This window comes from Mesoplodon bidens, assembly GCF_964165515.1.
Source record: "Mesoplodon bidens genome assembly, chromosome: 1".
In the NCBI taxonomy this organism is placed as follows: domain Eukaryota; kingdom Metazoa; phylum Chordata; class Mammalia; order Artiodactyla; family Ziphiidae; genus Mesoplodon; species Mesoplodon bidens.
Window position 1 is genome coordinate 157861913 of NC_138176.1, and position 72089 is coordinate 157934001.

Consider the following 72089-nt stretch of genomic DNA (forward strand, 5'->3'; position numbering starts at 1 on the left):
CTAGAGAAGGTAGGTGACTTGTTCAAGGTCACATTGCATGCTAGTGGTCTTTTAACTGTGTAAGTCACATTTCAGGGCCCTTTACTGATAATTCACAGTGACATTGAATAGATCCTTATGATTAATAACAATATTAGGATAGCTTGAGGGCTTCTTGAGTGTTTTTTTCTCATCTTTTCCTTTGCAAATAATATGCAGGTCAACTATTTGTATTTAAATTGTCTCTACTGAGCAGCTAGTAGGACAATATCATGTTGAAGATTTTCAGTTGAAGTGGTAGATTTTTTACTTCAATTAAAAAAGAGTGGTAGATTTTTATGTCCATCCATATTCTATTTCTTTGTGTTTTATTTTCAATATGCATGACAAAGATTAGTGAGACTAATTAGTGAGACTAATTAGTGAGACTGCGAGAGAATGAGTTAACATTCACTAGAAAATCGGAAAGTACAAACATTACATTTGAAACAGAAGAACTGCCTAAGTATTTTTCATAGTAAAATTTAAATAGCTCCCTATTTAAAAGTTACAGAAGTTGTTATAAGTTATAGAAATAAATTATGGTTTTGCTTATGGAATACAGTATGAAGAAGCATACTATTTATCAACATGTAGTCTATGAGTCATCAGCGTGAAAATCTCCTTGGGTGCTTTGTAAAAATGTATAGACGTCTCCATATATATACTGAGTCAGACTGTTTAAAATCAGTTTGAAATCTGGTACCACCGCATTAGATTTATAGAACTTGGGCAAATTAATCTCATGTCTACTTAGTTTACTCATCTGTGAAAAAGAGACAATGTGAGTACCTACTTCATGGAGCTACTGTAGAATTAAATGAGCTAATGTATGAAATCAATTTGGCACTCCATAAGTGACAGAATGTGGGCCTTGGAAGAGCTTTTTGGGTGATTCCTCACACTGCAAACCGTTGAGTTAATTGTGATGTCCCTAAAAACAGCATCTGATTCATGCCTCTTTCTATTTCAGTGTCTAGAAAAGAAGTAAATTCAGAAGAGGTCTGTTAATAATACAGATTATTCAACATTTATTCTATTCTCTACCCTCTATTCTATTCTCTATTCTCTACCCTCACAGCAAATCCCTAGGACAATAATTTTTCTAGATTTCTGAAATTAACGTGGATCACCCTTATTCAGTACAAATACTAAAGAATCTTTGATGTCATTCTTCCTTCCTGTATATAAGTATCTCACAATGTATTATATTTCATAGATAAGTAATCTTGTAAGATTCTTCTCAAAAAATTGTTTCATAGTCACATATGTTCAGAAATGTTACATCCACCATAAAGCTGCAGAAATGTATAATTCATATTAAAGGATACAAGAAATCCTATATCAAACAAACTTGATTTATTTTTTAATTCAGGATTTCTTAAACTTACTTGATTAAAGAATTTTTTCACTGCATACTTATAAAAATCCTTTAGCATAAGTAATCATTCTAGTACACTCTTTTGTTTGTGTGTTTTCAAAATTATCCCTTTCCTCAGTCTTTTCCCTTTTGTGTGTTTAGAAGATGACGTTGGAATTATAATTAAGTGCATGGGCAGCCATATATGGCTTCAAACCCTGATCCTTCACTTAGTCGCAAAGTTATCCTAGGCAAGTTAATTAAACTCTCTAGACCTCCATTTTCACATTTGTAAAATGGAACTAATAACACCCACTTTTTGGTGCTTTTGTGAGAATTATTTCTATGATGTCCATGAAGTACTTACCCCAGCCTACTGGCTGTGAGAATGACCTGTTAACTTCCTTTGTATTGAATTCCATTGTTGCCTAGAATTCTAATAATGTGAAATGTCCTTATTTTCTTTTCATAACAGTTTCAAATCATTCCTTTTCTTTAAGTCATTTCAAGTATTCAGTGCAGTGGACTGCATTTGACTGTCAGAATGAAGCAGGTCATTGCCCATGATCATTCAGAGAAAGAGCAATTAATAAATTATTAGAATAAAAACTCTCAGTCCAACATGGGGCCTTTTTCAATACTATCCTTATACTTGTCACTACTTTCTCTTCTGAAATGGTTGCTACCAATATCTGCTAAATTCTAAGACAGGTATAAGAGGGAAATGAAAATCAAGCTCAGAAAGAACATGTGTTTTATATGCATCTTGTTCTTTTGAGGGATAGCGTGGTGTGGATAGACATTATCTTTCCATTATCACTTTCTCCTGCTGACTGCTGACTGTCTCAGGTGACAAGGTAATTGGACAAAAAGTATTTTAACCTTCTTGGTATTTTTTTTAATGTAATGAAAACAGCTTCTTCTTGAAGTCTCCATTTTACACTAAAGGTAAAATGTCACCAGGAACAATAAGCAAAAATAGGGTCTTTAAAAATGATTGGTCAGGAGTCCTTCTGGAACTACTCACTGGTCATCTGGTTTGGAATGAGTGGTACTAATTCCCAGCTTACACTTCAAAGGCAAAATCCCCCTTCATGACCTCCATTAGCACTCCTGGCCTGGATCACACATCTTGTATCCTTAATGTTTCAAGTGTGATTCATTCTGAAGGAATATATTCCATATAAGTATATGGAAAGGTTATAATTAGGGATAGTTTCACCAGACCTTTTCTAGGGCTTCAGGGGGTAGGAAAACCTTAGTGACTTAGGTGTCCCCAAGATATGGTTCTCAGTTCTTCAATCTCAATATTTTATTTCTTTCTTCATCGAATAGCACATTAACAATGAATCATGTCCTGGGGACAGAGTCAAATTAACAAATTTCATCAGAATGATACAAAGGTCAGATTTCCATTTCATTAATTGAGAATGACATAGATAAACTTTTAAAAGATCTGAAATAATCTTATTTAAATTGCTTCCCAGTTAGCAGAAGTACCTAAGAAACTAGATTATAACAGGAAATTTGAAAAGAGAAGGATAAGAACTTCCATGGGAAGAAAGACAGTTTTATCTTGCTTGCATTACACACTTTAAGTAAATTTAAATTACAGTTGACCCTCAAACAACAAGGGTTTGAACTGCACTAGTCCACTTATAGGTGGATATTTTTCAATACTAAATACTATAGTACTACATGGTTCGTGGTTTGTTGAATCTGTAGATAAAGAGGAACCGTGGATATGGAGGGCCAACTATGAGTTATATAGGTATTAATCCCTTCATTCTTCAAGAGTCAACTTTATTCCATTTGCTCATATCTTATTGCAAGAGCAGGAACATACAAGGTCATAACCGAGTCATCAGTTTATCTTTGGCCCTAAGAATATTGTTCACAGAATAGATAATTTTAAGTTTTTGCTGATATGACCTAAATTGTTTCTTGACTGGGTATTCCCTTTCAAATAACCATATTCATCTATCCAATACTTGGCAAACATTTAATGAGCTCCTACTACCTGTTAGATTATTTACTAAGTGCTAGGAATATAGAGATAAATAAGAAATCGTACCTGGCCACAAGGAACTTAAAGTCATAGCTAGGACAGAGTGTGGATTAGTTATAAGAAAGTTGAATTAAAATGAATTACAATACTATTTAATGAGTGTTATGGTAGGGATAAGAATGGGGTTCGATGTGACCAAAAAGGAGTAAGATAAGTCAAACATGAGGAGTTGGGGAAGGCTTCTTGGAAAAGATAACATTTCAGCATGCCTAGTAGTAATTAGAATTATTTGCTAACTATGGAAACTGCTGCTAAATAGCTTATCAACAAGAGAATGTATAACACTAAGGTAACCCATTAAAACAAAAAGACAAACAGTGAACATTTGGGAAGCAAAACAATAAGGATCACTCCAGCAATCTCAAAAGCAGGAATTTACGGGATTTTCTCTCTTGTGATACTGGCAACATGACAAATCTGATGATATACCAGTTCATTTGTTTGTTTTTGCTAGTTTGTGTTTTTGTGGGTGTTACTCCATTGCCAGTTTCAAAAGGACTGATTGGGGTCAGGTGTCTATACCTGGATAAATCAGTTACAGCCAAAAGAACAGGATAATGGAGCTTAGAAGTGATTGGTGAAGACCTGAGTTAATATATTTGGTGCTTATCAAGGAAAAAGCTTGGTATGAGTTGGTAGTCACCCAAAGAGATACCACTATGCTATATTACAGTCTTATTAGTTCTCTTAATTCCCAAATGCCCTCTGTATAAAGTTCAAGCAGTGTATTATAACTGACAAGGGCCTTTGCAAACTTACATGGCTTCTGTTAATCTTTCTGGCCTTATTGCATAAGACAACATATTGAAATCTAAGCGCCAGCTATATTGAGTAATTCTTACCAGGCCCCATGAATGTGGCTATGCTCTTTCTTTCCTACAGGGCTTTTCCTTTTTTATCATCTTGAAACATGCTAAAATGTTTCAGTTCCTCTTCTTCCCTGATTTCTATTATTTTTAGCTCCTAGCTATGTAATCATTTCTAATAAGAAGACTTCATGACTCCTAAAGAATGCTCATTTGAGTTCCCACAGAAACTTGTACTTACTCCCATCATACTATAAGTCTATATTCTATCTCCCTGGGATAGAAGTAGTATCTGTCCTGTTTTATATTATATTCCAAGAGCTTACCAGAGTACTAGCACATAGTAGTTACTCAATAATTATATATTTAATTATTAAAATTAACACCAGCTTTAAATCCCAAATGTCTATTTATTTGTGTATATTTTTGATATTTTTCTGCAAGTTATGTTTCTTTCACCATTGTGTTGCATCCTTACAGTATAGTGCTTGGAGTATAGCTCAATAAACATAGGTTGAATAAACACCAAATGAGAATAATCTTGCAATATTAAAAAATGTTGTGTTCTTGTGTAAACGATAGACTCCCTGATTGCAGAAACCTGTCTGTCTTTACACCTCAACATTCTCAGGGCCTACAACAGTGCCTGGCACATAGTAGATGGCTCATACTTCTTGTTGAATATATAGATGAAACAGTTGTCATTAATACCAACATAGTATTAATATCCATAAAACTATTCTTATTGTGGGAATTCCCTGGTGGTCCAGTGTTTAGGACTCGGCACTTTCACTGCCAGGGCCCAGGTTCAATTTCTAGTCAGGGAAAAAAAAATACTCTTCTTATTATAAGAATTTTGTAAAACAATTGTAAAACAATGGGACACAGGTGTGTAGTTTCCAAATTGAAAAGATGGCAATTAATCTGGCTTCATAGTCTGACACTTCTGTTTCTCTTATTTCAGTGATAACTTCATATGGACTAGAAATCATTAAATATTGTTTTATTACATATAATAAATATTGATGGATTTCCTACAAAATAGTCAATTTACTTTTGTTTCTTATTAAAATAATAATCACAAATACTTGTCCTTCTACCTCTCTCAGCTAAATTCAGAAGAGGAAACTTTAAACAACGTAGATGTGCTAAAACACTAAGATTTTTCTTTTGTTAGGCGGGACTCCCTTTTCCAACCCCACCCTTTTTTCTTCCCCTTTATTATCAAAGAGGCAAAATATCTCACCTTCATGTAGGTGCAATTGGCCATTTGAGAAATGGGTGTATGTCATTTAAATTTTTGTGAATGTCCACCTGGCAGGTTAGGTTTCTGTGTATATCAATCCTGAGATCACATCCTTGAAGTAAGAATGATAATTGGGGAATAAATTTGACTTTGAGAGCAGTAATCTTAAGACAGCATTTCCATTAATATTATTAGAGGAAAAAAAATATGTGTGATTTCTCCAAGTGAAATGGAAAGCGCAAAAGGAAAAGAAAAAAAATGTTCAAAGTGGCAGGGTTTCTGCTTGTTCAAATTCTTAAAATACAGCTTAACGCACAATCTCATAAAACACTAAATGAGAGAAAGGAGGGGAAAAACATCCTTTTTTTGTATTCCCTTAAGAAAAGACAGATGGCCTAAATGAGAGGGTCTCTGGTCAGATGAGACCTTAATAATCTTCTTTTGCTTTGACAAAGGAAAGCATGTAGTGAACTGTGTGAAGACTTTGTTCTCCCAGGAGAAATGACAACAGAGAGGAGAGAAAGATCCCTAAAAATGGCCACATCGTTGACAACGTGAGTTATGATGCTTCATTTTGTTAAGTAGTGAAAGAACAATAAGAATCTTTCCTTTTATATCTTGCGCTATCCCTACTTATAAAATCCAAAGACAAAAGTTCAAAACAGTACAATTTTTTTCTTTCTGTTGTATAATGAGGGAAGAACAAAGAAACTTGTTTTACTCTGCCTCTGGGAAATGAATAATGGTAAAAATAAGGAGAGAAAGCAGAAATAACCTAAACCAACAGAACATTAGAATCTCACACAGAACTGTTTGTGGAGCTCCAATTTCATCCTTCAAAAGCAACTAAAGACTGTCTTGGATTTCAGTCTCATCCACAGTTTCATTTCCTATAAGTCAGTAATGCTTATGGAGTGAAATTCTGGACTGGCTAGCATGATCCTTTTAAGCATATCTTCCTGGCTGGGAGATAAATCAATTTCCCCTTTCAAGACTCAACACCACTTCCTTGTAATATACTTAAGGAAAATCTTGGGTAGAAAACTGAATTTCAGAGAATCATATATCCAATGTCTAACTCATTCTTTTAAATATTCCAGAAGAGAAGCAACAAAGGGATTGTCTATAGCATGAAGCATGACATAGTGAAAAAACAGTTTTATTTTGTTTGTTTATTTTCAAATTCTGATTGTGACCCTTGGTTGTGTAGCCTTGCTCAGATTATTTAGCCTTACTGAACTGTAATTTCTTCAGATATAAAGTTTTTTTTTAAATCTGTACTTCAGATGTAAAAAACAAACTTACGGTTACAGGTGGTGGAGGGGAGGGGAGGGGAGGGGGGAGGGATAAACTGGGAGATTGGGATTGGCATATACACACTACTATATATAAAATAAATAACTAATAAGGACCTACTGTGTAGCACAGGGAACTCTATTCAATACTCTGTAATGATCTATATGAGAAAATAATCTAAAATAGGGTGGGGGGCTTCCTTGATGGTGCAGTGGTTGAGAGTCTGCCTGCCGATGTGGGGGACACGGGTTCGTGCTCCAGTCTGGGAGGATCCCACATGCCGTGGAGCGGGGCCCGTGAGCCATGGCTGTTGAGCCTGCGTGTCCGGAGCCTGTGCTTCGCAACGGGAGAGGCCACAACAGTGAGAGGCCCGCGTACCGCAAAAGAAAGAAAGAAAGAAAGAAAGAAAGAAAGAAAGAAAGAAAGAAAGAAAGAAAGAAAGAAAGAAAGAAAGAAAGAAAGAAAGAAAGAAAGAAAGAAAGAAAGAAATAGGGTGGATATATGTATATGGATAACTAATTCACTTTTCTGTACAACAGAAACTAACACAACATTGTAAACATACTACAATAAGAATTTATAAAAAGAATCCTTTGCAGATTAAAACCCTTCCAAAAAATAAAATAAAATCTGTACTTCAGAAGGATGCTGTAAAGTTTAAATATCCAGATAAATATAGAACACAACACATTTTAGGGCTTTTCCTTACTACATATTAAAACTTCAAATATTTGTGACATATAAAAAGCTCTGAAATGAACTAGAGACAATGGTACACTTACTGCCTTCTTAATTAACAGATTCCAGCAATATAGAGATTGGTCATCTCCAGCCTATAGACCAAATTCAGTCCTCACATGATTTTGTACACAAAATTAATTGGAAAGCAGGCATGCCCATTTTTTTCTATACTTTCTGTTGCTGCTTTCATGCTTCAGTGTCAGAGTTGTGTAGTTGCAATGGAAACCATATGGCCCCCAAGCCTAGAGTCTTTACTATTTCCACCTTTACAGAAAAAGCTGAGGACCCTTAACTTGAAAAAGAGGAAGGAGAGGTTAGCAAAAATTCTAGACAATTTCCAAGGTTGTAAAAAACAAAAAGAAAACTCCCAAATGTATATATATTCCTAGCACTGGTATATTCAACTTGCTCTGAGACTAATTTTATTTAATATATTCACCTTCAAAGATTTTTCCCACTCAGTAATATAGATGGAAATGGAATATATATGTTTTGGTTCACTTTGCTGGACTTTTTTCACAATATGAGTAATGCCTGTACCCTTAGAAAATATAAAAGCTCAATAAATTGTAAAAGCGTCTTGACTGAGGCCAATCATTTTTATACACTCTTAACAATCCTCCCTCGATTTCCATTTATAATCACCCCTTTCTTCATAACTGCTCTCCCAAACGGCAACTAATATCTCGATGAAATAGTGTCACTTCTACTGCTGAAAGCAACATTAATTATTCATTATTTAGTTCAAAACATTCATTTTAGAAGGAAAAAGCAGAGGGTCAGAGAGATGACATGAACTAGCCCTAAGTGCTGAGCAGCATCAGAGCTGAGAGGAGAATCCAATGTCTGGGCTCCGGCTTCAGTGATCCCTTAGAGACAACACGCTCCACTCCAATCGGGCCTACCTCTGTTTGAATCCCAATATTTTTGTTAATATATTATCTTTATTTTTTTGCATTTTCAACTTCTATCTCTATCTCCTCAACCCCAGCCTAAATAAGCCATTTCTACAGAAAAAAGCATCCACTGTATTTCCCCACCAAGTTTAGAATATTACCATTATAATTTAGGAAACAGTCGTGCACACAGATTGCTCCTTCTTTATTTTTTCCTTCTACCGCTCATGCTCTTATGCATTTTCCATGGCCACACACCTTCTGACACGATTCTCTGTTTTATCACCAACACCTAGCAATCAACCTACCCTGTTACCTCCTTGTGGCCTTCTTCTAGCTCTTTTTCCCGACAGCAGCTGGGTCCCTGTAATCTCCCTTCCTTTTTATGTTTTTACCATACTTTATCCCTCTGAAAACGTTTTCTTGTGACTCTCTTCCTGTTTTTCCAACTTCTCTTCTTCCACTCTCTGATGTTGCCTTCTCTGCCATTTTTTTAAATTATTATTTCATCTGTCTCATATTTCAGCTGTTTTCAGGATTTAGACCACCCTTTATTTATATTACATCCAAGAGTATGGCTTTTTTTTCTTTTTTTTAGTTTTTTAATTTAATTTAATTTAATATTTATACAGCAAGTTCTTATTAGTCATCAATTTTATATGCATCAGTGTATACATGTCAATCCCAATCTCCCAATTCATCACACCATGACCCTAACCCCCGCTGCTTTCCCCCCTTGGTGTCCAAACGTTTGTTCTCTACATCAGTGTCTCAATTTCTGCCCTGCAAACCAGTTCATCTGTACCATTTTTCTAGGCTCCACATATATGCGCTAATATATGATATTTGTTTTTCTCTTTCTGACTTACTTCACTCTGTATGACAGTCTCTAGATCCATCCACGTCTCAACAAATGACCCAATTACGTTCCTTTTTATGGCTGAGTAATATTCCATTGTATATATGTACCACATCTTCTTTATCCATTCATCTGTTGATGGGCATTTAGGTTGCTTCCATGACCTGGCTATTGTAAATAGTGCTGCAATGAACATTGGGGTGCATGTGTCTTTTTGAATTATGGTTTTCTCTGGGTATATGCTCAGTAGTGGGATTGCTGGATCATATGGTAATTCTATTTTTAGTTTTTTAAGGAACCTCCATACTGTTCTCCATAGTGACTGTATCAATTTACATTCTTAACAACAATGCAAGAGGGTTCCCTTTTCTCCACACCCTCTCCAGCATTTGTTGTTTGTAGATGTTCTGATGATGCACATTCTAACTGGTGTGAGGTGATACCACATTGTAGTTTGGGTTGGCATTTCTCTAATAGTGGTGTTGAGCAGCTTTTCATGTGCTTCTTGGCCATCTGTATGTGTTCTTTGGAGAAATGTCTATTTAGGTCTTCTGCCAATTTTTGGATTGGGTTGTTTGTTTTTTTAATATTGAACTGCATGAGCTGTTTATATATTTTGGAGATTAATCATTTGTCCATTGATTCATTTGCAAATATTTTCTCCCATTCTGAGGGTTTTCTTTTCATCTTGTTTATGGTTTCCTTTGCTGTGCAAAAGCTTTAAAATTACATTAGGTCCCATTTGTTTATTTTTATTTCCATTACTTTAAGAGGTGGATCAAAAAAGATCTTGCTGTGATTTACGTCAAAGAGTTTCTTCCTATGTTTTCCTCTAAGAGTTTTATAGTGTCTGGTCTTACATTTAGGTCTGTAATCCATTTTGAGTTTATTTTTGTGTATGATGTTAGGGAGTGTTCTAATTTCATTTTTTACATGTAGCTGTCCAGTTTTCCCAGCACCACTTATTGAAGACACTATCTTTTTCCCATTGTATATCCTTGCCTCCTTTGTCAAAGATTAGTTGAACATAGGTGCATGGGTTTATCTCTGGGCTTTGTATCTTGTTCCATTGATCTATGTTTCTGATTTTGTGCCAGTACCATATTGTCTTGATTACTGTAGCTTTATCGTATAGTCTGAAGTCAGGGAGTCTAATTCCTCCAGCTCTGTTTTTTCCCTCAAGATTGATCTGGCTATCCGGGGTCTTTTTTGTCTCCATACAAATTTTAAGATTTTTTGTTCTAATTCTGTAAATAATGCCATTGGTAATTTAAAGGGATTACATTGAATCTGTAGATTGCTTTGGGTAGTATAATCATTTTCACAATATTGATTCTTCTAACCCAAGAACATGGTATACCTCTCCAACTGTCTGTGTCTTCTTTGATTTCTTTCATCAGTGTCTTATAGTTTTCTGAATACAGGTCTTTTGTCTCCCTAGGTAGTTTTATTCCTAGGTATTTTATTCTTTTTGTTGCAATGGTAAATGGGAGTGTTTCTTTAATTTCTCTTTCAGATTTTTCATCATTAATGTATAGGAATGCAAGAGATTTCTGTGCATTAATTTTGTATCTTGCAACTTTACCAAATTCATTGATTAGCTCTAGTAGTTTTCTGGTGGCATCTTTAGGATTCTCTATGTATAGTATCATGTCATCTGCAAACTGTTTTACTTCTTCTTTTCCAATTTGTATTCCTTTTATTTTTTTTTCTTCTCTGATTGCTGTGGTAAGGACTTCCAAAACTATGTTCAATAATAGTGGCAAGAATGGACATCCTTGTCTTTTTCCTGACCTTAGAAGAAATGTTTTCAGCTTTTCACCATTGAGAATGATGTTTGCTGTGGGTTTGTCATATATGGCCTTTATTATGTTGAGGTAGGTTACCTCTATGTCCACTTTCTGGAGAGTTTTTATCATAAATGGTGTTGAATTTTGTCAAAAGCTTTTTCTGAATCTATTGAGGTGATTATGTGGTTTTTATTCTTCAATTTGTTAATATGGTGTATCACATTGATTGATTTGCATATATTGAAGAATTCTTGCATCCCTGGGATAAATCACACTTGATCATGGTGTATGATACTTTTAATGTGTTGTTGGATTCTGTTTGCTAGTATTTTGTTGAGGATTTTTGCATCTACATTCATCAGTGACATTGGTCTGTAATTTTCTTTTTTTGTTGTATCTTTATCTGGTTTTGGTATCAGGGTGATGGTGGCCTCATAGAATGAGTTTGGGAGTGTTCCTTCCTCCTCAATTTTTTGGAAGATTTTGAGGAGGATGGGTGTTAGCTCTTCTCTAAATGTTTGCTAGAATTCACCTGTGAAGCTTTCTGGACCTGGACTTTTCTTTGTTGGAAGATTTTTAATCACAGTTTCAATTTCATTACTTGTGATGGTCTTTTCATATTTTCTATTTCTTCCTGGTTCAGGCTTGGAAGGTTATACCTCTCTAAGAATTTGTCCATTTCTTCTACGTTGTCCATTTTATTGTCATAGAGTTGCATTTAGTAGTCTCTTAGGATGCTTTGTATTTCTGCAGCATCTGTTGTAACTTCTCCTTTTTCATTTCTAATTTTATTGATTTGAGTCCTCTCCCTCTTTTTCTTGATGAATCTGGCTAATGGTTTATCAATTTTCTTTGTTTATCTTCTCAAAGAACCAGCTTTTAGTGTTATTGATCTTTGCTATTGTTTTTTTTGCTTCTATTTCATTTATTTCTGCTCTGCTCTTTATGATTTATTTCCTTCTGCTAACTTTGGGTTTTGTTTGTTCTTCTTTCTCTAGTTCTTTAGGTGTAAGTTTAGAATGTTTATTTGAGATTTTTCTTGTTTCTTGAGGTAGGCTTGTAAAACTAAAATTCACTTTTAGAATTGCTTTTGCTGCATCCCATAGGTTTTGGATGGTCGTTTTTTCATTGTCATTTGTCTCTAGGTATTTTTTGATTTCCTCTTTGATTTCTTCAGTGATCTCTTGGTTATTTAGTAACATAGTGTTTATCCTACATGTGTTTTTGTTTTTTACGTTTTTTTCCCTGTAATTCATTTCTACTTTCATAGTGTTGTGGTCAGAAAAGATGCTTGATGTGTCATCAATTTTCTTAAATTTACTGAGGCTTGATTTGTGACCCAAGATTTGATCTATCCTGGAGACTGTTCCATGCACACTTGAGAAGAAAGTATAATCTGCTGTTTTTGCATGGAATGTCCTATAAATATCAATTAAATCTATTTGGTCTATTGTGTCATTTAAAGCTTCTGTTTCTGTATTTATTTTCATTTTGAATGATCTGTCCATTGGTGTAAGTGAGGTGTTAAAACCCCCCACTATTATTGTGTTATTATCAATTTCCTCTTTTTTTTTTTTTTTGCACTAGGCAGGCCTCTCACTGTTGTGGCCTCTCCCGCTGCAGAGCACAGGCTCCAGATGCACAGGCACAGTGGCCATGGCTCACGGGCCCAGCCGCTCTGCAGCATGTGGGATCTTCCCGGACCAGGGCACGAACCCATGTCTCCTGCATCTGCAGGCAGACTCTCAACCACTGCACCACCAGGGAAGCCCTCAATTTCCTCTTTTATAGCTGTTAGCAGTTGCCTTATGTATTGAGGTGCTCCTATGTTGGGTGCATATATATTTATAATTGTTATATCTTCTTCTTGTATTGATCCCCTGATCATTATGTAGTGTCCTTCCTTGTCTCTTGTAACATTCTTTATTTTAAAGTCTATTTTATCTGATATGAGAATTGCTACTCCAGCTTTCTTCTGATTTCCATTTGCATGAAATATCTTTTTCCATCCCCTCACTTTCAGTCTGAATGTGCCCCTACATCTGAAGTGGGTCTCTTGTAGACAGCATATATATGGGTCTTGTTTTTGTATCCATTCAGCAAGCCTGTCTCTTTTGGTTGGAGCATTTAATCCATTTACATTTAAGGTAATTATCGATATGTATGTTCCCATGATCATTTTCTTAATTGTTTTGGGTTTGTTTTTGTCGGTCCTTTTTTTCGCTTGTGTTTCCCACTTAGAGAAGTTCCTTTAGCATTTGTTGTAGAGCTGGTTTGGTGGTGCTGAATTCTCTTAGCTTTTGCTTGTCTGTAAAGCTTTTGATTTCTCCATTGAATCTGAATGAGATCCTTGCTGGGTAGAGTAATCTTGGTTGTATATTCTTCCCTTTCATCACTTGAAGTATATCATGCCATTCCCTTGTGGACTGTAGACTTTCTGCTGAGAAATCAGCTGTTAACCTTATTGGAGTTCCCTTGTATGTTATTTGTCATTTTTCTCTTGCTGCTTTTAATAATTTTTCTTTGTCTTTAATTTTTGCCAATTTGATTAATATGTGTCTTGGTGTGTTTTTCCTTGGGTTTATCCTGCCTGCGACTCTCTGTGCTTCCTGGACTTGGGTGGCTATCTCCTTTCCCATGTTAGGGAAGTTTTCAACTATAACCTCTCCAAATATTTTCTCGGGTCCTTTCTCTCTCTCTTCTTCTTGGACCCCTATAATGCAAATGTTCTTGCATTTAATGTTGTCCCAGAGTTCACTTAGGCTGTCTTCATTTTTTTTCATTCTTTTTTCTTTATTCTGTTCCATAGCAGTGAATTCCACCATTCTGTCTTCCAGGTCACTTATCCGTTCTTCTGCCTCAGTTATTCTGCTATTGATTCCTTCTAGTGTAGTTTTCATTTCAGTTATTGTATTGTTCATCTCTGTTTTTTTGTTCTTTAATTCTTCTAGGTCTTTGTTTAACATTTCTTGCATCTTCTCGATCATTGCCTTCATTCGTTTTCCGAGGTCCTGGATCCTCTTCACTATCATTATTCTGAATTCTTTTTCTGGTCGGTTGCCTAACTCCTCTTCATTTAGTTGTTTTTCTGGGGTTTTATCTTGTTCCTTCATCTGGTACATACCCCTCTGCCTTTTCATTCTGTCTATCTTTCTGTGAATGTGGTTTTTGGTCCACAGGCTGCAGGATTGTAGTTCTTGCTTCTGCTGTCTGTCCTCTAAACAGTATGGTTTTCATCCTAACCATAGATATATCCAGACAAAATTGTGACAAATGTTTCAGGCAAATCTTCACATCAAGTCCCAATGAAGTATCTTTTTTTCAACTCTCTTATATCAATGAATAAGTGAATAGTATAACTATCACCCCTTGAATCCTTGGTTTTTTAAATCACTTTCCCTCCCTCCCTCCTTTCTACTCTCCCTAACTCCCTTCTTCCTTTTCATCTTATCCATATGTAATTAGTTGCTATGTGATGTGCATTCTCATCCACACTACATTCCCTATTTCATTCAAGTCTCTTTTTTTTCTATTTATACTACTATCACCTCCATAATTCAGACATCAAACACTTCTCTCTTTTAAATTTGTGGGTGAAAGAATGAGAATAATTCTGCACCTTCAATATCATCAGCAATCAGTCAGGAACCATTCTGTAAATTCAGCATTGATCTTGTCATTTCTTAGAGAAAACCATTTTCAAATAATGTGAAACCCTAATAGAAGAAAGAACTAGAAGAAGGAGCCTATCATATCCATATGAAGATCATGCATTCACAAAAACTTAGACAAAAGTCATGTGAATACTCACATTTGCAATGTGAATATAAGCAGCGTATTTTTAAACTACATTTAGTTTGCCCTCACTATGTGCCAAAACACCATTTTGAGTACTTTACACATATTAGCCCAGTTGATTTTCCAAACTATCCATGAGATAAGTGTCAATATTATACCCATTTGCAATTAAGAATAATAATGCACAAAGAGCTTGATCTAGGAACTTGTAAGTGGTAGAGGATAGATTGGAATTCAGTGGAGACTAGACTCTTTACTATAAAATTATAATTCCAATCTAGAAATGTGAATTATTTTTGGAAGAAAATTATTACTTATTATGACCAATATATTTTTATTCATTCATCATATATTCATACTTTTCCCTCAGAACCTAGTCTGTGACAGGCAGTGTATAGCCTGGGGATCCATCAGTGATGAATAGATATGTCTTTTTCCTCATGAAGCTGGCTGATGTATTAAATGCAAGATGAAGGGAATAAGGAAAAAAGGAAATGCAGGGTGATTCTTAGAACTTTTGTTTGAGCAAGTGGGTAGATTGTGACACTTTTTACAGGGAATGAGGGACCAGAGGCTTGTCCAGACCCATTTTCAAAGTATAATTAATTGACAAGACCAGGAATTCTTATTGTTGCTGCTGCTTTTTGGTTTGTTGGTTTGTTTTTATCAAGAGGTACATAATATATGGAATTTCTCTTTTGTCTTTACTAGTATCTGCTTGTCGTTCAATGCTGAGATCCATCAGAGGCAGGAAAGAGCTTATCATCAAATTCTATATATTTCATTTTCATTTTTTTGCTGAATAATTTTATAAAAAGAAATCATCAACTATTTGCTTACACAGTTTTTAATTGATACAAGAAAGAGAATAAACGTTTGATTATTTTCCTTAATTTGCCATCTTTCAAGATGATTGTATATATGAACATGCATGCGTGTGTGTGTATATAGACATATTCATGAATTTAAATACATTTGATGAGTTTCAATCCACAGCAAACCTTATACTTTTCAAAGTTCAAATTTCTCACCTTTGGCCATTGTGAGCTTCTTCAAGTTGATACCTGAATCCTTTGGAAATATTTTATATAATAATAATAAAAAAAAGAAATGGTCAGCTGTAGTACTTTTAATTCAAATTCAGGACTATGAAGTTGTACTTAAAGCCTTCTGTCTTACCTTTGCTCTTCTCTTCCTTTCTTCCACACAGAGAATCCTCATTTTCCAAGACACAGGGGATGATAAATATATTTATTTCTAATTATTTATTTTTAATCAGAAATCATAAACACAGTGGTCTCAGAATAATATTATACAAACATCCATAGTACCAATATTCTTAAAATAAGCAATATAATTAATAAAATAATAACTTTTTCTGCATTTGCTCTCCCCAATCTCCACCTCCACATTTATGCAGTGACACATGTATTGTCATGGGATATAGCTATTATTCATTATACTCTCTCTCTTTTGCTTTTATATAGTCTTAGTTCTAGCAGTAACCATATTTCTAATTCTCACTCTCAGTCCTTATGTCAATGTGTCTATTCACTTTGTGGTCTGATGCCCTTTCTCTAGTACATTCTTCAGGAATGGTGCACTAGAAAAATATTTCCCAAGTGCTTGCATGTTGATAATAACTTTTCTCCACCCTTTATCATTGACAGTTACTTTTACCTTTTACTCAGTATAAACTCACTGGACACTTTCTACCTTTAAACATCTTAAATATTCTTCTCTGTTTTCTTGAAGCAAATGCATTGTTCTTAAAAAACATGAGGATAAACCATAAGAAAGAACAAAATAATGCCATTTGCAGTGACATGGATATAACTAAAAATTATCATACTGAGTGAAGTAAGTCAGACAGAGAAAGACAAATATTATGTTATATCACTTATATGTGGAACCTATTTACAAAACAAAAATAGAGTCACAGATGTAGAAAACAAACTTATCATTACCAGGAGGGGAAGAGGGAGAGAGGGATACCTTGGGAGATTGGGATTGACATATACATAGTGCTATATATAAAATATATAGCTAATAAGAACCTAGTGTATAGTACAGGGAACTCTATTCAATACTCTGTAATGACCTATGTGTGAAAAGAACCTAAAAAAGAGTGGATATATGTATACATATAACTGATTCAATTTGCTGTACAGCAGAAACCAACATAACAATGTAAATCAACTATACTCCCAAAAATTAATTTAAAAAATATGAAAATAATCTAATTTTCTTTTTCTTGAAAATTCTTGCTCATTTTGCCTAAATGCAAGTTTTTATTTCTCTAAATATGTCGATAATTTTAAAAAATATATCTTGATTTTAGTTTTTTCTGAGTAAATATTTTTAGACACACAATGTGCCCTTTCTTTTGTGTGTGTGCCCTTTCAATATATTGTTTCAAGCAGCTTTTAAAATTTTCTTGATGGTTACATTGCATTTTAGCTTTGCTCTGTACTGTTATATTATTGTGGTTTTCTTCTTTGAGGCCTCCTATTGTCCATATGTAATTTATTCCTTGTCTTTATTAAGTATTTGCTACTTTCTCTCAAGACTTTTATCTCATTCTTCACTATTTTTAAATTTTAAAAGTTTATTCTCAATCACTTTCTATTCCTTTCAAGGCATTATCTCTTATGATTCTTCATTACTGGATTTTTTTATATTACTTTTCATAACAAATTATTTTTCTTTTAATTATTTACTTCATTTTTGAATATTTCTGATTTATGTGGTTTTTCAGACCTTGTACAACTTTCTAAAAATATATATTTAGTTGCTTTGAAATGGTAGATTATTATAAAACTAGATCCTATCTTATCCACTCACAAAAGAATTAAAGCTAAATAGACTAGACTTTAATGTAATACCTGAAAACATGAAGCTCCTAGAAGAAAGCATAGGAAAAATGCTTCTTGGTATGAGTCCTAGCAATAATTTTGGATATGACACCTAAAGCACAACAACAAATCAAAACTACACAAGTGGGACTGCATCCACATACAAAGCTCTGGACAGCAAAGGAAACAATAAACAAAGTGAAAAGACAACCTATGAAATAGAGCAAAAATATTCACAAACCATATATCTGATAATGGGTTAATATACAATCTCTCTTTAGAAATATGGCATCTGAGTAAAGGCATTAATGGGACAAGAGAGAGAGGCCTGAGTATACACTCACTCATTCATTCACTTATCAAAGATTTTAAACAGTTCTAATTTTTGTCACATCTCTGCTAAGCACTGAAATATGAGTGCTTAAAATATCAGTGAAAGTGTTATTCTCCCAAAGAGATTCAGAAGAACTAATATATTTTCATTGTTTTAGTCATCAATTACATAAATGTTCTACCAGTATTAATTGAATGAAGATCATCTTCCAAAAGGAGTATAAAAAAACACATAATTTCAACAAAAAATTCGAGAAAGAATTGCAGTTATTAAAAATCTCAATATCACCAAGAAGGAATTCACTTCTTATAACGTTTTCTATTTTACCTCATAGTATCTGAGTCATTTTCAAATTTTTACTGTGTGTTTTTTTAAAAGTTGTTATGGAGTTTGAGTACAGAGATTCATTCTTATCTAGATGTAGTGAGATTTTTTCTTATTGATTTTTTAAATTATTTTCTTCCCCTCTAAGATGGAAGTTGCCTTAACAATCCTTCTGAGACTTACAAAAGAGAACCAGCACAAGCAGAGAGAGGTTGGTTGTTCTCTTCCTAAGAAACAGGAATTTTGTAATGAAAGCACATAACAGAATCTCCCTGAGGGCAAAAGAAGAGCTTAGCTTTCCAACTCTGTATGGGAAATGATTCACTAATTAGTAGTCCTAAATGTTAGGGGAAGAGAAATGGAGAAATAAAAGCCACTTATATGGTATTTTGTGTGTGATGAAAGTGTTGTATGAAACTTCGCTTCTTCATGGAAAATACCATTCTGTAAAAACCTGGTCCTATAAACTGTTAAGTGGGTTCCTACAGCTTCAGACTGATTAAAACCCAGCAGGTAAAGCTAAAATAAACAAATGTCACCTTCTGCTGGAACAGGTGTTTGTGTCCTTATTTAGAAACCAAACTAAATGAGAGGATGCAGAGGGATTAGAAGAGACCATTGCCTGGATTACCAGGATCCTGGCATTCTGTAATTCATTGCTGTTTGTACTTGAACTTAATACTGGGGATTTTGATTTGCCAGGTTAGTTGATGATGCCTTGAGGATTAAACTTCAATATAATTAAGAAAGCATCTATCTTTTCCTGGTAGGATTCCCACACTCAGTGCTGGCATTTTTTCCCCTTGTTTTTATTGTTGACCTCTCTCTTCACCCTGCACTACTTGGAAATCAATTATAGGGCACAAACTAAGAGAGTTCCTTTCACCTCCTAACAGCAAATGAAAAGGCACTACATGCAGGATAAATTAAAAAACAATATATTGGATAGCAAGCTATGAAATTTAATGAGTACCTTTTAAATATCATTGTGTTATGTGATATTGGGTTCTTTTCTCCTCTCACTGATTTTTCCCTCTATTTCATTCCTCACCACTTTTCTAACACACTTACCATTTGCTGAAAGCAGAAAAAAAATGTTAGTCTCATTGTTTTAAAGACTTTTGGCTTCTTCTTTTCTCCTTAAATAATATAAATGCATGAAAGTCATTTTAGAGTGGTTTTGAGAAAGTGTAATTGGTAGATTCAAGAAATCTTGGGGACAAATAATTTCCCAAACATATTTTCAATAGTTGCTTCTTTAGGATGAACTTAAGTTATTTTATAGATATTGTTGTAAGATCATATAAATAAGTAAATAGGTTATTGTTTTAATTATTTCAAAGTGCTTTATGAATACAAAAGGAAGTTGAAAGAGAAGTGCTGATTGAAGCCCATTGGGAATAGACACCACATTAAGTTGCAAGACATCTGCCAAGGACTTACAAAAGAAGGTAGAAGGGTGGTTTTGTGACCCTTAAAACCTTTTGGCAGGAAGTAGAGATTAAGAAAAAAGAGCTTTTAGGACACTACTTGATAGCTGTTTATTTACACCATTAAGTTTGGGGATCTCAGTGGCAGTATGTGTAACTCCAACCTAGAAAATAGGAAGAACAAAACGTAGCTGTTGACTGTTTTGACAGCAAAGCAAAGGAGAAGTGGCTGCCTTGAGCAACTTGTGTGCCCAAATTTTCTCAGGAAAGACAGTGTGGAGTGTTTACCTTTGACCAGATTTGGACCATGATCAACAAACATAAGCAATAACAATACTCGGACCTGTAGATTCATGGAGGGATGTTTTAGTTACAGTAATCCTAGATTGTTGTTGTAAAGACACACATCCTACACTTTCAAAGTCTTAACAAAATAAAATTTTATTTCTGTTCATATTAATTTCAGGCAGGTAGGAAGAAGGCTTTCTTCCTTGTAATCATTTCAGAATTCAAGGCCCCGCTATTTCATGGCCACTTTAGAATTTTAGACTCTTTCTCCCCTTTCAGCTTGGTGCTGGAAAGGCACATCTTCTTATCCACTTTGATCCAGAACTGATATATATTGGGTCTTTTCAGATCACAAGGCCCACATAGATGCAAAAGGAACACCCCAAAATGTAGCCCCTGGCTAAGACACCACTGCAGTTCTACAGTATGAAAGAGGAGTATGCCTCTTTGGTGGTTAGCTATCAATTTCCTCAATAAGGAAGCATAAACTAGTATAAGGAATTTTAGGTGCTTCAGTGCTGATGAAGATATAAAGAGTCATAGAAAAGAGAGAGGTCCTCAGGCTTCTTAATGATATGGACATATGAAGTGACCTCCAAGTGGGCATATAAGTGAATTTCCAAGTAATTCAATACAGCACCATTAAAAGAAAGTGTCATCATTAAAAGCTTTCAGAAGCCAAAGTAAACATTTAGTTCAGTATTGGTCCAATTCTTTCCATGTTACCTAAACTCTCTTCCCTTTCTAGTCCCCTCACCCTCAATCCTAGACCCTACACTGTTGGAGTCAAAAAGGAAAAAAAATAACAAACTGATAACAAAATGTACAATAGAAAGAAATGAAAGTGGAGAGAGAAAAGGGACTACACACCCCTCTCTCATTGTAATCCTAAAGCATTCTCAATAGAGATATTGAGAGTAGCATGCAATACAGTTTAAGATTGTATCTTATTTTAATATATACTGGATTAGATATGAATTACTACCCAGAGAAGTTTTGATTACTTGAAAGTAAGAAAAAAATAAAAATAAAAAAACACTAACCTTTAATTTCAATCAGTAACATGGGAAAACCCTGCTCTAGAGAATGAATTTAAAGGAACAGTGAAAAAAAATAGTAGATTTATGATTACATCCCATGAATTGTGCTTTAATCAGAGAATGGGATAAATAAGAGGTGTTGTGTTGACTATATGAGAGAAAGCTTTTCACAGGTAGGAAGTTAAATTTTGTAGTTGATCAGTGTTCTTGATAGATATGATTTCCTAGTATTTATGAATTATATATAATTATATTTAATACACCTTTCTTCCTTAGTATACAAAATGAGCATTATTTACTCTTTGGCGATTTATGATTTGGAGGGTTTCAGAATCATTTTAAAGTAATATAATTAAAAAAGAAATAGGGCATATTTGAAAACTTCACTCTCTTAAGCCTTTCCTAACACTTTTCTTCCTCTTTTCCAAGTAGAATTGATCCATCTTTCTTGCCTTTTACTCTGTAACTTGTGTGTATCAGTCCTTCCTGTTGGACTTGAGCATTTAGAAGGCAGTGTCCTCTGGGTGTGGAGAAAAGGGAACCCTCTTGCACTGTTGGTGGTAATGTAAATTGGTACAGCCACTATGGAGAACAGTATGGAAGTTCCTTAAAAACTAAAACTAGAACCACCATATGCCCAGCAATCCTACTCCTGGGCATATGTTCATAGAAAACCATAATTACAAAATTTACATGCACCTCAATGTTGATTGTAGCACTATTTACAATAGTCAGGACATGGAAGCAATCTAAATGTCCATCAACAGAGGAATGGATAAAGAAGTGGCACATATATATACAATAGAATATTATTCAGCCATAGAAAGAAACGAAATTGAGTTATTTATAGTGAGGTGGATGGACCTAGAGACTGTCATACAGAGTGAAGTAAGTCAGAAAGAGAAAAATAAATACCATATAATTACACATATATGTGGAATCTTAAAAAAAAATGTTTCTGAAGATCCTAGGGGCAGGACAGGAATAAAGACGCAGATGTAGAGAATGAACTTGAGGACACGGGGAAGGGGAAGGGGAAGCTGGGATGAAGTGAGAGAGTGGCATGGACATATATACACTACCAAATGTAAAATAGATAGCTAGTGGGAAGCAGCAGCATAGAAGAGGGATATCAACTCGGTGCTTTGTGACCACCTAGAGGGGTGGGATAGGGAGGGTGGGAGGGAGACTCAAGAGGGAGGAGATATGGGGATATATGTATATGTACAACTGATTCACTTTGTTATAAAGCAGAAACTAACACACCGTGGTAAAGCAATTATACTCCAGTAGAGATGTTAGAAAAAAAATGAACGAAATTGAGTTATTGGTAATGAGGTGGATGGACCTAGAGTCTGTCATACAGAGTGAAGTAAGTCAGAAAGAGAAAAACAAATACCATATGCTAATATACGTATGTGGAATCAAAAAAAAAAACATACTCATGAACCTAGTGGCAGGTCAGGAATTAAGACGCAGATGTAGAGAATGGACTTGAGGACACAGAGAAGGAAGGGGAAGCTAGGATGACGTGAAAAAGTAACATTGACATATATACACTACCAAATGTAAAATGGGTAGCTAGTGGGAAGCTGCTGCATAGTACAGGAGGTCAGCTCGATGCTTTGTGACCACCTAGAGGCGTGGGGTAGGGAGGGGGGGAAGGAGGTTCACGAAGGAAGGGATATGGGGATATATGTATACATACAGATAATTCACTTTGTTGTAGAGCAGTAACTAACACAACATTATAAAGCAATTATACTCCAATAAAGATATTTAAAAAAAAAAAGAAGGCAGTGACCTCTGAATTTCCTTTATTGTCAAAAATATCTGATATGTATGTGGCCTGGTAAATAGAAAGACACACTGATTTGAAAAAGAGGCTGAAAGTTGAGGTTTTATAATAAATTCCTGAAATTATCTTTTTTTATTTTAATGTTTCTTTTATCTTTTTTTCTTTTTAAATTTCTTTTAATTCTTTTCTGTAACTCCCTATACTACTATTCTGTCTTAAAAGTGGAACACAGAAAAAAAAAGCAGTTAATTGAGGCTTTGGGATCTTAAGTTCCTATTAATCAAAGTTTTAATGAATATAGACATAGAAGACAGATAAAGACTTTGACAAGATGCCTCTCTTGATATCATAATGAAGGTTAATATGTAAAAAGTCCCTATAGTAGAGACCCTGTGGGACATATAGCTCATAAGTGTTCCCTACATAATCAGAATTCTGTGTTTCTTTCTCTTTTATGTGACAATTTCAAAGTGATACTCAGCTGAACAACCTAAGGAAAGGATTAGTCCAAGAAAGAATGATATTTCCAATACGGTATGTATCCTTGGAAAAAAGTTATCACACTTCAAGCTTGGTAGTGGTGAGGCTCCATGCTCAGAAGAATTTCCTGGGTATACTTAACCTCTTCCAATTTGTAAAACCTGTGTTGTCATTTACCTTCAAAGTCAAATTATAAAGGCTTTTATATCCAAATTGAGAAAACAGGCTCTTTTAATAAATTATTTTGTTATTAAACCACACGTGTCTTTTTGTTAAATTTTAAATTAAATTTATTTAAGATTTCTGATACTTTACAAAGAAGTCAGCATGAAAGAAACTCTAAACTTAATCTGTTGCCATTGTCAACCTAATTGATTATCTTAGGGAAGCAGGTGGTATAGGAATGACAAAGTATGATTTGAAAGAAGTATATTATCAAGGTGTTAAGTTAACTATGAAATAATTGTAGAGCTTCTGAATGTTTAGAGTCCTTCTGTTAAATGTGAAAAGAAAGTAAATGCAATATGCTCAATATTTTTTCATATTTTCCTTTGTCTTTGGAGGTCACCAAAATTATTCCTATTTGCCAATTTTCTTCCTATTAGGTAGCACATAAGAGTAACTGCCTTGTTGAATTTCTCTGATGCTAGACGTTTATGACATGCTGGACTTTTAGTGCTTGAGGCTGTTTCTAGCACATTCTCTAATTATGTTTAAATAGGAGCTGGCTCTTGTATAAAACAGCAAATCTGGATTTTTAGAGCAGAACAGTTAAAACTGCATTGATGCAAATCCAAGAAGAGTGAGGTTAAACTTGGAAGCCAGTTTAGCCAAGTACAACAGTGCAAGAGAGAAGCAATTAATTCTTCCATATTTTCCAGGGGGCATATTTCAGTGCTTCCATATTTTGGCCTCCCTTAAATACTTCTTTCCTTTAACATGTGTGCAACTCATCACTGGCCAGTACCCTTTCAATTAGACAACCTCAGCAATTTAAACGCAGACACATTGGCTTTGCTGTTCTTGTTCAGTGATTGTAAGACACACAATTTTCCATTTGCCATCATTCTCTCTACAACCAATACCAAAAACCAGGTTTGTCTGTGACTCCCTATACTATTTATTTTTCTGAATCTAAATATATATTATTAAATGACTGACAGAACACTCCTATCATGAAAATAACATCAAAGAGAGAAAAGAGACAGGGACTTTGGTTTAAATTTGTTCCTCAATTCATGGCATTCATTTAATCAAATCTCTTAAACTTTGAGTCTTAGTTTTACTATTCATAAAATAAGAACTTTGGTTGAATTATTTATTTTTCCCCCCAAACTGACCAACTGTTCAATGGTGATGATGATGATGTTTATTTAATTACCATAGCTTTCTGTTTATTTTCTTTCATTGAATATTAACCTTATACAGTAAGCATGCCCAAATCTTCAGTGTACAATTCAAGGAATTTTTAAATATGCATGGACCACTCAGATCAAAGTATAGATTTCCAAACCCAGTGGGCTCCCTGGTTTAGCCACTGAGTCCATATTCCTCACTACTATCTTCACTTCTGACACCACTGCTTAGTTTTCCCTGCTTTTGAACTTGATGTAAATAGAATCATTTAGTATGTGCTTTTATTGGTGCTTGGCTTCTATTGTTTAACAATATGTCTTTGAAAGTCATCCACACTCTGATGAGTAGCGATAGCTTGTTATTTTTCATTGTGGTGTTGTATCCCATTATGTGCGTATACCATTTGAGTTGTTTTAAGTTTTTGGCTATCAAGAATAAGGCAGCTGGGGGCTTCCCTGGTGGCACAGTGGTTAAGAATCTGCCTGCCAATGCAGGGGACGAGGGTTCGTGCCCCGGTCCGGGAAGATCCCACATGCCACGGAGCGGCTGGGCCCGTGAGCCATGGCTGCTGAGCCTGTGCGTCCGGAGCCTGTGCTCTGCAATGGGAGAGGCCACAACAGTGAGAGGCCTGCGTACCGCAAAAAAAAAAAAAAAAAAAAAAAAAAAAAAAAAAAAAAAAGAATGAGGCAGCTGGTAACATTTTTGAGCGTGTCTTTCATAAAATAAACAATTATTTTGAAGGAGGAGATATATAACCAGAAACAGAATTACTGAATCTTAGGTTCATATGTTCAACTTTAGTAATACTTCTTTATACCTATTTTGTTATTTACCTTAGATTTTTCTTTAAATTATTGTTTTCAAATTTTAGCAAACTTATGGTTGTGTAATGGTGTACTACTATGTTTTTTTAAAAGATTTTAACATTTTTACTTAAAAATATATTTAATGCCTCTGAAACACTAGGTTTGATGTGGTAATTTTTTAATTTACATTACAATAGATCTAAAATTATGACACTGCAAAATATCCGTCTATATAGAACTTTAAATACTCTCATGTTAACCACATTTGTTCAAGATGATCTGTTCCTAGGTCACTTCTCTGAGAAATTTTAACTCTGAAAGAGAAGATTTCTACTATATAATCAACATTTTTAATAAAATCAAAAGTATAAGTAGTCGTGATATCACAACTAAAGAAAGTTTGATAAAAGAAAACATTTCTAAAATATATATACCCAGGGCTTCCCTGGTGGCACAATGGTTGAGAGTCCGCCTGCCGATGCAGGGGACACGGGTTTGTGCCCTGGTCCAGGAAGATCCCACGTGCCACGGAGCGGCTAGGCCCGTGAGCCATGGCCGCTGAGCCTGCGCGTCCGGAGCCTGTGCTCCGCAACGGGAGAGGCCACAACAATGAGAGCCCCGTGTATCACAAAATATATATATATATATATATATATATATATATATATATATATATATATATACCCAATATTATCAGGAGTTAATATGAGAAAGCTAGTTTTGAGATATCTATGATTACAACATAACTCTTGTGGCAGGTTTTTGGTCTAGTATTAGTTAAAGACTGAGTCAGTCATGTATGATTCCATGGCTACAGCTGATTACAGGACAGGTGGTCACAGATCTGGGATTCTTAATATCCATGGAGAGGGTGGACTCAAACTCCAAAAGCTAGGAGGCCACAGTTAACAATTATCAAGATGGAGGGGGGTGCAGCTAAGGGGGTTTGACCCACAGGGGATTGAGGAGATGTCATTCCATTCCTAGGGACAAAATAGACCATTAATAAAGGTGTTGTTTAACATCTATAAAGAGAGAATGAGAATAAAAAGGAAAAGGCAGTAATGCAAGAAACAGTCATGCCACCTCCCCAAAAAAGTCACAATCTCTTTCTAAGTTTCCAGATCTGAGTCAGTGTTGTGATCCAGAGTCCTATCATCTAATAGTAAGTAGCCAGGCCTGAAATAGGAAGGATCCTGTCATAGGTCCTTCTACAAAGGGAACTACGGCCATTTACTCTGGTAATTATACACTATGGAAAAGGGAATACCCATACATTTTGAAGGCTACTGGGCACAAAGTCTTATACCTAGAGACTCAAAGTATCTCTTCAGCCCTCCATTAGAGTGGAAGCTTAAGCGATCTAAGTAATACATGAGGCTCTAGCTGAAGTCTGGTTCATAGTGTACCCACTGGATCCATGGACTCACTCACTGGCCATTTTCCCAATCCCTGAGTGCATAATTGGAATTGATGTGCTTGGATAATTCTCACGCTGAGTCTCTGACTTGTATCTAAGAATTATCTTCCCAAAGAAGGTCAAGGAGAGGTTTTAGAAATTGTCCCTTCTCCCACACCACAATAGTATATCCAAAACGGTATTTCATCTTAGAAGGTGGGGACAGCAGAGATTAGTGCCACCATTAAAGAACTAAAGTATACAGTGGTGATGGCCCCTATTGTATCTCCATTTACTTTGCCTGTGTGGCCTCTGCTGACACTGGCTGGGTCCCAGAGAGTGATGGTAGATGACTAAAGGCTCAACCAAGTAGTGGTCCCAACCACGACTGTTGTGGTAGATGAGATGTCAGTGCTAGAACACATTAATAAGGTTTCAGGAACATGATAGGTGGCCATTGAGTTGTTAACTATGTTTTGAACTTCAGTTACAATAGGGGGGGGATCAGAAACAGGTTGCACTCCTGTGAGATAGACAATATTTATTTACAGTTTTACTTCAGGGCTATTAACTCTCCTGCTCTCTTTTATAATAGAGTCTGAAGAGATCTGGACTTCCTATAAACCCCCAGAGACCACTGCACTTATCCATCATGTCAGTGAATTTATTTGGATTGAGCAGGACAAGTAAAAATGGCTAGTGTGCAGGCGGCCTTCATAGGACACGTGTTTCAGAGAATGAGGGATTAACTCTACAAAGATTCATGGATGTGTCTGTTCAGCAATCAATGACATTTGTGGGGGTCCTTTGGTCAGGTATTTCCTCCAAAGTAAAAGACAAATTGCTGTGTAATGCATGCCCGAACACCAACAAGCAAGCATAGCACTTGTTAGGCCTTTATTGATTCTGGAGGAATCACATTCCACTTCTACTCATACAATTCAGGTCAAATACCTGGTGACACAGAATCTTGCTGGCCTTGAGTGGATCTATATCAGAAAAGGGCTCTGCAGTAGGTCCAGGCTGTGGTGCAAACATTTCTGGGTCATACCAGCCTACAGATCCTTTGAATTAGGAAATATCTAAAGTATGAATAGATGATGCATGACCAAATGGGAAAATCACAGCAGCAGCCTTATAGAATGATGAAATGGCCTCCTTAAAGGCATGGCTAAAGTAACAGTCAGAGGTAACACTGAGAAAGAATGGCATCCCATCCCTCAGAATGGAGTGTATGCACTCAGTCATAGATCTCTGTATGATTCTGTGTCCTCAAAAGAAAGAATACATACAAATGAAGGGGTGGAAACAGGTGTGATCATACTACTGTCACTCCTAAAGGTACATTGGAGAAGTTTTTACTTCCCTTCCCCACAAATCTGGGCTCTTCAAAGTTGTAGGTTCTGGTCCCCAAGAGTGGTGCATGCTTGGCAGGGGACAGGATAAGGTCTCCTTTGATATATTAGTTGTAGCGACTGCCATGACATTTTGGATTCCTGGTGACTAGGAACCAGGAGGTGAGCAGTGCAGTCACCATCCTAGCAGTGGTCATTAATAGTACTGAGCAGGAAGACAATGCAGGGCTGTATTAATACAGTGGGGCAGTGAGGAATATCTGTGTAATACAGGTGAACCTCTTGGTGCCTCCATACTCCCTTACCGTATTGTAAATGTGAACAAACCCATGTGACAAACCTGGCCTAAGAAGGTGCTATGGACTGAATGTTTGTGCCATTCCACTCCCCACAACTTCATATGTTGAAGGCTTAATCCTCAAGGTGATAGTGTTAGGAGGTAGGGCCTTTGAGAGGTAAATAATCATTAGGGTGGCACCCTCATGAATGGGATTAGTGCCTTTATAAGAAGACACAGGAGAAGGATGATCTTTCTCTCTCTCTCCATGTGAGCACATAGGAAGAAGGCTGTCATCTGTAAACCAGGAAGAGAATTCTTACAGAACCTGGTTACACTGGCACTCTGATCTTGGACTTCCAGTCTCCAGAACTGTGAGAAAATAAATGATTTATTTTAAGCCACTCATCTTATGATATCTTGTTACAGTGGCCCAAACAAACTAAGACAGAAAGTTATGATTATCAAGCGTTAAGAACACTCAGTAAAGAAGTGTTATAACACCAAGTTGACCACTGAGACTGGGGAAGTGATAGACAAAGGGAAGGAATTTTGAGTGGATATTGTAGGAGGGAGTTGATAAGCAACTGCTGTGATACAAACATCAACTACAGCAATGGATCAGTATTTGGTCCCACTAATGTCTCAAGTTTCACCTTAAGAAGAAAAGCCCATGGAAACTTTGGAGGAGCTGGTCATGAAAATGCCCCTCTCAGATCTCTTACAGCAGCAGGGAAGGGGAAGGGCTGCTATGAAATTAATTTCAGCTGCTGACTCTAAAATCCATCACCAAGATTGCACCAAAACCACAATTTCCCTTAGCTGCTTCAAACTATCAACCAAACACAGTAGGGATATGAATGAAGGCTCTTTCTGAGAGCCACCAGATTTTTCTGACCAATCAGCTTAGGATCAAGAATACTGATAGCCTTGCCTAAACTTTTTTTGAATTGAACGGCATTCGAAGACCTCGCTTTCTTCCTTTTTCCCTTTCTTCGTAAGAGGCAAACCATCATTATGGTCAGAAGGTTCTCCCACCCTTCTCTGGAGCCCTCCTCATCTTTCCCTTCATAAACCTCTTATGTATCTAACCTCATCTTGGAGTCAGCTTCTTGGAGGGTACAGACTAATTTATAGGTGTTTTCAAGCACACCCTCACTCATTATACATAATTTTTTGGAAAACCTCATATCCATTATTATGTACCAGTTTATTGGCATTAGTTTTTTGGATGTGTTTTTGTGTTTTAGACATACAGTAATAAAGATCAAATAGCAGATCCTAAATCAGCCTAAGTATAAAGGAGAGAAGAGGCAAGAGTGGGTATAAAACAAGAGATGAATTAATTTTCTTTCCTTTTTAACTATTACAGGCTAAATTATTGGCAGGATATTGCAATTTTAACAAGAAATAATGTTCTTCTTTTAAAATTTTGTTTAGTAATTCAACATTGTCTAAGTCAATGATTTTCTTTTTGTAAATGATAGATAAAAATGAATGTAAAATGATTTATTTTGTGAGATACCTACCGGCCGTTATTTAGTTTGTCAAAAAATAACAGCATTCCCCTGCCTTTGAATATTTATATTTTTGTCCAGTGCTTGAGATAATTTGTATTTTTTCTTTTGTTATCACTTTGACTCGGAGTCAATATTTTCAAGGCAGTTGGTTTGGTTTTGAGGTTTAGCCTTTTGTCACAGAACAAAACCAAGGCTGTTTGTCACAAAGCAAGTGTATATGCATACACACTTAGGGTATATACACACATACTTAGGATCTGGTACTTACAGATAGATAGATAGATAGATAGATAGATAGATAGATAGATAGATAGATAGATGATAGATAATGAACTCATATGTGGTTCCTGCTTTGAACATACTGACAATTCAGAGACTGTTATAGAGAGACTTGCAATTTGCCCAAGGTCACAAAACATATTTTATGTCACTTCAGATTCACTGTTATTTTAATTGTAGACTTCTATTCATTGCCTAAGTTCAGCTACTTCTTGAGTCGTTTCCACATTAAATTTATACTTTTTGATAAAGCAGTTAAAGACTGAAGAAGGCCATCTTCCAAATAAAAGTAGGTATCCAGGCCCCACTTTTTTTTCAACACTCCATAGAAAATTATCTTGGTTTATAATGAGTGTGGAGACAGCTTCCATCAGCTTCTTGCTTCTTGTTCTCCTTTACCAGAGAGGAAGAAAAATTGAGGAAAGAAACTGCATGTGTAGCCTCGTCCTTGTAGCATTTGTCCTCAGGACAAAGTTTTTTCTGGCCATTCAGAAGGTAAATGTACCAGTAAAATCTGTCCTTGAAACAGAGACTTTCACAAGTCTAGCTGTGCTGGTCATGGCATGTGTTTGTGTGTCCAAATGAACAACTGTGTTTTAGAGAATTCATTTGACTTCAGTGTTGAGACATGTCACCAAGTGAGGACTATCAGAAACAAAGATGACATATTTAACTCTGTCTGATTTCTGTACCTCTGTATCCAGTGGTTTTTGAGTTGAAGAAGAGAGAGGAGAATTACTATTGATAATTTTAAGCTCATTCTAAATGCCTGATAAAACAGCAGCCATGTTGTAATAAAGAGGCAATAAGAATGGAAACAAACAAAGTAACAGTAAGGCTAGGAAAGGTGAAAGACAGAGGGAGTCTGGGCAACAGATGGAACACTGAGTGCTTGTAACAAGGACAGTAATTGCCTCACTCTAAAGTTCACCTCTTACGATAAAGTAAACTTTCTTTAACTACTGTTAGGTTTCCTCTTTAAGTTGGAAGCAATTCTACAGCATAGCTGAATATAAAGTATATTCGGATTTGCAAGACAAATTTACATTTATTCATTTAATCACTCACTCATTCATTCTTTCAAGAACTAGGAATATTATTCCACTTCACATATTTTAGTTTGGAATACACTTATTAATTTTGCGTCTCTTTTTACCAGAATGAAACTTTATTTTCTGCTGTATCCTAGTGCTTAGGACACTTTCTGCTATAAATAGGTGCTTAATAAATAATCACTGGGTAAATAAGTAATATATTATTAAGTTATCTGCCAGCAACAAGGTATATGAAGAAAATATGAAGAAGATATATGAAAACTCACAAATACAATTCAGGGTTATATGAATGATATATTTTAGTTGTGGGTGAAAAGTATGAATATGGTACAATAAAAGGAACAGTTTTCCTCTTCACAATCCAATGATCTGAAAATACTCCAATGTCATCCCTGTGGGTATCAGACTATTATCTATTTTAATGACTTTTTGAAATATAATTGAAGTACAGAAGATATTTAAATTGTACAATTTGATCAGTTTTGGAATATGTTTTGTCTTGTAAAATCATCACCATAATCAAAATAGCAAATATTTTCATCATCCCAAAAAAGTTCTTTGTGCCCTTTTCTAATCCCATTCCTTCCTTCATCTGTGTCTGCAGTTTATGACTAATCTGCTTTTGGTCATTCTAAGCTAGTTTGCATTTTCTCTAATTTTATATTAGTGGTTCATGTCGTATGTACTTCTCTTCAGTTCGCTTGTTTCTCTCAACATAATAATTTTGAGACTCATCATCTATGTTGTTGTGTATCAACGTTTTTTTTAATTGCTGAAAGTATTCCACTGTAAGAATATACTATAATTTGTGGACAATTGGATAGAATATACATGATAATTTGTGGACAGTTGGATCATTTCTAGTTTTGAGCTATTGCAGATAAAGTTGTTATAAATATTTTTGTATAGTCTTTGGTTTGTATGCCTTCCCTTTTTTATCATTTAAAATAAGGCTTAAAAATAAGATTGCCTAGGACATTAGAAATAATTGTATGGGTACGAATTTTTTCTTTAAGTTATTATACTAAGGCATATTGGATAGGAATACTGATTTTTATGTGAATAGAAATGAGAGGCAGTAACAATTTTAGAAACAATGTTTAAAAGGAAAAAAAAGGCAAAAGTTATATTTCCTCAGTGTGCACAAAAATGTATAAATTGTATAATATTCATAGAGAACAGAAATATAGAGTCAGCTAATACAGCACCAACGCTCACCGCACAAAGGAGAAAACTGACACTGTGTGGGGTTTAGTGACGGACCAAGGATCTCAGAACCCTTGAGAGTAGAGCAAGAATTGGACCTCAGGTCCTCTGGCCCATAAGTGTTGACATAATCCTCCTATAGAGCCCTTTTGATTTACAGTACAAAAAGAAGGAAATTGAGAGAGAAGTAGGTAACAGGAATACAGAAATACCTGGTATCATCTTTTGCCATTTTTTCCCATTTAAACATTGTTTCTAAAATTGTTACTCCCTCTCATTTCTATTCACATAAAAATCAGTTTTCCTATCCAATATGCCTTAGTATAACTTAGGGAAAAAATTCATACCCATGTAATTATTTCTAATGTCCTAGGCAATTTTATTTTTAAACCTTATTTTAAATGATAAAAAGGGAAGGCATTTATATTTCTGCCATATAGAGTAGATTAGAAAATACTTTTGTACTTTGGAGAGTTAACAATATAAGTACACATACAGAGACAATACTTCAAAATTAGGTATTATTTCACTGAAGCTTTGACAGCCCATTTCCTTAGTATTTTCATCTGTAATAAAAACTTTCTGAAGGGACAATTGTTGGGGGAGAGGGTGGAAAGCATCTTAGAAATGTTATTCGACTTTCTACAATTATCTTTTTGAAAAGCAGCACTTTGTCTCAAGCAAGGGATTTTACAAATTACAATTTTTGACTTACTGTACTCTCATAGAACAACTTAAAATTTTGACAGGTTCTCAAATTGCAATTACTGAAATAATTACAGGTATTCCCTGCTTTTCGAACGTTCACTTCAAGGCACTTCACTTTTGCAAAAGACCTACATTAGAACTAAAATAGCATTCAGTGTTTGTTTTGCAGTGATCCATTATAAAGGCAGTGTGCACCCCAAGCAGTGAGAATGACGCCGCCAGTCTCCTTCCCCAGGAACTACACTCAGCATCTTGGCATCAAGTCACCATAGCTTTGAACTGTGTCTGTGAGCATCTGTACTTTATCTAGACTTATTTGTGCATCCCTTAGCAAGATGTATCCTAGGTAATTGCTTTTTCCCTTTACACCATTTCGGCTTAGGAAAGGTTTCAAAGGAACACTCTACTTTTGAATAGTGGGGGAAAACTATTTGATCTAACAATAATTGTATTTTTGAGAAAACACTTAAAAATTTGCCCCAACAATGTTTGGGATAAAAAAATAAATGTTTTAAGCAATTATTGTTTAAATATTTATAAGTATTCTTATCAATATAGAAGTTCTCAATTCCTCAGTGTAGAATATTCAATGTTCCAATTGTGCCCTGGGAAGTCTAGTAAAAAAGCTATACTGTATATTGAAATCCATATGCTATCTATATGTTTTAGTATTATAATGACATATAATTATTTTTTACATTCATATATTATCAAATATATTTTCCTATGTAAACTATTTAATTTCTCCTTTTCTGCATCTTTCCCAAATTTACTGAAGAAATTCAATTGCACCTTCTTCCTTACTCTTATGAACCTGAACTTGACTTTATTGTTCTATCTATTTACCATATTTACATATTTAATTCCTGCCTTCCCACTGAAGAAGTCAGCTGTCCTACATCTATAAAATGTCTTACTGTCATTTTCTATCCTGGGTGAATATTTTCATTGTGATATCTGGTAAGGTTTATATAAGTACTGAGTTCCAAGTTAGCAGAAGTAATTTGTGCTATTTACACATGCTTTCTATAGGTAAAACATAATCTTGCTCTAATAATTTTTCTCCTGTAAAATATATGTTTTAGACCGGGTTGCCACTGGCAAGCAGAGTTTGAGACAAGGGCTTTGTAGCCCTTTGAAACTTTGTAGGAGTTTCAAACACAGAAGTTGGAGATTAGGGACAGTAAAACAGATATGAGGGAAAGTCGATACTGTGATATATACTCCAGTTAGTCAAATAGTAGGCAATTGAGACTCAGTCTTGCTGGATCTTTTGAGAAACTGTCTAGAACATGCATAACAATGATCTATAGAGGCAGAGAAGAGGAGAGAGAACATCCTTTGGTCCCTGTCATCAATTGTTCAACGATTGCTATGTAAGTGTTTCCTAACACTTCCAAGACACACATGATTGAATCCTGCATAGTTTATGGCAGAAGTCCAGGGAATTTAGGGAAAGATGTACGAAGCAGTGAGTCAAGGTACTGTCAGTGATAACTGTGACAAGCTGCTTGCTACGTAAAGCAAGAGATGATGTAGAAGGTGAGCTGAGATGATGTGAGGTGGGAAGTTGTGGAGGTTTTTATTTTGGGGGGTGTTCAAATTATGATTCATTTTCCTTAATAGTTACAAAGACTTTTCAAATGATTTATGTAATATTGCATGAGTGTGGTATCTTGTTCTTTATAAAGAATTGTTTCATTTCATCTGTGTTGTCAAATTTGTACGTTTGGAATTGTTCCAAATACTCCTTTATTATTCATTTGTGGTCTGCAGAGTCTCTATCGATATCTTTTTTTAATTCCTGATATTCATAATTTTTATCTTATTTTCTTTTTCATTGTCAGTCTTACTTTTTTACTTACATTTTATTAATCTTTTAATAAACCAGCTTTTTGTTTTCTTAATTTTCTGTATTTTTTTGTTTTCAATTTTAATAATTTCTGTTCTTTATCATTTTCTTTATTCTGCTTGGTTTGGGTTTATTTTTCCCTTTTTCTAAGTTCTTGAGGTAAGAGTTTAGACTATTAATCTGATATTTTTTTCATTTTTCTAGTACATGCATTAATTCTATCAATTTACCTCTTGGCACTGATTTAGCTATCCCACAATTATTATATGATGCATTTTCACTTTCTAGAGTTCAATGTATTTTTAAAAATTTCCCTTTGAGTTTTCCTCTTTGACCCATGTATTATTTAGTAGTGTGCCGTTTTGTTTCCACGTGTTTGGATATTTTCTTTAATTTTTCTGTTATTGTTTTTAAATTAGACACCATTATTGTTTGAGAGCACAGTCTGTATGATAGAAATAATTTTTAAATGTTCAGGTTTGTTTTATGGCACAATATAAAGTCTATTTTCCTTTGTCTTCCAGGGGCAACTGATAATAGTATATATTCTGCTCTTGTTGGATGGAATGTTCTGTAATTCTTGATTGTCCTATTGGTGGATGGTGTTTTTAAGTTCATCTATATCCTTGCTGACTTTGGCTAGTTATTCTATCAATTGTTTAGAGGAATGTTGAACTTTCCAGATTTAACTGTGTATTTGTCTATTTGTCCTTTCAGTTCCATCAATTGTGGCTTCACATATTTTGCAGTTCTGCTGTGTCTTCTTCGTGGAATTACCCTATTATATTATAAAATGCCCCTCTCTTTCTCTAATAATTTTCTTTAATCTGAAGTTGACTCTATCTGATATTAATCTAGCCACTCGTTTTCCTTTGATCAATGTTTGTATGATACATATTTTTTCCTCTATTTCAAACTGCCTATTTTGTTGTATTTGAATAAATATAACATTTCATGCTTGTGTCTGTTACCTGTGTATAGTATTATAAAATAGCCCAAGTCCTTGGAAAGTATCATCCTACCAATTTCTAAGGAAACAATAATTCCTGTTGTGTTATCTGAAGATTACCTCAATCGGGGTAAAAACTTTTCTAAAATTGGGTTATCTGTTCTTTGGTCCTACTGTTAAGGAGCATGGGGTGTCACGTGCCTCTGATGTGGGTTTTCAGGAAGTTTTGATCACATGCTCAATTTCTTAAATCTTATTTGTACATGTTTTGAAAATTCAAATTGTTGATGCCTCATTCTTCAGTCAGAGTTATATTAAATAATCTCAACAAGTAGCTATACCTTAGTTTTCACCACAGTATATGGAAGGAGAATCAGCATTTAGTAACCTTTTCCAAGGAGGGTCAGTGTCTCCTCACACTAATATAGAATGAATTATGTGTTTCCCTTTGGAGAAGAAGCTGTGTTTATCTTAACTGGTACACAGAGGACATGAATTAAACTCACTGATCAATAAGTAGAGTCACATGATAAATATTTAAAGATTTGTCTATCAGTTTCCTGCAGAAAATAACTCTGGGAGTTAACCTCTGTAATTTATAATTCTGCATATTTCTTATTGTCCATAGATTTTATTATGTTATATTTTTAATTTTTAAATTTGCTCTAACAATACATGAATGCATATTCTTGTTACAAATAGTCAAACAACAGGAAAGTATATATAGCCAACTTGATTTTTCCCACTTCCTTCTCTCTCCCAATCCAATATCCCTCCAGAAATGTCTCTTAGAAAACAAACTTATGGTTTCCAAAGGGGAAAGCTGGGGGAGAAGTGATACATTAGGAGTTTGGGATTAAGAGATACAAACTAATATATATAAAATAAACAACAAGGACCAACAAGGACATACTATATAGAACAGAGAACTATATTCAATATCTTGTAATAGTATAAAATGGAAAAGAATCTGAAATAACTGAATCACTTTGCTGTACACCTGAAACTAACACAACATTGTAAATCAACTATACTTATTGATTGTTTGATTCATAAAAAATATATAATGTTGATCATTCACTGTGTTTGTTCCATTAAACAAATGTTCAAGTTGTCAGTTTTGAAAACAAAAGGTATCTCTCATTGCCAGGTGACATGCAGAATTGTTAACAACTGACATAGGATAGACACTGATTAAAAAGAACACAGACCATAAACAACTAAAATAGCTATAATAAGGCACATGATCTGAATATAGGTCCCATATATTATCATTTTTTTATCATTTTCAAATACTATGTGTATTAGGTCTTCTTCTTGTATTCTTTCATTTTTCTTTCAGCCTTAAAAATTCCTTCTAAGCTCTTGTGATGAAAACACAGTTTCTAAAACTTTATGTCTGTCAAAACTGATTTGACCAAATTGTGCATTAGTTCATGGTAGTCTCTATCTTTGACCCAACTAAGTAGGTTTATATCAAAGGTACCATCTAGATCTAAAGGAGATCCCTGATTTTATTTATCTTTCCCCATTGATGTGTCTTTCTCAACAGATCTCATTTAAATCCAATATTACTTTTCCATTGCTTCTGAAATCCTTGCATTCTTCAATAAATTAGTCTCTCTTAAAATCTTCTGGAAGGAGAAACAAAGAAAGGCTACCTAGGACCAGATTAGACTTTATAGTTCTTAATCTGTCTTCTACATGCTGCCTAAAGTTGACCAGAAGCTTAACATGGTTTACAGTAAAGGGTTTTATCTCTGTGATTAAATTTGCAGTAATCTAAAAAATCAGATATGTTTTGCCAAAGCAATCCACAGACCCATTAAAATAGCCTTCAGGGCCTGGATTAAACTAGTCCTAGAGCATACTCTATTTAAATAAATAGCTTGCTTAATCAAATAATAGCTCCCCTAAAGAGCTCACTCAGTGAATGAACCTTTTCCTCTTAGGATTCCTTTTACTGCACCCAGATGTAATTTCTTTGCAAATTGCCTCTGGCAATATTTTTTTCTTTTGTCTTAATGTACAGATTTTTAAATTTTATATTCATTTACCATAGTCTTCAGCGATTCCTCACTGAAGCATTTCCTGTTGAGTAATATTTTACTCTATGGGAATCAACTACCCTCTCTACCTGACTTAATATACCTAAGCAATCATTTTAAGTAAGATAGTACTGTGATATACACAGCAACAATTGATCAAACAACTCCCATTGCTTAAATTATATTTGATTATTAACCAGGGCATTTACTTCAGGTTAGTGGAGATTTCACTAAGCATGCTAGCAGAGCTCATTTACCGAATAGGATATTTGCCTCTACAGCACTATTCGTCCACAAAGCTGGTTAAGTCAAACCACTCAGAAGAATCTCCGACAATTCGGATTCAGCCATTAGAAGATCTACTCTGGAGACATTGTTTAGTTTGTTTATTTTTATCATTTTTTGTGTGTTTGTTTTTGAACACAACTGCCTCACAGTTGTGTGAATTTCCCTATTCACAATTAACTTAATCTTCTGCAGTTTCTGTTTCACAATCAGTAAAATAGTAACAAAGCTCTATATTTTACAGTGCTGCTAAAATGATTCATTATGCCCAAAATAGTGCATCACGCTTAGTAACTGATTAAGGAATGTGGATCTCTTCCCCCTGACCCTTATTTGTCTATTCATACTCTCCCTACCCCTCCTTCTCTCTGTCTGTCTGTCTCTCTCTCATCTCCCTCTCTCTCTCACAGTTCTTTTTTCTCTTCTTCACCTAATAAGTAAAGTATCATTTTGCTTCCTCCTACTTTTGAATCTCTATTTTTAGCCAAATTTGCAAGGTAGAATGACACAAGAAGATTAGTTATTTGTGATGATGTTACACATGTAAACAGTTCAGCAAGCTGCCTGTCATATAGTCGTTGCTTAGTAAATCCTGGTTCTGTTCTGTGTCATGACAAAGAAAGAATCAAATTCATTCAAGTTGTGGTTGATTTTAGTTGGTGCTGTTGTAATTGTTATGATTATGATTGTTGTTGCATATGAGAGATTCTTGATAATTTTGTTTTGCTTGCGTTTTTGCCTAAGGGAGCATCTTTGTGAAATTCTCTTCAAAAACATTACTCAAATTTAGTTGACATTTTACAGTGATATTTGAAAAATTGCTCATAAGTGGGGTTTTTTAAACCATTATTGTTATTGTCATTGAAAATGTTACCTAGTCCAAGCTCGCTCTGCTCGCAGCACGACAGGCCAATAAATCAGAGACAAGGTGTTGAGGCAAAGAATACTACAGAAAGCGGGCCGACTGAGAAGGTGACAGACTAAACTCTCAAAATAACATCTTATCGGGATTTGCATGCCAGTTTCTTTTATAGCACAGAGAGGGGGCGGAGATGAGGAAGTAAAGTAAAAAGGCCGTAAGTTTTGCAAATATCCCCTGGAATGGCTAGCCTCTGGGAGGAGATATGTTAATTTCTTCTTTCTTGTGGCCATCCACAGGTGGACAGGGTCCAGATGTTTGCCTGAACAAAGACACCTTGGTTTAACATTCAGACAGAGGGGCAGTGTTACCAGAGGCAGGCCATTATGTAAGACAGTATCTTTTTAGTGAACAAAAGCAGCAGAAAGCAAAGGTTAAAGTAAAAGAAACAGATCCAACATGTAGTCAGATTTGGCTCTTCCCTGTTACAGAAATAAGCATTTAAGTGGGTTTCTTACATTTACTCATTGCTTAATATAATCCAGGCACTATGCCAAGAACATTACATATACTGTTGTAATTAATCCCTCAAAAATTTTAAGAAAGGGAGTTGAGACCTAAAGAGGTTAAATATATTGAATATTTATCTAAAACTATATAGTTAATGAGTGGCACATCCAGAATTGCAATCCAGGACCGTCATCTTCAACCAAAACTTTTAAAAGGATCATGTGACATCTACAGTTCAGTATTTGCAACAAAGGGTGTTGTCACTTAACTCCTTTGTCTCCTTTATCTTAACTACCTCACTTCAAATTCCCTTTATCCATTTTTCATAACTATCCAAAGTGATGTATTTAAGATATAAATCTTACTGTGACTTTTATTTTTTCTTCCTAAAGTCCATCTATGGCTCCTCATTTTCTCTGCATAAATTCCAGTCTCCAAATCAGCACTGGATCTCTTTATAAAATGTTCTCTATTTACCATCTACATGTGCCATGTTAAACTATTTGCACTTCTCCCCCCAAATCATGATTCCTCCAGATGGCGGACATTTGTACATGTTGTTCCCTCTGCCTGGACTTATCTTCCATCCCTCATTCCCTAACACCTACTCATCTTTCACGACTAAGTCTGTCTATTACCTACTCAAGGAAGCTGTCTTTGATTCACCAGGGCTGAGTGAGGTGTCCCATAACTGTTTGCTCTCAGAGCATCTGGAGTAAATTTTCACTCTAGCATGAATTCCACTGTTGGTGAATTTGTCTGTTTTATACAAAAGGATATGATCTGCTTGAAGGCAGGATTGTGTTTTATTCTCTTAGCACAATGTCTGTCACAGAGCTGGAATTTACAGAACAATCAGTTGATTAGAATTGAATGAAATTAAATGCCTACTGGAAAAATACCGCCAAATCAGGATTTTCAATTATGTTACTGGTTCCACATAAGACCACTTAGGGACTTGTTCCCTGGGATTTCTCTGTAAGATTGGAGCCATCCTGATGCTATGATGTGGGAAGGAAGACTCTGCTTCTATCAGTGGCTAAGAGCTTGATGTTCCGGACTCAAGGATATCAAGGGTAATGAAAAAAATAATATCAATCTGCAAATTTTCAGACACAATCAGCCAGGACCTTCAACACCAAGACCAGAGACATCAAAAGGATCCTTATAACATGGGAATTAGTCATAGAGAAACCAAGAACTACTGAGTAAAAGGAACAGTATCAGAGAAAATGCAGATTTAACTACTTTGCTGTGTATTCTTCAAATTTGATTTTGTTTCTACTTTGACAAGACTCATTCTCAATGTACCAAGAATGCAACCCTAAAAACAACCACCAAATATTACAACTGTCACGTGTTTTGCATATAGTTAAATTAGTTTTCAATCTTACCAAGCAAAAACATCTTGAGGTTGTATTAACTAAAGTTCCCACTTCAATTTCCATCCTTTCAGCTGAAGTAAAATGCAACTGTCAGTAGATATGGGTGTTGGATGTAATTACATACAAGTCTACTACAGCAGAAGAATGTCAGATTTTCCACTGCCTAATAATTCTCATTATTCTGTTCTGGATCCTGCTGAAGACTCTTAGGGTCATTTTGAGAAAGAGAGTCCAAAATGGACATCACATTTCTAGTCATCACATTTTTAATAGGAAGATGATTTCTCTAATGGAAGTTTACTCTCTTTTCTGTCACTATGACTTTATTTGCAAGGAATGGTGAAGGAGATATTTATAATGTCCCTCTTTCTGAGTTTCTACATTCAGCTTTTCCATTATAGAATAGATAGCAAGTATACTGTACTTGATGCAACTGCCAGTGGAGTCCTGTTTAACTCATCCTATCAGTTTGCATTAATTAATGCAAGAGTAAGAAGGATTGGAAAGTTGGCAGTCCAGCATTTCTGAAGCCTGAAATTCCTTAGTCAGTAAATGTATATCTCAAATTGGTATACTAGCTTACCAAAGAAGTTTTATAAACCTGGGGACTGAGAGTAAGCAGGATCTACACCTTGCTGGATTTATCCTTGCATGCTAATGTATTTGTAGAAGAATTTTATTCACCAGTTGCTATAGACAATGTTCTCTAGACAGGCCATTATTATTATGATTTTCTTGAAACCATGATAGATGATTTGTTTAGTTTTGACATAATTTGGATTATTTGGATTCCACAATCATACCTTTCATATGCAGTACTGTATCTTCTTAAAACAAACTCAGTAAAGACAGATTTAATATGGATTTGCACCTAGCAGTCTGTCAGCATTCCTGAATATTTTATTATCAGAACTAACAATAATAATTTTCCAAGTCCCAAGTTTATGCTGACAGCTGAGCTGAAGTCACATTTAAGAATGATCCATACCTTTTTAGGTCAACATCTAAATGAGAAGAAAGAGAAAAGGTGAAGGCAAGGTACTTTAGACCATGAAATTTGCCAGCCAGTAATTATATACCCTTACATCTCCTATGACATGATAGACACAAGCCTGTTCTAATTGCTTTTAGGAAAATGTTTATAGGACACTGAGGTTTTGAACACAAATAGTTTCAAAATGTTTACAATCAGTGCTCCTAGAGAGAATATTTTCCCACTGAAATTAGGTATTGCAGTTTAAAACAGTGGTTGGGAATAGAATACACTAAGGTGAATTCGGGAGAACAAATGTAATTATTTGGTTTCAGTTTCAGTTGGACTTCGTGCATAAATACGCTGACTGTTGTAACCAAGTTAAAAAATCAAAGACAGAGACTCTTGTTTTACAACCTCTTCAAGAACCTGTTCTCCAATTGTGGTTACCAATCTCAATCTCCAATAAAACACATTGGTGCTGGAGGGGGATTCAACAAGACCAGGTATCTTAGCCCTTGAGAAAAATGAAAATACACAAACAAGATAGAAAATACCATGGAAAAGATAAAATATAGAAAAATAACATTGTTTTTTAACTAACTGACACTTCTCTTTTTCCCAACTCTTTGGCTGAACATTGATCACTTCTTCAAATGATTTTGCAGTATTGATTTTTACATTTAAAATATAAAGATATAGTATAAAGATAATGTAGATTTTTCTCTTTGGGGTTTGATCAAAATTTGTTTTTGTTAGTGATAAGAAAACATGGTAAGTTTCTTTAAGCTTAGTAACTCAGCTGTTGATGAGATGTACACTTTAAAAAATGTTATCAAATCAGGAAAACCTCTATCAAAAAAAGAACTTTATTGTATTAATTTGATATATAATGGAACTGAATTGTTCACTTACTATTTTACATGTCTGATGATAGAAGAAACTTCAAGAGCTTCTCCTTCTGGACATTTCCAACCTTGTTTTTCCTCTACCAGCCATATACTTCTGTCTACTATTGCAATCACACCTCAGATCATAAACGTTTGAGTACTAACATGGGTGCAATGGCACGGTGTATGGTATAAGTGTTCTTAGGAGCTATTCCTATACCAGGATGGCTAGCTAACAATACATACATGGACCACATAAATACAGCCCATTAAATTTAAATTAAATGTATCGCCAACTTAGCATTGTTTACACTAATCAAAGAAAAGGGACTTCCCTGGTGGTGCAGTGGTTAAGAATCCACCTGCCAATGCAGGTTACACGAGTTCAATCCCTGGTCCGGGAAGATCCCACATGTTGTGGAGCAGCTAAGCCCGTGCGTCACAACTACTGAGCCTGTGCTCTAGAGCCCACAAGCCACAACTACTGAGCCCATGTGCCACAACTACAGAAGCCCGTGTGCCTAGACCCCAAGCTCCACAACAAGAGAAGCCACCGCAATGAGAAGCACATGCACCACCACAAAGGGTAGGCTTCACTCACCGCACATAAAGAAAGCCCATGCGCAGCAACGAAGATCCATTGCAGACAAAAATAAATAAATACAATAAATAAATTTATTAGAAAAAATCAAAGAAAAAAGGTCCCAAGGCCACTCTGACAGCAGAAAATAAAGGGAACTTGGAGTAGAAAGAGACAGTATTCTTAACTGACTTCAGCTAAAATACTGTATTTTGAAGAGCTTGCAAATAAACATAGCCAATTCATTGCTAAGGTTCTTTCAAGGTTTTGGAAAGGGTCCATTTAAGTGGAGCGCTGAAATCTGTGCTTCCTTAATTTCACAGTAAATCAATTTCTCCTGCTGTGTTTTATTCGGGAATTATGTGGTAGGATTAAGAGAGAGAGAGAGAGAGAGAGAGAGAAGAATGAGATAGTATAATTGATGAAGAGTGGGAAAACTAAAAGAGATAGAATAAACATCAAGACTTGATAAAGTACAAAGAGCTCTCAGCTATGGATAATAATCATAACCATAACAACAATAATAACTAAAAGTTTTGTATCATTTATTATGTGTCAGTGTGTTTTCTATCTCAGAGAAAAGGCTCTACAATTGTTAGCTATAACTATAATTAGTAAATATTAAGGACTCTTAAGTTAATCTGTCATCTTATAAGCATCAAACCCCTGGTTTGTAACTATGAGTACTTTTCACTACAGAATCTGAATTCTTGGAGTGAATACCACTCCATCCCCATTGGAGCTCATAATGGGGCTTGAGACTTGATTCTTAAAAACCATGCAACTCATACCCAATTCATCCTGTATATTGTACGACAGTGATCACAAGTAATAGCAGAGTGTGTAGAAAGCTTTCCAAGGAACCAAATGTACGTGGATGTAACCAAACAAGATTTAGGTTCAAATGCAGGTAGTGTTTACTTAATACCTACTATGTGTTAGATTTTGCCATACGTGCTTTCACAAATATTAGCTTTATACTCCTCAAACAACAAATAAATCCTCACTTTAGGGAGACCTAACATTAAAACCCATTGAAGTAAGCCTTCCAGGCAAGCTAGAATATTTTGGAAATTGTCAACAACTTCCATTCATCAGTATAAATTTAAAAGCAGAATACAGAATGTTTTGGGAAACTAGAAAGTCATATATAGAATTTTCTTTTGATCCTTATAATCTAGTTCAAGTGTTGGCAGTCTTTCTGTAAAGGGCCAAATCATAAATATTATAGGCTTTGCAGCCTGATGGTCTGTACTGCAACTACTCTAGTCATAGATGAGTGAAGAAATAGCCTGGCCATGTTTCAATAAAACTTTATTTATAAAAACAGACGGAGGACAGATGGAATTTGCTTCATGAGCTGTAATTTGCTGATCTCTGTGTAGTATACTGTACCTGATAATTTAAACATGACTTTTAAGAACAACAGACAGTACCTATATCTTATGGATAATTTAAGTGTTTTTACAAGGGATATTTTTACTGTTATGATTTGCCTAGGCAGTGGCTCAAGATCTTAATATGAGCATATGTCACAACTCCTATGTCTATGGATTATTTAGATCCTTTGAAGATAGTTAAGTTCTCCAAAAATATTTTGTTGAATCAAATTGACCCTTAGAAAGGATTAAGTAGTATGATAAACCACTAAGGTACATAATGATTATATTCATAAAGCACTAGTCTAAGCAATTTGCTTTTCTCTAAAAATAGTGCAAATCACATGCACTTAGATTTTTTTCTTACATGGGAAATTACCATGCTTAAAAAGCTGTATTGTTTGAACTAACAAACATGGTTCAGGATAAAGAGGCTTTAGTATTTTGTTGATACTTTGCATAAATTTAATCGAGTAAAACATATATTTCTCTCTAGTGTTTTGTTTCTCTATTTTCTGTTTGTTTTGTTTGTTATTCAGTAGTGGGATTAGAGTGAGGATATGGCTGTGCTATCTGATCAACTTAATAAACGGTGAGGTAATGGTAAATTTTGTGACATTTTCTACCGCTATAAGTAAAATTTATGCAAAATACACATCCTTCTAAAGTCTATATTTATTAAAAAGAAAAAATACATAATGTCTATAGAACCTGAAATATTCTGGAAAACAAAACAAATTAAACCTTGAAAAAAAAATAGTCTTACTTTAAATACCTCAGAGGGGGGAAAATGTTCTCTGTTGTTGATTTCTATGCCCAGAACCGCTGGCACAAGATTAAAACAAAGATAACAATAACTACAATAATTATAGTGCTATATACTCTTCTGTTAATATGGCTGTTACAGTGCAGATGCTTACTTGAGAGCTGACTGTCCCTCAAATGCTAAATAGCAGATAAGGGCAAAACTCAAATCCCCTTTAACTGTATAAGTGATATTTTTACAATTAAAGACTGTTTACTGGTAATTGGTTGCACATGAAATTGCTGCATAGCTCATAGTTTTTAGCATGCAGTTTTAAGAATAAAAGAAACGATTTCCATTCAAGCATATTTTTGATGATTTCTTAGAAAAGTAATGCTGGGATAACGAATTACTCTTGAGACTATCAGCATTCTCGTAGGTATCAGTCAAGACAGCAGATGCTTAAGTGTCTTACACTCCTCTCACCTTTGAGGAAAACAGTTTAAAATATCTATGTGGAGCAATTTACATGGTTAGTGCATGCCTTTCACAAACATAATTGAGGGCTAGATTTGTGTGAATGGCTAGCAAATTGCTATTTCATTTGGATTAAATTTTTGGATTAATTCAACATGATAGATTCAATTTCTATATTCATATAAACACTTATAGGTAATTTGTGGCATAACATCTCACTTGGCAAGTATATATAGCTGTTTTATGTTATCTTTATTGTAATAAAAATGTAAAGGAAGGCAATGGAGTCTAAAGTTAGCTGGAAATGCAAACCTTTGATATCTTGTTGAAATCTGAAAGATTTGAAAGTGAAAGATACTGGTATCTTGCTTATATATTAAAATTTGTGAGTGTATCTCCAGAAATCCCCTTCTCAAACCTCACACTGTACTCCCACTAAGTGGGATTTTTCTTTGTTGTGTTTTTCTTGTTGTTGCCATTGAACTGTTAAAAATATCACCTCCCAAAATGCAGCATTAGGCAAAGAGTGGCTTCCAGAAATTATATTTCAAAAGTGCTTGTATGTAGCTTTTGTTTGGTTACTGTTTTCTTTTTTAAAGCAGAGCATCCAAGTTATTCCCCAAAATATAATAATAGGGCAGAAGATACAGTAGAAAGTTAATAGCAACATCACCTTTTTTCTACCAAAAGGAATTTCTCCTTTCCTAGGTGTTCAGATACCTGTACCCTGAGTCAGTATGTTTACATTCTCAGCACATCAGAAAGGGAGGAGTGGAATATGTGAGATATGTGAGGGAAAATGCCCCTAATGTTTACATGTGATGTAATCACTAGAAAACAAATAAAAGCCTTAAAACTTCAGCTCACCTCATTATGTTTTATTTTGAAACTTAAAAGTTATGATCCACATTAGAACATTTTCCACATTATATCCTTATAATGTTACAGAGATTGGTAAAGTGCATACAGTTCTTCAGGCTTACCTGGAATTGCTAATAAGCAAGCCCCAAATCCCCCGAAGTTTAACACTTGGAAACAGAATGGCCTCAGGTTATTGAGAGTTTGGAGGGGGAAAGGTATATATTATGTCCCCTCCCTGATAGAACAAGTTAGAGCGCCAATGATCATAGACCCCTAGAACCACTGCAACATCACAAATGAACCATCACAAATAAACTCTAACTTATTTGAGCAGACATAAGACACACTGTGTACCAGTAGCTATTGTGAAATATCAAAATTTCACCCAACTCCTTTCAACCGGGTGTAGAAAGTGAGACAGTATATTTTCAGTAATCTTTATACTTTCATTTTTCATTAACTAATTTAATTCAAAGTTCTCAGCCAGAGCCACTAAATTAATCATAATAAAGGCCTTCAGACTGGATGTGGTCTGGAAGATCAAAAGGAGTCAACATCTCTAGCAAGTCACAGACACCAACATTAGCCACTTAGCACATAGCAGTGCTAAACATATTAATGACATGGTAAATATTTAAATTTAGCTTCTTGATGAAACTGCTGAAAACCTAAAGCCGCTAAAACTTCTCTTATTGGGAACAGTAAGTAAAGTAGGATATAATATGAGAAAGATGCTAAAATAAGTCTCCTATAGCAACACTTAGACTTCAGAATTTTATAGGTTTTGTAGTACATTAAGGATGAATAATTTTAAAGTGTATGGGGAATAGGGGACAAGGATAGATCAGCACAATAGAGGAAAATGAAAACGAAGATGCTATAAGGAATATTTATGAAGGTTTTTGCAGGGAATACATTGCAATGTAATGCCTCATAGATACATTTCCAAATGTAAAAGTCAACCTAACAACAAAAATATATGCTAATGAATAACATTAGTAACGGGTCATACTGAATTCTTATTAACTGCTGAAATTAATGTTTTCTAACCATTTCCAAGTCTGCAGAGCTTTTGATCTGTCTTTATTGTATTAATGTCCAAAACACAAAGGAAAACAATAACAACAACAACAAAAAAAGGATGAAGAAAAGCACTAAGATGATTTTTTTTAGAATAATTGTGTTTCTATGTGAGCTTCCAAATGTGGTGACTTCAATTCAGATTGTACTTATTACCACTATAAACAATTATTATTTCAGTGATCATACCATGCATGGAATGGAGCTATATAAGAAACTGCTATAATGCTAAATTACCATTAATGTCTTTTCTTATTGTGTCTATTCTTATTATATTATTATGTATTAAAGAAAGTAAATGATTCCTTAATTAATGAAACTTACAAGTAGTAAGAACTCATTTTTGGTTTTGATTTTATTATAAATCTGTAAGTAATAAGCAAGGTTGCCTAGAGTTTTAATTTCTTTCTTCTCACCTACTGAAGAAAGTGCTTAAATGAGCAAAAACTGAGAAGGCAAAGAAATCAAAGCAGAATATCTTGATAATCATGAGTGGTCAAAATGAGCATATGGGTCAATCCAGGATTTTCTTTTTTTTAGAAAGCTCCCTTTAATCAATCTGAAGTTATACTTTTGAAATTTATTTTTTATGAGCCATCTCTTAAAAAATTTAAATCATTTCCTTGGGCTTCCCTGGTGGCGCAGAGGTTGAGAGTCCGCCTGTCGATGCAGGGGACATGGGTTCGTGCCCCGGTCTGGGAATATCCCACATGCTGCAGAGCGGCTGGACCCGTGAGCCATGGCTGCTGAGCCTTCGCGCCTGGAGCCTGTGCTCTGCAACGGGAGAGGCCACAACAGTGAGAGGCCCGTGTACCGAAAAAAAAAAATGTAAATCATTTCCAAATTGAGAATTTTACAGCACAGCTACTCGTATTACATGTCTAATTAAAACCCCAATGTTATTTGTATAAATAACCATGACCTAAGTTTCAGTGTACTCTTTAAATTTTTAATGAACAACATACTTTTAGAGTCTGTCTCAGAATAGTTTCTGATTTCACTTAATATCAACTCAGAATATTTTTGAAAAAAACACCACTATTTGCAGAGTTTATTATTTGTAAACCTGAAATTCAAACCCAAATAGTATAGATTCAGAGAGATGTTTGAATGGAACAATAAAGCATGTGCTGGCTCTAACTCCTGATTCTGATGTATCTGAAATGAGTGAAAAGAAACTTATTTTACTTCAGTGGGCTTCAGAAAGAGCTGTGTGCCTACTGGAACCAACATGCTTTCATTTGAGTTTAGGAGGTACACTGAGCCTTGGCCAGGGAATATACTGCATAATGATGAAGAATAAAGGGAAGATTGCTGATTGCATTTCAGGATTCCATGGATGCCTTGGTCTGTTCATGATGTTATAAAAATGGCATAAACTGTGTGGCTCACAAACATCAAATATTTATTTCTCACAGTTCTGGGCACTGAAAAGCTCAAGATCATGGCACTGGCAGATCAGTATCTGGTGAGAGACAGACAGTGCTTTCTCCCTGTGTCCTCACATGGTAGAAGGGCCACAGAGAGCTCCAGGACCTCTTTGATAAGGGCATTAATCTTATTTATGAGGGCTCTGCCCTCATGAACTAATCACCTCTCAAAGGCCCCACCTCCTAAAATCGTCACCTGGTACATAAGGTTTCAACATATGAAAGGGGACACAAATATACCTCCATAGCCATGTGTACACTGGAGTACTTTAACTGGGAGATGGAGGGTGAAGGTTGAGTCTTTAAGGATATACGTAAACAATTATAGAATTATGAGAGCAGAGATACTACTTGAAGACAGCTTACGTTTATGGCAGTGATTGAGTTAAATAGGAATGTGAGAAATTGTTTGTTTAATCCCAACACTATCCTGGCAATATTAAGCATTGGAGCCCACAGTTAGGACCCTGAAAAACCTCCTGCCTCATTTTAGGAGCAATTTGGCAAAAGGCCTGCATCTGGCTTTACATAGTAGTTTGGCTACTTTCAAAGAAAAAGATAAAAGAGATAACTATATATAGTAAATACATTAAAACAATAGTTGTAGGAAGTAAATAAGCATGATAATTAAAAGATTCATTACCTGATGGGGCTAAACTTTTACTCTTTTTTCTTCATGGAATAGCATGTATATCCTATAAATAACATTATTTCTCCATATAATTATTTGTAAATATTTATGGATTTTGGAGTCAACGTATGCTTACTTTTGACCACGCTGCTCATACCGCTTTCTGTGTTGACCCTGGAAGTTTCCAATCTTGAGTGGTGTACACAGCAAGAGAAGATATATAGGCTTGGCCAGTTTCCAAAACCATGAACTCTTTCACTAAGCCCTGCTAAGTTATTAATTTCCATGAAGCTCAAGGTATCTTCTGCAGTTTGTTACATCATACAGAGCCTACAGCAAGCCTCAGAATTAGAGCAGACATCACTATGTTTTTATTCTCCTTTAAAAAAAAATACCTCTTGATTAACTAGTGGACCCTGATAGAAAGGAAACAACTGACTATGAAAGCCAAGCTGCCATCATCGGTTTCCAGGGGCCCATCAATTAACTATAACCAACAAGATTTTGTCTTCAAGTGAGAGTATATACAAGGAATGGGCCTGAGTAGGTACTGAAGTCACATGTGTATTTCATAGTCAGTGAGCTTATACTGTCATCTGGCCTACTCCTGCCATAGTGTTGGTTTTCCTTCAATCCACCTTTATGATCTCATGGAGAGCTCCTTTTAACCATTTGAATAAAGATTAGAAAAATGGTGTAAATATGCTTAATAAATGTACCTGCGGTGCAAATATTAGCCTACCATGTAGCTAATGCATTTCAATAGCATTCAGAAATATCTTAGAAAAAAAATAGAAATGTTAAAACTTCTCATGGCCCAAATGTCAAGAAGTGCATCTTGTTTTTCACTTTTCCAGGAAGAAAAGTGGCATGTTAGAATCTATGGCAATTTGTGGAGGGAGGTTAATTTTTATAAAAAATTATCAAGGGCTTTGTAGGAACAAGAATAAATTATTAATAAGAAGAAGTTTAGGGAAAGATTGTATAGAGGGTCCTTTCAGAGTGGGTCCAGAGTATGAGAATATGCGTAGTTTGCAAATGCTCATAATTATAGCTCTAACCATCAAAGAAACCCATACTTCCCAAGTGCAACAACTTCAACTACTCTGGGGATGTGAGTCAGCAAATTAAATGTTTTCCCAATAAAATTAGTAGCCAAAAGGACCATGATGGGGGGAAAAGGAAGTAGACTGTGAATAGGTTCAACAATAGTCCTCTCTTCAGCAAACTGGACTGACTCTCCTGTTGTTGAAATACAAAATTGATGCTTATTATCATGAGTAGCAAAAAACTTCACTCTCCAGTATGATTCCAAAACCATATAATGGAGATGATCCCCTCTGAACAGGGTAACAGATCAATGCCTGGCACATGGTATAAATATTACCTATTATGATCATAATGACTAGAGGTTCATATGCATTATAATCAGACCTCTTCAGACACAGAAGAGTAGTAATTTTCCCCTGATGGAATAGATACCTAAATTCATTTTACCCGACATGTCTCTGCTAGCATCACCATTCATTGGGCTTAGGAAAAAACCTTGTAGTGTTAAAGTGAAATAGGTTCTATGCTATGAATCAGAGATGAAATGTATTAATGAACCCACTTAGTGTTCCCTGATACCTCCTTACTGAGTGAGAGAAGCTAATGGATGACCAAAGCACACATTCAGGTAAGGCTTCCAAAGTCACATATTCTGTGGGAATACAGATTTTGATTATAAAGTGCATTAAAGAGTTTCTCAACCAACTAAAGTGATGGCTGGAGGAAAAGAATATGTGAAAGGGATAGTAGAGGAGGGATGTTTTAATGCCCGCTTTGGTTAATTGATTAGCTGTAGAATGAGGAATGTAGTCTCCAACTGATTTCCATTTTTTTCTTCCTTTTTTTCCCAACATTAACTGTGAAAACTGTTGGTGGAATTTACCTTTAAGATTTTTGATTGTAAGTTGCCATACATAAAGAAAGAGTTCCTGGACATGGATGTAGATACTGATGGAAACCTTCTGTGTCCCCCATTGGGGAAAATGTAAGTTCAGGTCTCATTACCCCAGAGTTAGTTAGGCCAGAGCATATTTTGGGGAATACAAGAGGAAGAATGATGTATATAAATATTTAGAGTTCAAAATAGTGAAGTGCAGCATTAACTTATATCTGATTTTGTTTAACTAGAACCTCAGTTACCTTTCTACTTTTAAGAATTCTAAATATGTGAGTTCAAAGAAAGAGAAGTCTATGCCTTTTACTCTCAAAGCTAAAGGGGGCCAGAAGTCACTCTCCTCAGCTGCTATGAATCTTTGCACTGCACTATGGTATTGTCTCAGTCAACCAGAGGTCCCCAAGTGGTTCAGGATCTAGTGTTAGTAACAGAAAGTCTTGTAACATTTCACAGAGATGATGTACAACAGGGGTGTCAGTGTCCCCTGAATGATGAACCACTTAATAGCACACACCCAATGACGGAATCCCCTTCATACTGTTTCTATGGTGTAAAGATGGGTATATTTTTGGCTGCCTGGTTTCACTTGGTTTCTTTCCATGTTCTGACCCTAGTTCTCCAAGGCTTCCTCTGCTGACTCTTTGAATTACTTAATATCATTGCATTAAGTTTACTTTCTACTTAAGTTAACCAAGGTTAATTTTGCTAATTATTAATTCTTATCAATAACTATATGATATGGAATATAATCTATGAAAAATTTGTGTCCTGGCACCATATCATGTATGCTATAATTGATGGTTCTTACTCCATTCTTTTTTTTTTTTTTTTTTTTTTTGTGGTATGCGGGCCTCTCACTGTTGTGGCCTCTCTCGTTGCAGAGCACAGGCTCCAGACACGCAGGCTCAGTGGCCATGGCTCACGGGCCTAGCCGCTCCATGGCATGTGGGATCTTCCCAGACTGGGGCACGAACTGGTGTCCCCTGCATCGGCAGGTGGACTCTCAACCACTGCGCCACCAGGGAAGCTGCTTACTCCATTCTTTTTATTTTCTATCAACTCAAAGAAAAGAGTAAATAGCTCTATTAATAACAACACATTCAGTTAAGATAACAATAGCTACTCTAACAAAAACAAAAGCACATAAAGTAGATAATGGGCAATATATGATATTTTATTTTTAACTCATGTATAATCCAAAATAAGTGCTTTTGATCTATAGTTCTTCCCTAATTAGTGACTGAGAGACACCGAATTCTTCCATCTCATACCTCTGCCAACTTCAACACATAGTTGTAAAGGCACTGAGCTTGTCTACATAAGCAGATGGCATGAGGAAGAGTATGGAAAATCTTACATGGGCAGTGTCCATGGGCCAAGCCTGGAAGTGATGCATGTCATTTTGTTTGCATTCCATTTGCTGGACCTCAGTGACACAATCACACCATAATGCAAGGGATGCTGGAAAATGCTCTCCATCTACTTGCCTAAAAGGAAAAAAAAAATGAATTGACAAAGAGCTAACATGTCTTAGTGACAAAAAATAATCCTCCTTTTTATATCTTCCAGGAGCCAGTAGTATACTAAGCACTTTATATCTATAATCTGACTCATTAAGTCATCACAACAACAATGAAAATAGACATTATTTTGCCCACTTTATACAAGATGTAATTTAGGTTTAGAGAATTTAATTTTTCAAATACTGTACAGCTTTGCATCAAAAGAACTGGAAAATATACACAGATGGTTCTACCTGAAAAACTGATGCTTGTTATACTATGGTACACTACCTTTTCATTTTCATCAAAGTTGTTACATTTCTCATATCAAACATACTTGGAAACAAAACCATGGTTGAATCAGCATTATTGTTGAACTATACTCCTTTACCAGTAGTCACTTGGCCAAAAACTCAAATAATATGTTTCTTACTAATTTTTTTACAAAACAATGATTTGGACTAGAAATACATAAACTAACAGAATGCTTGCAAGAATGCACATCTCCTATGTTTGTCATATTATTTAGAATCTTTGAGTTATTCCATATTAAAAATCTCTCAATCTGTGCCCCATAGTAGACCTAAATCTAGTTTAGGGGCTAAAGAATAATTATTGAATACTTTACATTTCATGCATGGCAAATTTAGAAAGCAGCATTAGAAAAATCCTGATAATTGAAGTTATGCTATTTCATGAAGTAAACATATAGGTACAAAGACATGATATATACTTATTTCTAATTTCCCACCAAGACTATTCAAAATTACTATGCCATTTGCTTGTGAAAGTTGCTTTTCTTAAGAAATATTTAATGGTACTTTCAAGTCAATTCCTTAGTATATAGAAAATAAGGTTATTTTTGCCCTTTATTGGATGATTGTAACTTTATTTTCCTACTGTATCAACAAGGAAAGATGAGCAAACCTTTCACATCCACAAGTGAAAAATATGAAATGAACAAGGGACCAAAAATATAATTCTTTTTCGTAAAATATATTGCTCACTTTGTGAAAGAAAAGAAAGTCTACAGTTATACAGCCCAGTGAGGACACCTTAAATGGGTTTTTATTCAGAAACAAGGGCTGTTGAAAGAACATATTTTCTGAATGGCAATTGAAACTTATGGGAATAAATGTAAACTCTTTCTCTGAAAGGAATATCTGATAAATGCATAAGTCTTATTATCCATGAAGCAGAAAGTATAATAAAATCCCAAAGTCTTTGATTTTAAATAATAGATTTTCAGTAGACTTCTTCAAACAATAGCTCAGAAAGTAATAGAGTCTTTTAAAATGAAGATATTATAAAAATCATTTTATGAAAAGAGAACCTTTTTTGAGGAGCAAAGTTTTTCATTGTTTCTTTCTATTCATAGTTTACTTTGCAAACTGAGATCTTACAAGTTGAAGGGAATTCATATGCAAATATCATAGATCTTTGCAGCCAGACATTTAAAAAAAATGGATTATAAGGCTTTACTTTTCATTCAGTCAGAATCATCATGTGCTCTTCCTTTTTCCATGTTATTAATAGAGAAAATTATAGATTTTCATTTTATTTACTATCTTCAAATCACTTTCACACTTCTACAACTATCTTTGTGGTAAGGCTATCCATGGTCTTTAGAGAACTACTCAGAAGAAGAAAAGAGAAACTAAAGTGATATTATCCAAAAACCCACATTTTTTATTTCAATTTTTTCTCTTATGAGATAAGTAAATTATTTCTATTCTAAAGTCAGAATTTCCATATCAATAAATAGAGCTTCCTGGTTAAGTTGAAGACTTTTACGTGGTAAGTCTTCCATTTATTTTTTTCTTTTGTTTTGCAGAAGGAAGATACATCAGAGATTGAGTTTAGGTGCCCCTTCCCCAGGACGAGTCTATTATAAACACACACACACACACACACACACACACACACACAATGCATTCATAGGTTATAATCACAAATACAGGGGGAAATGATATTCCTACAGCAATAAAATGTAAAAAGGGCTGGATCCCATATCTATAAAGCATCTTGTTACCATTTCACTTAGCATTCTGAGTATGGATGAAAATCTAAATTGTATCTTTATATCTGTAACTTTAGATTGAAAAAAAAAGTACCTCAGTAGTTTATTGATTACACTGTGGGTTCTGGCTCTCTGTAATAGCTTCCATTCTAAGGTAACTGTAGAACTTGAAAATGTAACTATACAAATAGATATTGTAAACTCCAGAGGCAGAGAATGAGTTTTCATTACTCTTTGCTTTATTTGAGGGCTAAACTAACTGCTTGAACAACATCAGCTTTGTACAGGCCAATTTAAAAGCAAGACTTCCTTTAAAGCAGAACCTTGCAAAATAAAATATCACTCCATGAAGGCTACTTTGCATCAGGCACATTTTCTCTGGCCTTTATCTGACTAGATATTGACAGAAAATTTGAATGAGAAATGATGTCTAGGACTTCATTAGTCAGTAACAAATCAGCTTTTGCAAAATGCCAATGTCATTAACACCTTAACAAAAATTAATTTATTGGATTTATCAAGTTACCCACAAATTTACACCTTCAAAACTCCCAAGAGTTCAATAATTAGGTAATTTATGCTTTTTAGAAAATGTAATTTTCATGATTAAGAGGCTCTTCATAGGTCACTTGATCATTTTTACTCTTACACCTGGCCAGCTCCAAAGCGTACAGCCTGAACCCAGCCCTTCAAGAGTTATCCACTATACACATGGACTATGGCTTGTCCTCAGCCTCCACAGTCCCAGAAAAATGAGTCCCAGGAGATTATAAAAAGAGAAATGTCCAGTGTGGCACCCGCAATTTAGGACTCACCAAAGAGAAACTCAAGAATTATTTTATATAAAATCTTTAAGCTCCTTGTGCAATACAATATTTGTGAAGCTTCAAGCAATAAACTCCTCACTCAGCCTCTTCCAGCAGGGCATGGAAGCTGCAGGGTGTTAGGTGATACTTATACTGATTGTTTTGCCCCTTGTAGTCTCTTTTCCTTTGAAATATCAACAACAGAATGGGGAAAGGTAGCTCAATCATTATCAAGGCAACTTTATGAACTCACACTGAGCAGAGTATGGTCTATATTTTTTACATATTATTGGGAGGAATTCTTTGATTTTATGCATGCAATTAAAAATACTGCTAGCATCAGATCTGTTCTATGAGCTCATCATTCAGGAGCCGTTTATGTAATGAAAAAAAATATCACTCTAGAGGACACAGTGGAAATGACATTAGAAATAACTACTATGAATATTTGTGTACAAGTTTTTAAATATGTTTTCAATTTTCTTGCTTAAATACCTAGAAGTGGAATGACTGAATCATAGTGTGGGTTTATGATCAAATAAACTGTACAATTTAGGGATTATCTTTGAACTTTTCTATATCATTAAGTAATCTTTTTTTTAAATCAAATTATCATTGGGTTTTGGGCATTAAATCTTATGGTTACTCCACAATTTATTAAACTAATTTCCAAGGTTTGACTGTTTAGGTTATTGCCATATTTTAACCCACTGAGTATATATTAGTAAATAATATTTTCATTTATAAGTCTTTATCAACTCTGATTACTTCTTTAAAATATACAACTGTAAGTGGAATTACTGGAATTATTGGATCAATAGAGTTACATTTTCAAAGACTCTTTGTAGAGAAGTTTTTGGTATACAACAATTTTGAGAGAAAAGTACAGAGATTTCTCATATATCCCTCCCCCACACATGCAAAGCCTCTCCCATTGTCAACATCAATCCTCAGAATGGTACTTTTTTTTAACCAAGGATGATCTGATATTGATGCATCATAATTACCCGAAGTCCATAGTTTACCTTGAGTTATATATTTTTGTCTCCTCTTATAGAGTGTGAAATTGATTTTCTGAAAGGTTAAAATATATATATATATATTTTTTTTTTTTCAAAGAGTGAAAAAAAATCTGAATTAAACTTTTACCAAAAAAAAAAGTTTTTCTACATTTGATAGAATTTCAGAATTAAAAGGAACAACAGACTTTCCCTAACCCAATCTTTTACCTAGTTCTTGTATATCCTCTGTAAAATACATAGAAGTACTTTTCCAGGCCCTGCTTGGATAAGAGAGTGTATGGGTTTTGTCTGTTGTTGGACAACATTAATAATTGAAAAGAGTTCCTTCCAGTGAGCAGTGATCTGTCTCATTTTAGCATTTCCCACATTTTACCAAGTTTCAGATAAACAGAAACCATAGTCCAGCTGAGGTTCTGGGCCAAATCTATACACTTCATGCAGTGTAGAAATGAAGACATGGGAATTTGCTATGCTCCAAAAAATGTTCAGCTCTATCTGTACTTCACTACTTCTTTGGCTGTGTATCAGTCTTTCTTTGAGCAGTAAGTATAATTTCCTAATTAATAGTGAATGTAAAATAACTAGCTCAATGTTTGGCAAATTTCAAACACTGAATGAATACTGGATATAATTTCTATTAATTTTTAATAATTACTATATTACTTGTATGTATAGAATATGTATTTATGATTTCTGTTTCTAATTTTGAAAAAAAAATAAATTTGATAAGCTTAGTTGCTAATTCCTCTGTCTCTTTTTTGTTTTTGAATTATTTTAACTGATAATTTGTTCTGAAGCAATGAAAAAAATACACCTTCTAATGTGATGGTTAATTTCTTGTGTCAACTTGAGTGGGCCATGGGATGCCCAGTTATTTGGTCAAATATTATTCTCAGTGTTGCTATGAGGGTGTTTTTGGATGAGATTAAGATTTAAATTGGTAGACTGAGTAAAGCAGATTGCCATCCATAATGTAGATAGGCCTCATCTAGTCAGTTGAAAGCACAAATAGAACAAAAGGCTGAAACTTCCCTGAGTAAGAGATAATTATTTCTGCCTGATTGCCTTTGAATAGAGACATTGGCTTTTTCCTGCCTTCATACTCAAACTGAAACATCAGCTCTCCCAGGTCCTCTAGACTTCCGGCCAGTGAACTGGAAAAAACAAAACAAAAACAAAAAAGAAAAATCATTGGCTCTCCTAGATCTCCAGCTTCCTGACTTACCCTGCATATCTTGGGAATTGCCAGACTCCATAATCATGTGAGCCAATTCCTTATAATTAGTCTTCTTACTGTATATCCTTTCTGGAGAACTCTGATAAATACACCTAGCTTATAGAATTCAACAGAATGAACTAAGCACTGCATTTGGAAGTATAGAAAACACAGACTTGTAACACTGCCTAGCTTCCTTAGAATTAAGTCAGGAACCTGGAGGTTAAGTTCTTTCTTTCTTATTCAGTAACTGAAATTGGAGTAAGACTACAAAATAATTTCACACAAAAGCTAAAAGCAATCTATCTGGGAAAATAATGTGGATACCTCTAAGAAGAAAGCCCAAAGCTCTTATTCCTAGCCCTAAAAGTCATCCAGTTCTCCTTCATGTCCATCTTGACTGGGAGCCTTAATGCTAGTTGTAAGTCAGAGCAAGTGTAACTAGCAAAAAAGCCCCTAGGACTGATATGAAAGCCACAGTTTGAAGAGTATGAAAAATTACTAGCTATTGAGAAAAGAACTCATTTCTCTGTAAGTACTTGCTTGAAGAAACCAACTGGAAATCTGAATGATAAAATAGAGATTCACTCAATCTTGGTGTCACCCTCCCCCCTCACCCACTCCCTCCAAACAAAAGCTTATTTAACTTTACAGAAAGAAAATTGACATTTTCTCCAGGTTGACCTTTACCTTTTTTAGACAAATTTCTTTTTAGTGGTGGAGTAGTCTTCCAAGGTCTCAAGAGATTGTTTTCAAGGATATATAAGTTTATTTTAGAGAGGCACAGAGCTTTACTTTCTAACGTTGTGCTGGATTAAATGCATTCAAATACATTGTCTACTTTGAAATGTGTTTTTGAAAAGTTTTGCAACCATCCTGTATTTATCTCTGACGTGGAAATTAAGTACATACTTCTCTGTGCATTCAAAATATCTGTATATATCCTTCTTTTAAGTTTTTTGTATTATTATTTCAAAGAATATATCAGAGTGGCCTCACTGAAATATATTTAAATGATTATTCAGTTACGTTATTTAAGTAGATGGTATTTTATTGCAACTTTATATTGGAGTTTTAAATGAATGTCATAGTATTTTAAAATACTTTCCCACAACTGAGATAATCCTTGTTTAAAATAGAAAGCAAAGAATAAGAAAGGACCGTATTTCAATGTTCCATTTCTTGCAAATAAACATGGGTTTTGCTTCGTGCATTTCCTAAGAAGTTCTTGGACCTCTTCATTCATCACTAATTCAATAAACATTTATTAAATAGCTTCTATGTACAAAACATTATACTCTGGTGTTAGATTTTTATATCATCATATGCTTCTGCTTTAGAATACAGGGCCTGGTATTATATATTTTATGTCAATTGTGTTGATCAGAAATCATTTAATTTTAGAGATGTACAGCTTTACTTATCTCAACTCCTATAACTCCTTAATTCTCAGGAACTCTTTCTAAAATCAGTAATTCCTTTACATCAGTTCAATGTTGAAAAACTAATAATGGTTTCCATTATATTAAAGATAAAGTTCAAATTCCTTACTGTGACTAAAATTCATTTCACAATCTTAGCATTTCAGCTTCATCTCATTTTCTTTCCCAAATATGTGTATTTGGGAATATATTATATATATATATATATAACTATATGTATTTAATATACACAGATATATATATATATATATATATATATATATATATATATATATATATATATATATATATCCCTGTTCTTTGGCTTTGTCTTGCTTGTGTCATTCTTCAGATATCAGTTGGATGTTACTTCTTTGAAAAGGTTTTATTTCCTTTCTTGACCAATAGAATTAGGCCCTTACTCCATTGTTCTCCACTATCAAATCCTTATTAGAGGGCTCACTGCAGTATTTTGTACATTTTTGGCAGCTGTGCCTTGCAGCATGCAGGATCTTAGTTCCCCAACCAGGGATCGAACCCATGCCCCCTGCATCATTGGGAGCACAGAGTCTTAATCACCTGACCACCAGGGAAGTCCTACATTTTTCTTTATTTTGTAATGTTATATTTTTGTGTATTGTCCATTAAGTTATTGAATATAGACATTTTGCCTGGAAGATATTCATAAACTGAGCAGGGCTTAGCATGTAGTAACCATTCAATACATATTTGATTGAATGACTGAATGATCAAATGAGTAGAGAAACTAAGACCTTGAAAAACTAAGTGATTTACTCAGTGTCAGAGAGATAGTGGCAAAATGAGAATTGGTATTCAAGTTTTCATATTTGTTGTGCAGTGCTCATAGTTTTACTTCCTTCTATCTAGGTAATGACAGGTAACATTTTCTAGATTCATACAGAGTAGTAAAATATGATATTCCTACCTTAAGGCCAGTAGTTTAAAAACAAAGATAAAGAGAAAATGATAATCAAAAAGGAAACAATTTTTACTCACAGCAGTAATTTGACTGTGCTTTCAAGGCCATTCATGTACACATTCCCGATTCACTAAGGACAACTGATGGAAATAAAGACCTTTCCCATTGTCTGTTTGAGAATGTAGTGCCCCTTTATTGTAGCCTGTGCTGTGAATCAGAGATGAGCTCCACATCCTTTGGAGGTATGGCAGCTAGTGGCCAGTTACTTAAGAAAAATAACTCACTAGACTTCCTGTGACCTTTCCTTATCACTACATACACAACTGTATACCCATAGCTCTAGCTGAAGATAGATTAAGCAGAGAATCAGACCAAAAACAAACAAACAAAAAAGACTTTTTTCACTTTACCTTTCTGAGGGCACAATCTTGTACCATGTGGAAAGAAAGGGATGAATTTGAATAGAAATAACCAAAACAGGGTGTCAATCAGCATTTCATTAACTTGATAAACTCATCCAGGGAAATCACTGGTCTATAGTTAGGATTTGAGAACATATGCTTTTTTTTTTTTTTTTTTTTTTTTTTTTTTTGCGGTACACGGGCCTCTCACTGTTGTGGCCTCTCCCGTTGCGGAGCACAGGCTCTGGACGCGCAGGCTCAGCGGCCATGGCTCATGGGCCCAGCCGCTCCGCGGCATGTGGGATCTTCCCAGACCGGGACACGAACCCGTGTCCCCTGCATAGGCAGGCGGACTCTCAACCACTGTGCCACCAGGGAAGCCCCAGAGAACATACACTTTTGTTGAAGGAAATAATCCTTATGAGAGAGGGAAATGGTGAGAGGTCAGAGGCTCAGGGACAAAGGAATGAAAGTGTGGTAAAGACTAGATACAGTCTGGTTCTAATAATGTCACTCTATATTTATATAATTAAAAAGGAATGATCTAAATTTAATTTAATTAGCCATAGCCTCAAAGTTGAGAATTAATAAGAAAATTTTGTTTTGGTCTCTATGACACAATCTTTTTCAGTCAACACAGTAGTTTTATTGAGCCAATCAAGTTACAGAATATTTACCTAATTTGGGGGAAAATAGTGCAACATTAATTCACTTAAACACAAGAAATATATTAAACCTTTATTTGTCTTTAGGGTATTCCAAAAAAACTTAGAAAAATATCTTTTGATACTGTTATAATTACAAATCTTAGACACTATACCTAGTTTGCAACTAGTGCAACATTTTCAATCAACAGATTTAAAGGTGGAACCAACCCTACAAAATGGATGCTATTTTTATTTTCAATTTATAGATTTAAAACCTGAGACATGCAGATGTTTTATCAGGGCCACAGTCAGAGTGTGGCTTCAGTGTTATCCAGGCAGTGGGGTGTCAGAAGCTGGGCTCATTTCAAGCCATTATACCATGGTTTCTTTCATCTAATGTGGTCATTGAGGACATTTTAGAAGTGCTGCACATCTAAAGTTTATATCGTTTATCATTGTTGAAACCTTATACCTATATAAATAGCTTTCAGATAATTAAAAATTCTTTGCCTCCAACAGAAAACTTTGAACATAGAAATTCAAAAATATAGAATTATCAAGTACTATACCATTCAACTTCATGCCAGCTATTATGGAGGGAAGAACATTCTCAGTAATGAAAGTAGCAGGTACATTTTAGGTCAAGATTGTCTAATACTCAACTTTGAATTGTTTGTTTTTTTGTTTTTGTAAAGAACCATCCCCCTCCATTCCCCAAATATTTAGTAGAACATTTCTGTGCACACAAGCCCATCTTCCTTATACTTTGTATGTGTCCAGTATGGAAAGCATGATGCAGAAGAGATCAACATTCTCAGAAGGTGAGACCAAGTGCATGAGGAATAATTCCACAGAAGAGGATCCTGGTTCAGAAGTTACAAAATGAAATGGATTTTTTTGCTCCCTTCCTAAAATAATTCTAAGCTAAGTTTCTAGGCCTATGAGGGATTACATAGGGAAAGGAAAATGTTAACCACAGGACAGTGGAGGACTTTGGGTCATCCACTTCTCAGCATCTTATTTATAAGGGTTTTCAATGATTCCCTGTGTAGAATGGGTACCCAAAATATACATTCCATTCTTCATTTTTATCAGGATAGGGGAAGCAAAAATTTACCTATGCATCTATCTTTGTTGCTGTTGTTCTTGTTGTTCTTGTTGACATTAAATACTAGCCAGAGCTGGCAAAAAAGAAAAATTTATTTTTGGGGGGAACACTGGATGTGTAAGCCCATGGTCAGGAAAGTGTTTAAGCTGTCACCATTCTATAGCATGGATTTCCCAAAATCACTCACCATTTACTATGATTTACTTCAAGTCCTTAGGCAAGCAACAATGCTGCAAAGTAGGTCAGCTACAAATTTCACTGGACAACTCTTCTAGAATCACAACTTCACTCATTGAAGCAGTTTGACTGGGTTATCTGTCAGAGTTTGAACATGGTATCTGGAGGCGGCTGATGCAATCTATTTGAACAGTCTTTGCCTTTTCCTTTGACTTTTAACAACAAAATTATAAAAATAAGCCCAGGAAACTATTGCCTAAGATTATAATTAATACACTGTGCTTCTAAGCTTTATATATGTCACAACAACAACAGAGATCATCAAATGAGAAAAAGTTCTCAAATGTAAGGTAGTCCATAGAGAAAAGCCAATAGATACAGAATCATAAAACGCTGACTCTATGCAGCTACAAGTCCAGGGGAAGGAAGACCTTTGACATAGCTACTGTTAGTCTGATATAAACTAAGGGAATATTCTGATATATGATTCAAAGGAAGCACTGGATAATTTTTTTGACTTCTGGCTGCAGATGACATTGAAGGAAGGATGGACAAGGACTAATTTGGCTTTGGTCAGTATGTTTGCCTGCCTGGATGTATCACTACATGTAGGATTTATATCTAACTCTTTAAAAAAAATGGGTGAGGAGGAAATTTTGAAAGAAATCTATTCCAGAAATTTCATTAGCCCACAAAATACTTTGATATCATCAATATTAAGAAAAAAAAATCTAAGAATTAATTTCCATCTACCTATGGCTATCAGGAGGAAAAATTAACTTTTATAAAGGAGGGGCACATATAACTATCAGAGACAATTACGTGTAAATTTAAGTTAACTTCACTTTTATAATTTCAAATCTATTCATTGTTTTTTTTCAGTGAAATAGTAACTATAAATATAATTTATATATCAAAATATATATTTATTGTGACTATAACTGATTTTAGTAATTTTATTAACTGAAATGTCTTCTATGAGTTTTATTTGATGGCCAAATAGACTTATCTATTTTAAAAATGTTCAACCCAAAGATTGGCAAAGTTTATAGCAAAGACCTAATGGTCTGCATTAGTAGATAGTTGTGTATAATTCTGTTAATTGAATGCATACTAGGACAATTCTTTAAATATAGACAAAGTACTAATTGAAACATATACACACAATGTATTTGATTTTATTATATATATATATATATATATATATATATATATATATTTTTTTTTTTTTTTTGGACATGCTGCATGGCTTGTGGGATCTTAGTTCCCTGACCAGGGATCGAACCCTTACCCCCTGCAATGGAAGCACAGAGTCTTAATCACTGGACCACCAGGGAATTCCCCGTATTTGATTTTAAATCAGACCATTTTGTACAATCTAAAATTGTCCAAATGATTTTTTAAATTAATTTACTTATTTGTTTATTTATTTTCGGCTGCATTGGGTCTTTGTTGCTGCGTGCAGGCTCTCTCTAGTTGCAGCGAGCTGGGGCTACTCTTCGTTGTGGTGCACGGGCTTCCCATTGGGGTGGCCTCTCCCGTTGCGGAGCACGGGCTTTAGGCGTGCGGGCTTCAGTAGTTGTGGCTCGCAGGGTCTAGAGCGCAGGCTCAGTAGCTGTGGCGCATGGGCTCAGCTGCTCTGTGGCATGTGGGATCCTCCTGGACCAGGGCTCGAGCCCAGGTCCCCTGCACTGACAGGCAGACTCCTAACCACTGCGCCACAAGGGAAGTCCCCCAAATGATTTTTGAGGTAATTTCTGGAGCTTAAAAAATTTAGATTTCTCTGGAGTACCTACGCTTATGGCTTAAAATGCAAATATAAGACTTTTGGCCCCATCGAGCTATATGCACTTTCAATAAGACATAATTTAACCCATGATGTATAAGTGTTCATATGAAATTAGTTAATATTAACTCATTCCTGTGTAACTTGACTTTCTTTTCAGTTTGTAGTGTAGACTTGTTCATTATGCATGTAACATTACAAAGTACTTCTGCTAGATGCCAGGGAGTCAAAGCAAACTTTTGAATATAAGAATTTTTGTCAAAGTGTTTGAAAGAAATAAGATTTAAAATAACATCAAACAAGTAGAGCAAGTGGAGCTCAATTGTTCTTATAATATGATGATGTCTCAAAGACACAGTGGAAGCATTCCCAACTCTCACTCTTCACTATGTTTTAGCAGTAGGTTTACTGCCCCCACCACACTTACAGTCAAATAAATGAATGTTCTGGAAAATGCACTTTTTGACTTGGCACTGGTTTACAGAAATATCATAACCTTTACTTTTTATTCAAAGCTGGTTATAACCTGCTTTGTATATCATGGCATGAATTCAGTGTAGCATTCTGTTTAATAGACAAAAATTATAGTAAGTTAAGTCTTAGATGAAGGAAAATAAATTATACATTTATGTATAATGCTTTCATGCTTTCATGCTTTAGATGTATCTTTCCATTCTTTTATTTAAAAAAAAGTATCGGACTTCCGGGTAAGATGGCGCAAGAGTAAGACGCGGAGATCACCTTCCTCCCCACGGATACACCAGAAATACAGCTACACGTGGAACAACTCCTACAGAACACCTACCGAACGCTGGCAGAAGACCCCAGACCTCCCAAAAGGCAAGAAACTCCACACATACCTGGGTAGGGCAAAGCGGAGAGATCCCCACACAGAGGATCGATGCCGAGCGGCACTCATCAGCCCGAGAGGCTTGTCTGCTCGCCTGCCGGGGCGCGCAGCGCTGGAAGCTGAGGCTCGGGCTTCGGTCAGAGTGCAGGGAGAGGACTGGGGCTGGCGGCGAGAACTCAGCCTGAAGGGGGCTAATGTGCCACAGCTAGCCGGGAGGGAGTCCGGGAAAACTCTGGAGCTGCCGAAGAGGCAAGAGACTTTTTCTTCCCTCTTGGTTTCCTGGTGCGCGAGGAGAGGGGATTAAGAGCGCTGCTTAAAGGGGCTCCACAGACGGGCGCGAGTCGCGACTAAAAGCGCGGAGCCCAGTGACGGGCGTGGGACGCTGGGGCTGCTGCTGCTGCCGCCAAGAAGCCTGTGTGCGAGCGCAGGTCACTGCCCACACCGCCCTTCCGGGAGCCTGTGCAGCCCGCCACTGCCGGGGTCCCGGGATCCAGGGGCGGCTTCCCTGGGAGAACGCATGGCGCGACTCGGGCTGGTGCAACGTCACGCCGACCTCTGCCGCTGCAGGCTCGCCCCACACTCCGTGCCCCTTCCTCCCGCCCGGACTGAGTGAGCAAGAGTCCCCGAAGAGGCTGCTCCTTTAACCCTGTCCTGTCTGAGCGAAGAAAAGACGCCCTCCGGCGACCTAGACACAGAGGCGGGGCCAAATCCAAAGCTGAGACCCAGGAGCTGTGAGAACAAAGAAGAGAAAGGGAAACCTCTCCCAGCAGCCTCAGAAGCAGCGGATTAAAGCTCCACAATCAACTTGATGTACCCTGCATCTGTGGAATACATGAATAGACAACACATCATCCCAAATTGAGGAGCCCCGAGTCAGTGCTGTGCCTCTGAGGTGGGAGAGCCAACTTCAGGACACTGGTCCACAAGAGACCTCCCAGCTCCACATAATATCAAACGGCAAAAATCTTCCAGAGACCTCCATCTCAACACCAGCACCCAGCTTCACTCAACGACCAGCAAGCTACAGTGCTGGACACCCTATGCCAAACAACTAGCAAGACAGGAACACAACGCCACCCATTAGCAGAGAGGTGGCCTAAAATCATAAAAAGTCTGCAGACACCCCAAAACACACCACCAGACGTGGACCTGCCCACCAGAAAGACAAGATCCAGCCTCATCCACCAGAGCACAGGCACTAGTCCCCTCCACCAGGAAGCTTACACAACCTACTAAACCAACCTTAGCCACTGGGGACAGACACCAAAAACAACGGGAACTACGAACCTGCAGCCTGCAAAAAGGAGACCCCAAACACAGTAACATAAGCAAAATGAGAAGACAGAAAAACACACAGCAGGAGAAGGAGCAAGATAAAAACCCACCAGACCTAACAAATGAAGAGGTAATAGGCAGTCTACCTGAAAAAGAATTCAGAATAATGATGGTAAAGATGATCCAAGATTCTATTTCCCAGATCCAAAATCTTGGAAATAGAATAGACAAAATGCAAGAAACAGTTAACAAGGACCTAGAAGAACTAAAGGTGAATCAAGCATCGATTAAAAACACAATACATGAAATAAAAAATACTCTAGATGGGATCAATAGCAGAATAACTGAGGCAGAAGAACGGATAAGTGAGGTGGAAGATAAAATAGTGGAAATAACTGCTGCAGAGCAAAATAAAGAAAAAAGAATGAAAAGAACTGAGGACAGTCTCAGAGACCTCTGGGACAACATTAAACGCACCAACATTCGAATTATAGGGGTTCCAGAAGAAGAAGAGAAAAAGAAAGGGACTGAGAAAATATTTGAAGAGATTATAGTTGAAAACTTCCCTAATATGGGAAAGGAAATAGTTAATCAAGTCCAGGAGGCACAGAGAGTCCCATACAGAATAAATCCAAGGACAAAAACGCCAAGACACATATTAATCAAACTGTCAAAAATTAAACACAAAGAAATCATATTAAAAGCAGCAAGGGAAAAACAACAAATAACACACAAGGGAATCCCCATCAGGATAACAGCTGATCTCTCAGCAGAAACTCTACAAGCCAGAAGGGAGTGGCAGGACATATTTAAAGTGATGAAGGAGAAAAACCTGCAACCAAGATTACTCTACCCAGCAAGGATCTCATTCAGATTTGATGGAGAAATTAAAACGTTTACAGACAAGCAAAAGCTGAGAGAGTTCAGCACCACCAAACCAGCTTTACAACAAATGCTAAAGGAACTTCTCTAGGCAAGAAACACAACAGAAGTAAAAGACCTACAATAACGAACCCAAAACAATTAAGAAAATGGGAACAGGAACATACATAATGATAATTACCTTAAATGTCAATGGACTAAATGCTCCCACCAAAAGATACAGATTGGCTGAATGGATACAAAAACAAGACCCATATATATGCTGTCTACAAGAGACCCACTTCAGACCTAGAGACACATACAGACTGAAAGTAAGGGGATGGAAAAAGATATTCCATGCAAATGGAAACCAAAAGAAAGCTGGAGTAGCAATTCTCATATCAGACAAAATAGACTTTAAAATAAAGACTACTAGAAGAGACAAAGAAAGACACTACCTAATGATCAAGGGATCGATCCAAGAAGAAGATATAACAATTATAAATATTTATGCACACAACATAGGAGCACCTCAATACATAAGCCAAATACTAACAGCCATAAAAGGAGAAATCGACAGTAACACAATCATAGTAGGAGACTTTAACACCCCACTTTCACCAATGGACAGATCATCCAAAATGAAAATAAATAAGGAAACACAAGCTTTAAATGATACATTAAACAAGATGGACTTAATTGATATTTATAGGACATTCCTTCCAAAAACAACAGAATACACATTTTTCTCAAGTGCTCATGGAACATTCTCCAGGATAGATCATATCTTGGGTCACAAATCAAGCCTTGGTAAATTTAAGAAAATTGAAATTGTATCAAGTATCTTTTCCAACCACAATGCTATGAGACTAGATATCAATTACAGGAAAAGAGCTGTAAAAAATACAAACACATGGAGGCTAAACTATACACTACTCAATAACGAAGTGATCACTGAAGAAATCAAAGAGGAAATTAAAAAATACCTAGAAACAAATGACAATGGAGACACGACGACCCAAAACCTATGGGATGCAGCAAAAGCAGTTCTAAGAGGGAAGTTTATAGCAATACAATCCCACCTTAAGAAACAGGAAACATCTCGAATAAACAACCTAACCTTGCACCTAAAGCAATTAGAGAAAGAAGAACAAAAACATCCCAAAGTTAGCAGAAGGAAAGAAATCATAAAAATCAGATCAGAAATAAATGAAAAAGAAATGAAGGAAACGATAGCAAATATCAATAAAACTAAAAGCTGGTTCTTTGAGAAGATAAACAAAATTGACAAACCATTAGCCAGACTCATCAAGAAAAGAAGGGAGAAGACTCAAATCAATAGAATTAGAAATGAAAAAGGAGAAGTAACAACTGACACTGCAGAAATACAAAAGATCATGAGAGATTACTATAAGCAACTCTATGCCAATAAAATGGACAACCTGGAAGAAATGGACCAATTCTTAGAAATGCACAACCTGCCAAGATAGAATCAGGAAGAAATAGAAAATATGAACAGACCAATCACAAGCATTGAAATTGAAACTGTGATAAAAACCTTCCAACAAACAAAAGCCCAGGACCAGATGGCTTCACAGGCGAATTCTATCAAGCATTTAGAGAAGAGCTAACACCTATCCTTCTCAAACTCTTCCAAAATATAGCAGAGGGAGGAACATTCCCAAACTCATTCTACGAGGCCACCATCACCTTGATACCAAAACCAGACAATGATGTCACAAAGAAAGAAAACTACAGGCCAATATCACTGATGAACATAGATGCAAAAATCCTCAACAAAATACTAGCAAACAGAATCCAACAGCACATTAAAAGGATCATACACCATGATCAAGTGGGGTTTATTCCAGGAATGCAAGGATTTTTCAATATACGCAAATCAATCAACGTGATACACCATATTAACAAACTGAAGGAGAAAAACCATATGATCATCTCAATAGATGTAGAGAAAGCTTTCGACAAAATTCAACACCCATTTATGATAAAAACCCTGCAGAAAGTAGGCATAGAGGGAACTTTCCTCAACATAATAAAGGCCATATATGACAAACCCACAGCCAGCATCGTCCTCAATGGTGAAAAAATGAAACCATTTCCACTAAGATCAGGAACAAGACATGGTTGCCCACTCTCACCACTCTTATTCAACCTAGTTTTGGAAGTTTTAGCCACAGCAATCAGAGAAGAAAAGGAAATAAAAGGAATCCAAATTGGAAAAGAAGAAGTAAAGCTGTCATTGTTTGCAGATGACATGATACTATACATAGAGAATCCTAAAGATGCTACCAGAAAACTACTAGAGCTAATCAATGAATTTGGTAAAGTTGCAGGATACAAAATTAATGCACAGAAATCTCTGGCATTCCTATATACTAATGATGAAAAATCTGAAAGTGAAATCAAGGAAACACTCCCATTTACCATTGCAACAAAAGGAATAAAATATCTAGGAATAAACCTCCCTAAGGAGACAAAAGACCTGTATGCAGAAAATTATAAGACCCTGATGAAAGAAATTAAAGATGATACAAATAGATGGAGAGATGTACCATGTTCTTGGATTGGAAGAATCAACATTGTGAAAATGACGCTACTACCCAAAGCAATCTACAGATTCAATGCAGTCCCTATCAAACTACCACTGGCATTTTTCACAGAACTAGAACAAAAAATTTCACAATTTGTATGGAAACACAAAAGACCCCGAATAGCCAAAGCAATCTTGAGAACGAAAAACGGAGCTGGAGGAATCAGGCTCCCTGACTTCAGACTATACTACAAAGCTACAGTAATCAAGACAGTATGGTACTGGCACAAAAACAGAAAGATAGATCAATGGAACAGGATAGAAAGCCCAGAGTTAAACCCACGGACATATGGTCACCTTATCTTTGATAAAGGAGGCAGGAATGTACAGTGAAGAAAGGACAGTCTCTTCAATAAGTGGTGCTGGGAAAACTGGACAGGGACATGTAAAAGTATGAGATTAGATCACTCCCTAACACCATACACAAAAATAAGCTCAAAATGGATTAAAGACCTAAATGTAAGGCCAGACACTATCAAACTCTTAGAGGAAAACATAGGCAGAACACTCTATGACATAAATCACAGCAAGATCCTTTTTGACCCACCTCCTAGAGAAATGGAAATATAGACAAAAATAAACACATGGGACCTAATGAGACTTAAAAGCTTTTGCACAGCAAAGGAAACCTTAAACAAGACCAAAAGACAACCCTCAGAATGGGAGAAAATATTTGCAAATGAAGCAACTGACAAAGGATTAATCTCCAAAATTTATAAGCAGCTCAGGCAGCTCAATAACAAAAAAACAAACAACCCAATCCAAAAATGGGCAGAAGACCTAAATAGACATTTCTCCACAGAAGATATACAGACTGCCAACAAACACATGAAAGGATGCTCAACATCTTTACTCATTAGAGAAATGCAAATCAAAACTACAATGAGATATCATCTCACACCAGTCAGAATGGCCATCATCAAAAAATCTAGAAACAATAAATGTGGAAAAAAGGGAACACTCTTGCACTGCTGGTGGGAATGTGAATTGGTACAGCTGCTATGGAAAACGGTATGGAGGTTCCTTAAAAAACTACAAATAGAACTACCATATGACCCAGCAATCCCACTACTGGGCATATACCCTGAGAAAACCATAATTCAAAAAGAGACATGTAGCAAAATGTTCATAGCAGCCCTATTTACAATAGCCCGGAGATGGAAACAACCTAAGTGTCCA